This window comes from Varanus komodoensis, unplaced genomic scaffold (genome assembly GCF_004798865.1).
Source record: "Varanus komodoensis strain SLA01 unplaced genomic scaffold, ASM479886v1 scaffold121, whole genome shotgun sequence".
NCBI classification, from domain to species: Eukaryota; Metazoa; Chordata; class Lepidosauria; order Squamata; family Varanidae; genus Varanus; species Varanus komodoensis.
In genome coordinates, this window is record NW_025335353.1 from 294790 (window position 1) to 365802 (window position 71013).

Here is a 71013-nt window from a genome sequence, read left to right on the forward strand (position 1 = left end):
TATTCCAGTGTTTTGGAGGCTGGATTTCCCTCCATCATAGCCTTGGTTGTAATGGGAGGCCCTTAAATACTGACGAGGAAGGCCTTGACAGTTGTAGATGGCCAACAAATACATGTATATATATATATAAGTAAGCAAGTAAATAAATAAAGAACCCACCTTCCTTAGAGGAGATAGTCCCTTCTGGGCAGGGAGTGCAGTCATAGCAGCAAACGGGCTTTTCTTCCTGAACCACCTTGAAGAATCCAGGGCGGCAGCTTTCCACACACCTTGCATGTGGCAGGGGCTGAGTACAAAAACAAGGACAAACTGGAAAATACATTAGAGCTACCTGACTGGAGGAAAGGTTCGGCGACATTGGAAAAAGCATGATTCTGCGACTAGGGTTCTGAAGTTCAGCCTGGAATCTCTCTCTTTTGTGGTCACTAGACTTCATCCCCATGCTTGAAAAGTATGCAAAGAAGCAAACGTAAACAAGTGACAACTAGGGTTGTGCCATTTGGGTTGGAATCTCACCCCATCTATGCAAAGAAGCAAAGATGCACAAGATATGTGTGCAGAAGCCTGTGTCTGGTCTCTTGGATTCTCCTGGACTTGCTTGCTCCCAGACACCCACACAAACATTTGGTGCAAAGCAGATTTAAGGAATAGAGCAAGTGGGCTGGAGTCTGGGAAGCTGAGCCAGAGAAATATGAGGGATTCCCCCCTCCCAAGCTGAATTCAAAGCACATTCCTGCTTATAAATAAACCTAAGCCAATGCAACTGTGTCCAATGTGCATTCTTTCCCAAATAAGTGCATCTGAGAGAACAAGGAGTGAGAGGTTTTTCTCACCTTGTTGAGCCATTTGGGCCACTTGATGGCATCTTGGTCAATGGTGCATTTGCGTCCAGACGACCCCTGTCTTTCTATGCTCCCAACTTTCACTCTTATGACAGAACTGTTGGGAAACTTCACCCAGTTGACAATGTCCAAGTCAGCTGCCAGGTCCCCTTTCTCATCCAAATACACTCCATCCATGGACCGATTGTGAAACTGGGGGCTTCTCAGGAAGGGGTGGAGCTGGAATGGGAGAGAAAGAGCCAGAAAGTTGGCAAGAGGTTGGCAAGAAGCCTTCTGCTATACGTATGCGTACCTATTCTGGCATGTGGACCAGGTCCTACCCTCAGAGATTGCTATCCCTGTCACTTCTACAGGAGAGATCTCAAAATTCCTTAAGTAGAACCGAGTGGTCAGGCTGGACAGACTTACCTGTCATTTCCTTTAATTGCAAGTTCACAGTGGTTTGTACATCTGGCCTAATGGTGGGGGAGAATCTGAGTATCTTGCCTGAATATCAGGCATTAGATTGTGCAGCTCAATTGAAGCAATGTTTTCTGAACAGAAGGGTAGTCCAGCGATGGTGAGTGTCATCAATAACTTGAATTCAAAATGTGATTCAGGGGATGGGATTCATTTTGGACAATGAAAAGTTCTGACCATGAAAAAGTAAACAGCTCATGTGCCCTACTGGACGAAGAGATGGGACTTCTGCACTACATGCATAGTCAAATGATGTAATGACCATTCTCAAAGAATGAGTAGAGGTTGAATGCGAATTATCATTAACTGTGCACCATTGTTGAAACATGGATTATCAGGGATTATCATGTAGTTTCAACCCAACTGAGATAATGCACAAAGAAACACTGTAGCTTTCACCATGGTTTCATATGGCACACAGCTTCGGACAGGCTACATTTCAACAACAAGCAATTCGAGCATTAGCCACAAAGATCCCGTGTGGGCTATGCAATGTTGTCAAAGCCAAATGAATCAACTAAGTAGAGGGACCTCAGCAATGACCCTGATGACTCTGCAGCCTGCTAGTGTGGTCTCATTCAGGATGTCTTGAGCCAAGTGTGGCAAGCCCTGTGAGGAGTGCATCCTCAGAATCAGTGAAAGGGAGAAACAGAGCGATGCTCAGACATGAAATGCCAGATGGCTGGAATACCTGTGTAGGCATGCAAACTCTTGTCTCAGTTTCTTGTAGTCCCTGACTGGTGTAATTCTGTTTATGTCCATCAGGAAGATCTGAAATGGAAAAGCGACTACCTGCCATGGCTGAAGGCTTTGCACGTCTGGCCTGCGTCCACCCTCAACCATCATCTTCTTGAATCTGGAGGAAAAAGCAGCATCCAAGGCCCGGGCCACAGCCTGGATAGTGTTGTAGGAGAAGTAGCTGTCCAGAGAGAGAATTCTCTGCCCCTCGTCCTTGGGAAGCACAGCCGTGTTTCCTTTCTCTCTGCATTTTTTCCATCCTTTCACTGACACCTCTTGCTTTGTATAGGAGCACTCGAATGACTTCTTCACCACTGCCTCTATAGAAAGATAAAGGGGTATGAAATCTTCATAGTTTGTCTTTCTATTAGTTTGGAGAATGAAGGAAAACAATCCATGGATATGTTGCAAAAATAGGTTAGTATATGTTAAATCCAGAGTGAAATCCCACATTGCCGTGGTGATCCAGACTTTCCCTTCAATGGGTTTCATTCTTTCCAATACACGCCGCACAGTATTTATTCCGTATAACAAAAAGCTAGCCTCTGCACAATAAACAAAAACATGGATTCTTGCCAACAACTCCAATGAAGCATGGCGGATCATTACAACATCTGATTTCAAGTCTGAGAACGAGTATGAAAAAAGCACACAAATGCCATTACGGAGGAGCTCAGGTGTCAAGGTGTTCACAAACATACTTCCATTATCAGTGTCCAAAGCAAAGAGCCCAACCATGGTCCATTGGAAATGCAGAAGGAGTTTGATGATCCCCACGTACTGGACCCCTTCTTTGGGGAGCATGTGGTAGAGAAATGGGAAATGGTCTTGGTCACTCAGGACCTGAGAAGCAAAAGCATAAGTGACCTGTGGAATTAAAAAAGAGACTGATAGATTCATTGCAGGAACACATTTCTTTCTTCTTCTTATGAGGCTACACCTCCTACCAAGTAATTATCTGTGCGAAACATTCCAGGTGAAACAACAGCCTCCCTTCCTCCCTCCCTCTGTCCATCCTTCCTTCCACCCTCCGTCCTCCCTTTCTACCATTCTGAAATATCAAATATTTAGCCACCCTAAGTCTACAACAATGAAAATAGATGCCCCAAATAGGATGAATTCAGGTGCATCTCCTAAGTTTCCGTAGTGGAAGAAAGTTCCCTGTGATAATCCCACCATTCCAGCAGGTTGAACAGGCTCCGGTTCAAGATCTGAACTACTAGAATATGTTCATTAGCTTTATATCCCGCTTTTTTCTCATGAACACAAAGCAGCTTACATCTTTCTCCTCCTGCTTCTCTCTGTCTTATCCCCACAACAACAAGCCTGTGATATAGTCCGGGCTGGGGATGTGTGACTGGCCAACTGTCACCTGATTGGTTCCATGGCTGAGTGGGGATTATGTTGCCTGAATCCCCATCCCACTCCCTTAACCTCTCCACCACACTGGCTCCCAAAAGTTGCCTTGCTCTCCCTCCATGGTGTGCCCAGGTGGTCCTTAACACTCTGAGCTCTGTGCACAAAGAAGGCAAAAAAATAGCCATGATGCTGCTTACATGATTGGCCAATCGGGTCATAATTTTTCCTTCAAAATAGACCACATTGGTCTCCTGGTGCAGAATAGGATGCTTGTGTGAAGAATGGCAGGGAGCCCTAGCCCTTTGCAACCCACTCTGGGTGTGTTCTTGTAATGTGTCATATCGTCATCGCTGACCTCTGGGGACTCTGTGAATGAAAGTCCTTCAAAATGACCTGTCCATGACAGCCTTGCTCTTCCAAGTTCCAGGTCCTGGCCTCTGTTCTGGAGGGCACTCATCGCTCATTTGGCCTTCCATTTCTTTGCCTGCTTTTGGCTTTCCCTAGCAGCTCTTGGTCCTGATTACTGATGTTCATGGCATGGGAAATATCCAATGAGGTTCTGTGGAAAATATGTTGATTTATCCGAGCAGAATTGCCTAGCAAAGCAAGGTAGTACCCAAAAATGTTTTGTCCTCACCTGTCCAATTTTGCAAATGCCCAACAGATTTGAAATTAGGTTGGAGTTCTCAGGGTCTGATTCATCAAGAACAGCCACCAGTTGCTGCTGCGTGCCACACTTGTAGTTGGGAACTTGAGCCTGACCGGTTGAAAGCAGGTCTATAGCTGCATCAGACGTCAGTGTAGCATAATTATAGCCATCATAGATGTCGTAGCCCAGGGTGATGTTGGGCAGGAGCCTGGGATTCTGGTTGATCTCCTGAGTGGCCAACAAGAAGGAGAGGATCTTCCAGTAATCGGTGGATCCTATACTGGTAGGAAAGCAGATTAAAATATCCTTCGGGTGATACCCTGGACATATATGCATACAAAAATATTCATGTGGGAAGCGTGTTTCCTTAGCTTTCCACATAGTGACACTGATCCTAAGTCAACGCCAAAAGGAAAATGCCAGTGCAAAGTGAGGAGCCCTCTGCATTGCTGACCATGGTTGGCTGATGCTGGCTTTTTCCTGGCAATTGCTGACTTTACGTGAAAAAAGTCTCCCATATCTAGCTGTCCATGAGCTTTATCTTATCCCCTGAACCAGCTCAGTCACTTACTCCCACTGTCCATTGGATGCAGGCTTTCTGAATGTGTATGGAAGAAACTCAGCACGTGTTGCAGAGATGGCTGCAGCAATGATGTAGTCTCCTGGTCTGTAGTGATTCTGGGGGTGGAGTTCATCTGTGTCCCAGCTCCAAGGGCATCTGGCATTCAGCATCCCACTGGAGGCCTTCGGGAGAAACAGGAGCAGGAGCAGCGTCAGGAAGAGCAGTGTCATTCCGGCTGAGCCAGGCACAGCCTCCTTCTTGCTGCTCCACTGAGGAGTGATGAGAAGTGGCAGGAGCAGGCAAAGTCCCCTTGCAAAGCGAGGCTTCACTGGCACTCCAGACAGGGATGGAGCACAGGCTGAGGCCTCCCCTGAGGGGAATGAACAGATGCCACCTGCACCAAGGCCTTTTTGCCTGCTTTAAAGCTCCTCCCCAGCCCTCAGTGGAAGGAGAGGCCTTTATGTGCCTTCCCTTTTGTGCCTGGATGCACGGCGGCACCTCCAGTGACTCATATGTTTAAAGGGCTGAACTCAAGGATGCTATTTCCAGGGAGGGGATCCCAAGAGTTCTCACAAGACTAGGAGGAAAGTGGTACCATTTCATAATTACAAGGTCAGAAATCAGGGACACCTCTGCAACTTCCTGAACTCACAAAAAGTTCCTAAGCTTCAAAGTGTGCCTCTGTGTTCTTCCCAAAGCAGGAAGGGGGATATCCGCATAGGAGATTAGATGAGGCTGGAGACTTAGGGGCACAGATTTGAGTCACCCCCCTTGAAGTCAAGGGGCTCCTCAGGGCATTGGACATTACAAAGGCGCCAGGCACTGACAGGTTACACCCAAGAGTACTTAGAGTTGGCAGGAGTTCTCTCACGCCCACTGGCCTGCATTTTGGAGGCCTCATGAAGAGCAGGTGAAGTTTGAGAGGACTGGAGGGTGGCATCAGTGGTCCCGATTTAAAAAAGGGTAGTAGAAGGGACATGGGGAATTACAGACCAGTTAGCCTTACGTCCATTGTAGGAAAAACAATGGAAAGGCTCATAATAGAGAGAGATCTAGTGATTCTAGTAAGGGAAGGGAGGCTGGCAGCCACACAACATGGCTTCTGCAAAAACAGGTCCTGCCAGACAAACCTTGTGGAATTCTATGACAAGGTTTTGAGATGGCTAGATGGAGGGGATGCAGTGGATGTGGTATACCTGGATTTCATCAAGGCCTTTGACAAAGTTCCCCATTCAATCCTGGTTGAGAAACTGAGGAGTTTTGGGATACACCAAAGCACTGTCCGGTGGATTAGGGCATGGTTGACTGACTGAAAGCAGAGGGCAACCATTAGTGGGGAATCATTGGGATGGTGGCCAGTGACGAGTGGAGTCCCCCAGGGCTCTGTCCTGGGGCCAATCCTGTTTAATCTTTTCATCAATGACATGGAAGAAGGGGTGAACAGTCTGCTGATCAAATTTGCAGATGATGCTAAAACTGGAGCAGTGGCCACAACGGAGGAGCAGGTACTCCAGATCCAAAAGGATCTGGACAGACTATGGAAGTGGGCAGGAGACAACTGGATGGCGTTCAATGTGGATAAGTGCAAGGGCTTGCACTTGGGGCATAGGTATGGGTGTCATAAGTACAGGTTAGGTGACACGTGGCTGGAAAGCAGCACTTGTGAAAGGGACCTCGGGGTACTGGTTGACTGCAGGCTAAACATGAGTCAGCAGTGTGATGCGGTGGTCGAGAAGGCGAACACCATCCTTGGTTGCATAGCCAGAATTGTGGCTTCTAGATCAAGAGAGGTATTACTACCACTCTACGACTCTGGTGAGCCTGCAACTGGAGTATTGTGCTCAGTTTTGGGCCCCTCACTACAGAAAGAATATAGCCAGGTTAGAGTCAGTGCAGCGTAGGGCCACAAGGTTGGTGCTGGTTTTCAGGGGATGGGGTATGAGGCGAGACTGAGGGAACTGGGTCTCTGCAGCCTGGAGAAGAGGAGACTCAGAGGGAATATTTTGGCAACATTCAGGTATGTGAGGGGATGTCACATGGAGATGGGTAAAGACCTGTTCTCCCCTGCAGAGGAAGGCAGGACACGCTACAATGGAGCAAAGCTCAGGGAACCAAGATTCCATTTGGATGCCAGGAAGCACTTCTTGACAGTTAGGACCCTGAGGGTGTGGAATGGTCTTCTATGAGAGGTCGTTGAGGCCCCATCAGTGAGAATGTTCAAAGATAGGCTGGACATGCACATGGCAGGCATGTTGTGAGCAGAGCCGCCTCGTGCCGGAGGTTAGACTAGTTGGCCCAGGAGGCCCCTTCTGACTCACTCTGTTTCTATGTTTCTATGTCTGTGCAGTTGCATCACACAGTTGGTACCCCCACCCCCACATCTGCCCCCATGACCCAGCACTTCTCAGGTTGTCAGGCAGAATCTTATGCTTCAAAAGGAAATTTGGCCCATCTCAGGTGCCAATTTGGCCTAGCACAAATGGGTGCTCTTTGCTTTTACCGTTGCTGTGTGTGGAGAATTCCTGCCAGGCTTCTGCCAAACAAACAGTGGCAGAGGATATATTTACCTCTTCTTTCTTCTTCAAACTTCCTATATTTCCTTCGGAGAACTTTTTTTTTTCTTTAAATATCTTCCAATACCCATTCTCCTGTGCTTGCATTCTATTCCCCATTTTGTTCATGTGTACTGGGACTGTGTGTGTCCAGCATGTTCATGCATGTTCAATGTAACATGGGCAGTGTCATGATGCAAATGTGTAAAGGCAGAAAAAGAACCATGTTTGCTTGACAAATTAAGTACTGGAAGTCAAGGTGAGAGTCTTTCTATTGCCTCATGGTGGTTACTGAGTTGGACCGGGACCTGAGTTGGACTGGGACATGAATTGTCACAAACCTAGTTTTCTACTGTCCTGAGCTGTGATTCTCCCTCCCAGCAGAAATAGTTTCACCAACAGTTTGCCAAATTTTATTACTTTACATGCAACATGTGTTGGTTCCCCTTCAGATAGACTCCCCATCCCAAATCTCCTCCCTTGAGATAATATTCGTCATCCCCATTTCCACAGGTGTGTTGACTGGGCCCTTTGGCTGCCCTTGAACTCATCTCCTCCGGGCAGACATAGGCCAGTATGGAGCTGGAACGGTTCTTTCAGTGATCATCCTGTTATCATAATCTGAGCTGTCAGTCCTACCAGGAGAGAAAGCCTCCATTGCACACATCTGGTCCCCCTTTTCTGAGTTGTGAGCCCCACTGAAACAGTTTGTCTGCCGCATATGCCCCGGAAGGTTTGGCAGAAGTTGTGGATGAGATGGTGGGTGCTGGGAGCGGACTTTGCTTGCATTCACCTCTGGGAAACACTTTGCCTCTCATGTTTCACCACATGCATATGGAATAGTTCCTTTGCGTTTACATTATGGAAACCAGAAACATTCTCCTCTCCATGCTTCCCAGCTCCACTCAGCTTGGGTTGGCTGTCCCCTGGTTTGGCTTTCAAAGCTGCTCTGCAATGGTTGAGTTTCCAGTTGAGTAGAGCAGAGCCCATCTCTCTTTCACAAGGTCACTTTGCCCCAAACTATCAGATGCAGGTAACTCCCAAAGCCCATGCAGCCTGGTCAATAGACCAGACTTCTCAGTCCCCTGCATCAAGTGATCCTCCTTGAGAGCTGTAGCGGGTGACCACCATCCTTCTTCCAGGGGATGTGACTGTCCTGAATTTGGCTTGCATCTAGCTTATCTTCCTTCCTCCTCCCCTCCTTCCTGTCTTGTGTTTCCCACTTAAATACATGAGTATGCACTAATGGTACTTGAGCACGGAGTACGTGCCTAATGCAACCTGGTTGCAGTCAGGTATCTTCAGCATAACAGCCAAGAAGTTGTTATGTTAAGGGCAAAGACCACCCCATGCTAAAGCACATCCAAGGTAATATCCCAACAAATAAGGAGGGGAGAGAGTGAGGACTGGGAGATCAGCCACAATACAACAAAAGAATGTTCCCAATCCTAGACCCCTGGCCTTATTGGCCTGCTCAAAGATGAAAATAACAAGGCTTCTCTCAGCTATTGCCAGGGAATCCTGGATTAGCAGCTGCTAGAATGTACACTCAGATCCACAGGGAGACATCCTTGTCATGAAGCTCGGCAGATTTATTGGGGAGAACACCCAGGAAACCCCCCTGAAGAGACAAACCTTACATATGCACTGCTGGGGAGAGGTATGCCAACCCACTACAAAACAGATACAGAGTGTTTTATAGGCACCTAGTCACGTACACAGGAACAGAGGTGATGATGAGAGAAGAATAGCTACACACCAACAGATAATGTATTCATGAATAAAAGCAATATGAGAAGCTGTGGCGAGGACTTGACAGAATAGTACAGTAAATACCAGTGATTACAGAGGATTGACATGGCAATCAGTCTTGGGATTGGGAATTTACATATGAGTGCAGGCAATAGCAACAGAATGGGAGAAAGAAGTCCAGGCATTTTTCTGTGGCCAGAAGCAGAGTTTTGATACATGGTATCTGTTTTGACATTCGCACTAACAAGAAATGCATGTACTGTGCTCCAGCAAGCAATTAACTTGATGCAATTACAGCAGCTTGCCCACATGGATGCTAGTGGAGAGCCAGGATCACTGAACTGATGGGAGTGAAATGCAATGCTGGTGTTTCCTATTGCTGAATGGTTTTCTCTTTCTTGGGAGAGGGAGGTTGGCCACAGAGCTTCTAGTTCTTTCTTGGGACTGTGCGCGCATGTGCGCGCGCGCACACACACACACACACACATGCACACACATACACAGAGTCCCTTCTTTTTCCCTTTATGATTTACTTGAATTTCCCCAGCAATCTAACCACACAGATGCTACACTGATCATAGCATCAAAGTACAAGAAGGCCCAGCATTCTTCAGCAGAACGTATGGCAGCAAGGAGGGCATCTGTCCTTCAAGAGTATTTGGTCTTCCACCTCCTTCTCTGTCTTCTAATTTCCCTAGCATGATTGTCTTCTCCAGTGAATGATAGAACAATCCCAAATGAAGCAGGGGTAGAGTGAGCTCCAGCCAAATTCTCAGCAGAAGCTGGATACTCTCATGCAGTAAGTGCTACATGCTCATGGCAGATGTCCTGGCCACATGAAGAGTACTGTATGTGCTTTGGCTGAAATAAAGTCACAGGCTTGCAGGATTTCCCTGGAAAACACTACACAAGTGTACACACTCTGCTCCACCTGAGAAGATCTCTGAGTGCAGAGCACTTCAGGGTGGGGTCCAAAAGTGGTGGTAGAGAAAGGCCCTTGGCATTGGGTTTGGTTTCCCTAGTCACCCTTCTCTCCTGTGTAGCATTAGAAGTATTTGGAAGCCCACTGAAGAGCTTTGGGAAGTGTCAGGAATTCCTGCTTTAACAGTCCGGGAGAATGTATGATTGGATCCACAAGGGTGATGACTTTGCCTTGAACCTCAGAGACGCCTATGTTATGAACCTCAGCAGTTGTATTGGGGGGAACACCCAGGAAAACTGCTCTACACAGACAAAACTACAGCAGCGCTGCCTGGTAGAGGTACACCCACCAACTACAATTTCCCTGAGCATATATAGAATGTTTTATTGGTGGCAAGTCATGTACACAGAAGTGGAGCTGATGATGAGGGAAGCATAGGTACATTTCAAGAGGCAATGCAGGCATGAACAGAACAATATGAGTTAACTGCAGAGGGGATATGACTTAATGCTAAGTATCAGTGATCAGATGAGTATTGACATGGCAAATAGTATGGCACAGGAATCCTAATGGATCCTAAGTGTGAGTGTTGACCTCCAAGAACAGGCGATTTTATAAGAACAGGAAAATCAAGTCAGGGCTGTTCACAGCAGCCCAGCAGTGGACAGGATACAAAGTTTCAAGGAAGCGTAATGTGAAAGCCCAGCAAAGTAAGAAGTTACAAGAGCTGATAAAAAGCAACACTCACCTGCATACCAGAGAGGAGTAACTTTTGCAAAGTTTTAGCAGCTGCACTAGGGGGAGGTGTGCCTCAGTCTCCAAAAGGAACAGATGAATAATGAAGCCTCTGGCACTGCCTCCTTTTCCCAGGAAAAAGGAGCCTATCTAAAAGTTCTGGTTCATTCTGGGCAAGAGGAAGAGGGACACTGCAGGGTCTAGTTTAACATGATAAAGAGCCATATAAGCAGTCTTTTTCACTAAAGATTTATTTGGATTTTTCCGACAGTAGTGTGATCTCCAATCTCAGGCTGAGCAGGACATCTTCCTAACAGAGGAAGCTAGGCAACGGCTCTTTCAATGTAATCAGAAAGCCTTGTGGGCCAGAGGTTCCCCATTGGCATGGCATTAGTGTTAACAAATGGATTCTGAACACACACGAATCATTGAACATCTAGGGCCTGCATAACTGAAGTATCTCCTCCCATATACACCTGCCCATATTGTAAGATCTTCTGCTGAGGTTCTTCTCTGGGAGCCCCCTTTGAAATAGGCTAGAAATCTGGCTACCTGGGCAAGGGCCGTTGCAGTGGTAGTGCCCTGAATGTGAAATTTGCTACCACATTGCTCCATGGCAAGACTGCATGCAAGTGTGCCACATGTTCCAAACCATGAATGGAACTGCTTCTTGTCATCCTGAGCATGGGAAGAGAAGTGAATTATCAGGCACTGGCAAAGTTGTCCAGAAGTCACCATTCGGAAGGCACACCAGCAATGCAGAGAGGGTGTTCCATTTCACATTGTTCTCCCTTCTGACCTCTGAATGGCATTCACTTCTTATGTAACACTTGCATAAGAAGATAATACAGCTACCTGTTGGTAATTGTGTGTGGCAGGTGCTTTCCGGCTTCAAACCAGCATGGAAGCTTCAACTTCTCCAGGGACTAATTTTGGAATCCAGCACCACTGTGCAGTCATTACCCCAGCAAAAAGGGCTGGATGCAAAGAGAATAGGTTTATGACCGTTCTCTTTGCTGTGTAGACATCCAGGATCTTGTGTGAAGTTGCCAGATGATCACGCTTGGGAGGATCAGAGGGAGGGGGAAAAGCATGTTTAAACACTGGTAGAGAAGGTAGAATTCTGCTTAGTTTGGGTGGGTACTGCTTGTAACCTGCCTTGATCACATGTGAGTACAATTCCCTTTATTTGTGGTGTAAAACTCCAAAGGAGGCCTTTGCAACTGGATTCCTTAAACTCTATTCCTGTGGTATAATGTGTTGCCTGAAAGCAGGCACCTCAGAAGTCCACAACAAACATAAGAAGCATAATGAAAGGTACAGCAGATACTGCCACCCCTGCTGAAGATGTCTGCCAACATTCCTCTCACATCGCAACTTTGCTCACTTTTTCTACACTGGTGAAATCATTCTGCTCCATCATGCTTCAGTCGCAATCAAAACATTAGATTTTTACAGAATACCATTATCCTATTAGTATTCTGTAAAAATCCAACTACCGTACTGGTGATGAAGGAAAATTGGAAGTGGAAATCCAAAAACCTGTAAACTCAAAATCTGTCCACAAAAGGTCTGATTCACAGCATTTGATGCACTTTGAGAAGGGGATCATTGATTCAAAAAGTGCATCACTTTGTCCTCACCTGAGAAAGGTCAGCCAACCTTTGGAAAAGGGATATGTTGAATAAGAAGTGGAATATAAAGGATGCATTCCTGTGCTCCCCGCCTTCTGTTCCTTGAATTACAAGCAGACTGTGAGACTATTTCATTTTTTGCATGCATTTGAACAAATGCTAGATATTCAAATTGCGGGGATGCTGGTTCTCCTCCCACCCCCTGCAACAGCTGGCTAGGTCACAATACCATCTTTTGTTTTCCTCACAAGATTCTCCTTTGTATTCAGAGCAGGCCTCAGAATAATGATGTAGCACTTGGGAAGAAAGATGCAGCCCAGTAAGCCAGCACTGGAGGCCAAGATGGAGAAGACCTGCACAGCCACCATGAATTTCCCCTTGGTGCTCAGGTAGGAGGGCACAAAAGACACCCAGACACTGCAGAAGACCAGCATGCTGAAAGTGATCAGCTTGGCCTCGTTGAAGGCCCCGGGAAGCTTCCTGGCCAGGAAAGCCACTATAAAGCAAATGGTAGCCATGAAGCCCAAGTAGCCAAGGGCACTGTAGAACATTGCCAAAGAGCCTTCGTTGCATTGTAGGATGATGTGTCCAGGCTGGGAGTTCATATCCTTGTCAGGGAAGGGATGAGAAGTTCCCAGCCAGATGCAGCAGATCACACTTTGGATGCCGGAATAGAAAAGGACAATGGAGTTGGCCAACCTCTTCCCCAACCAGTTTCTTGCCCTGTTGCCTGGCTTGGTGGCCAAGAAGGCCAAGACCACAGTGATGGTTTTGGCTAAGAGAGAAGAGACAGCAACTGAGAAGATGATGCTGAAGACTGTTTGTCGGAGAAGGCAGGTCACCTTGCTGGGTTGGCTGATGAAGAGGAAGGAGGAGGAGAAGGAAAGCAGGAGGGCGACCAGAAGAATGTAGGAGAGGCTGCGGTTGTTGGCTTTGACCACTGGGGTGTCTTGGAATTTAATGAAGATTCCCAACACAAGTCCTGTGAATAAGGATAGCACCAGGGCCATGGAAACCAGGATAATCCCAAGAGAATCTCCATAGGACAGGAAGGTGATCATCTTGTGGGTACATTGAGTTCGGTTCCTGTTCGGATGCTGATCGTCTGAACACTTGGTGCAATGGTCAGCATCTGGAAAGAGAAAAAGAAACATGTCCCTTTCATTCTTAGCCATCTTGTGTTCTTTATGCTCAGTCAATGATCTTAAGCAGGTAACCTTGGAAGTACACACTGCTTTCCTGCATATTTCCTGGGTGTCTTCATTCTCCCATGCCAAGAGCCCACATTCTGTGAATCCAAAGATGGGTATGGGGAATCCCTGGTCCTCCAGTCACTCCAGGATCCTTTAGGAGTATTGCTCTGCCATCTTCCTCTGGAATTTTCCCCATTTCCAAAGCCAATTTTTTATTTGAGACTAGGGTCTGAGTACAGTCCTCTGCACTGAGTAGGGTTCTCTGGAGGATGCACCATTCCTTACCAAGATGTGCCAGAATGCCCACTCTTTTGGAGGATTGTAGCCCTCCTCTGCAGGGGCTGGATGTTCCTCCATCATAACCAACTCTTGAGAAAGGGTTGTATAAACATTCAGCTCTCCACAGAGCAATAAAACTAAAGTCCTTTAATGTTAATTGTCTACAAGATTTACGATACTATAGCTAAGCTCCCTAATAGTGGTCCCTGCAGAGCAGATGTCAGTTCTATAATGGCTTCTCTTTCTGAGCCCACGTGGGATCATTCTCCCAAGTCATGCCTTTCCTCTCTCTTACACTGCCTGCTTTGTATTTGTTCAAATCTGCGTAAAAGACATCTGTTTTCAGCTTTGACACCTATAGTGTCTTCTGTCTCTGGCTCTGGGAGATCAGTGTCAGGACGGGAGGAAGCAGTTTGCTCTGCCTCTTTCTCATGACTCTCTCTCTCTGATAAAGGTCCAGGCATTTGCTCAATGAGCTGGGGCTCAGGGGAAGACGCAATAGCTGGTTCAGCTGCTCCTCTATTGGGTTGTGGGGGTGACTCTTGGGTGAAGGGCGTCAAGTGCAAGGTCTCCTCATGATTCACTGTTTCTGTCGGGTCTTCATGCACAACACCCACCTTCCTGAGTGGAGATGGTCCCTTCCGGGCATGGAGTGCAGTCATAGCAGCAAATGGGCTTTCCTTCCTGGACCACCTTGAAGAATCCTGGGAGGCAGCTTTCCACACACCTGGCCATGGGCAGGGACTGAGCACAAAAGCAAGGACCACCAGGAAGATGTATTAGAGCTACTTCACTTGGGGAAAGGAGAGGCAGCATGAGAGTGGACATGTGTGGCATTCTAGGATTGAATCTGATACTGCAACTAAGGTTGTGAAGATTGGGATGAAATGTCATTCTCTTCTGCTCACTTGACTCCATTCCCATGCTTGGGAAGTATGGAAAGAAGCATGCGGCTGGCCTCCTGAGTTCCTTTGGATGTGCTTCCTTACAGAGGATCACGCAAACAATTGTTGCAAGTAAGATTTAGGGCATAGAGAAAGTGTGCTGGAATGTGGGATGCCAAATCAGAGAAATCTGAAGGATTGCACTTCCCAAATGGAATTCCTCTCACATTGCTTCCTCTAAGTAAACCTCAGCCCATGCAAATGATCCCAGTGCACATCCATTCCCAAATACACACATTTGACAGGACATGGAAAGAAATAAAGGCATGGTTTCCTTCACCTTGTTGAGCCATATGAAGGCGTCTTGGTCAATGGTGCATTTGCGTCCAGACAACTCTTGCCTTTCTATACTTCCAACTTTCACTCTTACAACAGAGCTGTTGGGAAACTTCACCCAGTTGACAATGTCCAGGTCAGCTGTCAGGTCCCCCTTCTCATCCAAATATACTCCGTCCATGGAACGATTGTGAAACTGGGGGCTTTTCAGGAAGGGGTGGAGCTAGAATGTGAGAAAAAGCACTAGCCCTCATGAAAGATGAAGCCATGCTGGTTTCTCCGGTTTTGCCCTTTTAACTTAGATTGAGGTGGGTGGTGTGTCTTTTCCAAGATATAAGTGCCCTGAATACATCCCTGAATACCCTTGGTTTTCATTAGGAATTTGGGAAGAAGATGACTTGTTCTCTGAAAATGCAAACCTGTTCTGGAATGTAGGCCAGGTCATATCCTCAGGGATAGCGGGCCAGTCTCAGCATTCTTTAAGAAGCATGCAGTGGTCATGCTGTACAGTTCCTGTGAGTTCCTTCAACTTTAGGTTCACAGCATATTCTACTGGAAATGTCAAATATGCCCTATTATCTGACTACCTTGCCAGAGGCATGGAACTGTGCTACTGAATTAAAGGAAATTTTTCAGCACAGATTGGTTGTCTGCTGAATGCCGCTGATAACTTTAGTACAAAATGTGATTCAGGAGGTGGGAGAAGTACAGCTTGAACAATGAAAAGTTCTGATCATGAGCAAGTAGGCAGCTCTGGATCCCTCCTGGACTACTAGATGAGCATCCTTGACTACATGCAATATCAGAGGATAGGACAACCAACACTCAGAGGCAGAGTAGCAGTTTAGTGTAGATTGTCACTGCACTGTGGGCTATTGCTGAATCATGGATTACACTGGTCTACACATTTTTGTAAATTATTAACCTTTGAGATAAAAAGTGCTAATTCTTACATACTTTGATTAGATGAATTAGAGAACAGAAGATAAAGATGCTTGTTGGATAAAGTGTTCAAGATATTTCACAATAAAGATTTAAACACAGGCAAGTGCATTTGCCTACAAGGGAGGGAGTTGTCTGATGATCATGATACCTCATAACTTCTCGACAAAGTACGGTAGAACAATGAAAATGGAACCATGCGAAAGTGTAAAAAAAATTCTTCACTTTGTGACTAAAGATTGTTACTTTACTGTGCTTTATTGTTCTCTCATTGCAAGGTACATTTGTCTTGGTCAGATCTACACATCATACAGTTACATCTGGTGGCTTGTGAAAGTGTCATTGCCTAACATCTCCAGGGAACAGTTGTGTGATATTTTCCCTCAGAAGGCAAGATGCCTTGAAACCATGTAAACAATGCAGATAACTTCTGCTGCATTCGTGGTGAGGTTACATTTGCACCTCAAAAGTGCAGTACGATGACAGTGATCATAAAGGCATGCCACCTATATTCTGGATGCAAAATCGGGGATCAGGACAAGAGTTGGGCCCCTCATTACTGTTACATTATATGTGCAACTGATCTGCATCATTGGCTAAATAAGAAGAAAAAATCCATGCCTTTCTCAGTCCCAAGGGCATGAAGGGAACTCACCAATAATAGTATTGGTTCCCCCAGTTGCTAAAGGGATCTGAAGAAAGTTGACCATGGAATATCCAAACGTTCCATCCACACTGCATCCTGTACCCCATGTGAGGACTTGCCAATTCCGGATCCACCAGAAGCCTACTCTCTAGACTCAGATGATAATAAAGCTTGTCAGTTTTTCATGCAAAAAGCATGAAAATGTTACATGACAAACCAATGAATGAATGGAAAGTTACATTGTTGGTAACAATAAAAAGATAAATTTATAATGACTGGTGTGGCACCATTCTCATGGCTATATCGCATTTTGAAGAAAAATTATGCAACATAATCACACATAATCACATATAATCATAATTTAGAATCATTTTGATGCAATATTGACCTGAAGCTGCATCTTGGAAACGAGCCAATTAATACTCAGAACTTAATTTTCCTTTATTAGTGACTCAATTCTGGTAAAATTTAGCTACTTCCATTTCCGAGGCTTTCTCCTTGTAGACCAGTGTTATCAGGGATCATCATCTTGTCAGGACGCAACAGAGATAACCCATGAAGAAACACTACCCCTTCTTCATTATGCTTTAATATGTAACAAAGTTTCAGACAACCAACATTTCAAGAGGATTCCACAATTCAAACATTAGCCACACACCACCCTTTTGATTGTGTTATGTTGTCCAAGCCAAATTAATCCCTTGGCTAAATGGATCTGAGCAAAGACCCCTATGACTCTTCACCCTGCTAGGGTGGTCTCATTCAGGTTGCCTTGTGGCAAGTGTGGGGGTCCCTGCAGGTGGACAGCATCCCTTGAATACAGGGAAATGGAGAAACAAACTGATCCATACCGACAATATTCCAAATGGTAGGAATACTCTCGTGAGTATACAACTTCTTGCCTCAGTTTCTCTTCATCTCTGCACTTGTCCAATTCTTATGTCTGTCAGAAAGGTCCAAAATGGAATAGAGAATACCTGCCATGGCTGAAGCCTTATCCCATCCAACCTGTGTCCACCCTCAACCCTCCTCTTCTTGAATCTGGAGGAAACGGCAGCATCCAAGGCCTGGGCCACAGCCTGGATGGTGTTGAAGGAGAAGTAGCTGTCCAGAGAGAGCACTCGCTGCACCACATGTCTGGGCCAGGCCTTCTCTTTCCTGTTCTCCTTGCATCTTTTCCACCCTTTGACAGACACTCCATGGTTTGCAAAGGAACATTTAAATGACTTTTTCATAAATACCTCCATAGCAAGGAAAAAGTCTGTAAGCTCTTCATAGTTTGTCTTTTTATTCATTTCAAGAATGAAGGAAAACAATCCATGGATGTGTTGGAAAGGTAGAGTATGATATGTTAACTCCACAGTAAAATCCCACATAGCTGTGGTGATCCAGACTTTCCCTACGATGTGATTTATCATTTGCAGTGCTACTGTCACAAGACGAATTGCATGTAGAAATGAACTAGTCTCTGCACTATAAATAAATACATGGATTTGTTCCAACTTCTCAAATGAGCTGTGACGGAGCTCTACAAATGTTGATCTCAGTTCTGAGAACGAGTATGAAAAAGAGACACAAATGTCATTCCTGAGGAGTTCAGGTGTCAAGGTTCTCAAGAACATATTTCCATTATCAGTGTCGAAAGCAAAGACCCCAACCATCATCCATCGGAAATGCAGGAGGAGTTTGATGATCCCCTCGTACTGGACTCCTTCTTTGGGGAGCATGTGGTAAAGAAAAGGGAACTGGGCTTGATCACTCAGGACGTGAGAAGCATAAGTAACCTGGGGAAGAAAAGAAGAGACTGATAGACTATTTGCAGAATCACATTTCTTTTCTACATCACATAAGGCTACACATACTAACTTTAACTACACATAAACACTTTTATTTGTGTGAACCATTCCAAAAGAAAAAAAATCCTTCTTTCCTTCCCTCCATCCTTTTTATACAATCAATTGTTTAGCACTCATAAGTCTAAGAATAAAAATAGAAGTCCCAAATAGGTTGAATTCAGGTGCATCTATAAAATTCAGACAGTGGAAGGAAGTTCCCAATGATCTTTCCACTTTTCCAGCAGTAGGCCTGTGCTCTACTTAAAGGGATGGACTAACAAAGCTTATTTACTAGCTTCATATCTTGCTTTTTTTCTTGGGAAGTTGAAGTGGGTTCCATTATTCTATTCCTGCTGCTTTCATTCTTATCCCCACAACAAGCTTGTGAGATAGGTTGGGCTTTGAGTCTGTGACTGGTCCAAAATCACCCAGCTGGCTCCTTGGCCAAGTGGGGAAGAGAACTCAGATCACCTGAGTCCTAGGCCCATGCTCTTTACCACTACATCTCACTGGTTCCCAGAAGTTGCTGCCTTCTTTCCCTTTGTGTTGTCCCCAAGTGGTCCTCATTTCTCTGAGCTCTGTGAATATAGAAGGCCTATCATGTAAGAATTTTTCTGCAGAACAGACAAGTTGGGTCTAATGATGTAGAACGGTATGCTTGTGTGATGAATGGCAATGGTAAATTCATTGCAACACATTCTTGGTGTGTTGCTCTTATGTGCCATCAAGTCATCTCTGTCTTCTGGGAATCCCCTGAATGAAAGTCCTTCCAAGTGTCCTGTCCATGACAGCCTTGCTCAGCTCTTCCAAGTTCAGTGGCTTTCTCTGTGGACTCCATCTATCTCTTATCTCGCCTTCCTTTTCCTTCTTCTGTCTTTGGACCCCTTGGACCCCTTGGACCCCTTGATCTGGACATCATCATGGCATGCAAAACACCCACTGAGTTTCTTTGGAAAACACATTAATTTGGCCTGGCAAAAATGTCAGTTAAAGGCAGATAGCACCTGAAAGTGTTTCCCCCTCACCTGTCCAATTTTGTAGATGCCCAAAAGATTTGAAATTTGCTTGGAATTTTCAGGGTCTGATTTCTCAAGGACAGCCATCAGCTGCTGCCATCTGCCACACTTGTAGTTAGGAACATGGACCTGACTGGCCGAAAGAAGGTCTATGACTGCATCAGAAGTTACTCTCGTATTGCTATAGCTGTCATAGATGTTATAGCCCAGGGTGATGTTGCGCAGAAGCGTGGGATTCTGGTTGATCTCCTCAATGGCAAATGAGAAGGAGAGGATCTTCCAATAATCTGTGGATCCTAAACTGGGGGGAAAAAAGTAGATTGGTCATTTCAGCACCCAAAATACAAAAAAATTAAGTGTTCTCTGCTTTCTCATATGTATGTGGGCACAGTGTATTAATGGCTTTTCCCATACTGACACAGGTCCCATGTAAAAATGCCAATAGAAAGGGAGTAGTCCTCTGCATTGCTAACCAAGTTTTGTTCATGCTGGCTTGTTCCTGGCAAATGCTGGCTTTGTGTAACTAAATAACCCACATACCTAGCTGTCCATGCTTTTTGTCTTTATCACGTGAAGCAGCTCAGTGACTTACACAGCTTGTCCATTAGAGGCAGGCTTCCTGAAAGTGTACGGAAGAGAAATGGAACGTACTGCTGAGATGGCTGCAGCAATGATGTAGTCCCCAGTCCTGTAGTGATTCCGGGGGTGAATCTCATGCCTGTGCCAGCTCCAGGGGCATCTGGCCTTCAACATCTCACAGGAGGCCTCTGGGAGAAGCAGCAGCAGCAGCAGGAAGAGGAGCATCATTCTGGCTCTGCTAGGATTGGACTTCTTGTTTTTCCTCCGAGGAATGAGGAGAAGCAGCAGTAGCAACCTAAGTCCAGTTACAGTGTGAGGCTTCAGCAGCTCTCCAGACAGAGATGGAGCCCAGGCTGAAGCATTCTGTTTGGGGAATGAGCAGAAGTCACCTGCACCAAGGCCTTGTGGCCTGCTCTGAAGCCTCTCCCAAGCTCTCAGTGGTGCAGGATGCCTTTTTGTGCCTTCCTTTTTGCTCCTGGATGCAAGGTGGCACCTTCTGTAGCACTCAACTCCCATGTTTACAATGCTGGACTCAAGGATGGTGCTTTCAGGGAGGGGATCCCAAGAGCTTTAGCAAGTATTCCTCTAAAGCATTATGATTTCCATAATTGTAAGTTCACGAAGTTAGGATACCTCTGCAAGTTCCTGTTCTCCCCCAGCTGTTCTTTGCACAAGTACACCACTGGAGAAAAACATGATTGTGAGTATTCATGCATGCCGCTCACTCAATTCTGATGATTAAACATGCTATTCCCCTTCCCTCTGACTCTCCCAAGCATGATCATCCGACAACTTCACACGACATCCTGCATCTTGACAAAGCAAAGGGAACAGTCATTAACCACTGTTCCTTGCATCCATCCCATTTTAAGGTGTGATGACTGCACAGTGGTGCTGGATTCCAAAATTAGTCTGGGATGCAGAAGGCCAGATGCCCCTGGAGCTGGGACACTGATGAGCTCCACCCCCGAAATCACTGCAGGCCAGGAGACCACATCATTGCTGCGGCCATCTCTGCAACAAGTGCCGAGTTTCTTCCATACACTTTCAGGAAGCCTGCTTCCAATGGATAGTGGGAGTAAGTCACTGTGCTGGTTCAGGCAATAATTCGAAGCGCATGCACAGCTAGCTATGGGGGTTGTTCTGTCGCACAATGACAGCATTTGTCAGGTACAAGCCCACATGAGGAAAGCATGGTTAGCAGTGCAGAGGGCTCCCCTGTTTCCATTGGCATTTTGACTTGGGAACTGTCACGGTATGTGGAAAACCATAGAAACACTTTGCCCATATTGATATACATGTATGCATGTATGTCCAGGGCAGCAGATGAAGAATATTTAAATCTGTTGTAAATGAGGGAGTGACATGTCACATCTGTTTTTCCTCAGTGTAGGATCCACATTTTACTGGAAGAACCTCTCCTTCTTGTTTGCCATTCAGGAGATCAACCGGAATCCCATGCTTTTGTCCAACATCACCCTGTGTTATGACATCTATGACAGCTACAACTATGTTAGACTGACTTTTGATGCAGCTGTAGACCTGCTTTCAACTGGCCAGGCTCAAGTTCCCAACTACAAGTGTGGCAGACAACAATTGGTGGCCATTCTTGATGAATCAGACTCTGAGAACTCCAACCAAATTTCAAATCTGCTGGGCATTTACAAAATTGGACAGGTGTGGACAAAACATTTTTGGGTGTTTCCACCTTTACTTTATGTTTTTGCCAGGATAAATCAACATGCTTACCACAGAACATCCCATTCTACATCAGTAGGCCAATGTTGTTTAATTTGAAGGAAACATTCTGACCTGATAGGCAAATCAGAGAAGCAGCATCACAGCTCATTATCTCACCTTCTTTGTTAACAGACTGTTAAGAACCACTTGGGGAGACCAGGGAGGGAGAGCAAGGCAAATTTTGGGAGCCAGTATAGTGTAGGGGATAAGGGTGTTGTCCTGGGACTCAGGCAAACTAATCCCTTTCAGCCATGGAGCCACCAGGTGACTTTCAGCCAGTCACAAACTCTCAGCCCAGTTTATGCACAGGTTTGTTGTTCTGGGGATAAGATAGTGAAAAGCAGGAGGAGAATGATGTAAGCTGCTTTGACTTCTTAAGAAGAAAAGCAGGATAAAAAGCTAATAGGTATACTTTGCTAATTCACCCCTTGGAACACAGTCTGGTCTACCTGCCTAATGATCAATGGAAACTTTCTTCCATTCTGGAAACTTAGGAGATGCATCTGAGTTCACCCTTTTTGGGACATCCATTTTCAGTATTTTACCATTATGAGACTAGCCATTTGATTTTTCTGGAAGGAAGGATGGAAGGAAGGTGCAAATGAAGTTTTTCCTAGTTGTTTAACACAGATAGTTACTTGTTAAGGTGTATGACCTGATAAGATGAAGAAATGAAATGTAATTCTGCAATTAATCTATCAGTTTCTTCCTTTCTTCCCCAGGTCATTTATGCTTTTGCTTCTCATGTCCTGAGTGATCGAGCCCAGTTCCCTTTTCTCTACCTTATACTCTCCAAAGAAGGGGTCCAGTACTTGGGGATCGTCAAACTCCTTCTGCATTTCCAATGGACAATGGTTGGGCTCTTTGCTTTAGACACCGATAATGGAAGTTTGTTCGAGAGAACCTTGACACCTGAGCTCCTCCAGAATGGCATTTGTGTGGTATTTTCATACTCTTTCTCAGACTGGAAATCAGATATTAAAATGATCCGTTATGCTTCATTGGAGATGTTGGCACAAATCCATGTTTTTTTTTATTGTGCAGAGGCTAGCTTTTTGTTATATGGAATAGATATGGTGCAGCAAACAGTGGAAACAAAAACACCCATTGTAGGGAAAGTATGGATCACCACGGCAATGTGGGATTTTACTAAAGGCCTAAAATATAATGACCTACTTTTCCAACACATCCATGGACTCTTTTCTTTCATTCTCCAAACGAATAAAAACACAAACTATGAAGAATTCATACCCCTTTTCCTTGCTATGAGGGCATTGGCGAAGAAGTCATTTGAGTCTTCCTATACAAAGCAGGAGGTGTCAGTGAAAGGATGGAAAAGATGCCGAGAGAAAGGGAACATGGATGCCCTTCCCAGGGACTAGTGGCAGAGAATGCTCTCTCTGGACAGCTACTTCTCCTACAACACCATCCAGGCTGTGGCCCAGGCCTTGGATGCTGCTTTTTCCTCCAGATTGAAGAAGATGAGGGTTGAGGGTGGAGACAGACTGGATCTGCAAGTGCTTCAGGCATGGCAGGTATTCACTTTTCCATTTCAGAACTTCTGATGATGCATGTGTAGCAGGATGCATGTGTAGCGGGATTCTCAGCACTTTGTTCAGGAGGGTACATAAGCTGTCTACTTTTTCATGGTCAGAACTTTTCAAAATGAACTTCTCCTGTCTCCTGAATCACATTTTGTATTCAAGTTATCGATGGCACTCACAAGACTACCCTTCTGTGCTGAAAAGATTGCTTTAATTAAGCTGCACAATTTAATGACTGGTATTCAGGCAAGGTATTGATATATTGAGATACTGTGAGCATAGAGTTGAAGAAACTTGAAGATAAGTCTGTATAGTCTAACAAATGGGTGCTTCTTAGGGACTCCTCTGTAGAGTGTGGCTTTGCTTTCCCTGAGGAAAAGACCTTGTCCCACATTCCAGAACAGGTCTGCATAATTACAGCAATCTGGAAGCAGCACGGAACAAAACAGGGGGGAATGGGCAATCCAGCATGGCGTCATCTTTCCTCAGTGCTGGCACTTTTTCTCCCACTCTAGCTCCACTCCTTCCTGAGAAGACCCCAGTTTCACAACCATTCCATGGATGGAGTGTATTTGGATGAGAAGGGAGAGCTAGCAGCTGACTTGGACATTGTCAACTGGGTGAAATTTCCCAAAAGCTCTGTTGTAAAAGTGAAAGTTGGCAGCATCGAAAGATTAGGATTGTCTGGACACAAATGCACCATTGACCAAGATGCCATTGTGTGGCCTAAATGGCTCAACAAGGTGAAGAAAATGATGCCTTCATTTCATTCCATGTCCTGTCAAATACATGCATTTGGGATGAGATGTGCATTGAATCCATTTGTATGGGCTGAGGTTTACTCAGAGGCTGCAATGCATGAGGATTCCCATTTGGATGGAGAATCTATCATATTTCTCTGGATCAGCTTCCTAGACTCCCGGCTGCATTCTCTCTGCTTGAAATCTGCTTGCACCACTTGTTTGTGTGGGCATCCGGCTGGAAGCAAATCAAGGAGAATTCAACATGCAAGCCACAGAGTTCTGTACACATGATGTCCACTTCTTTGCTTTTTTGCATACAAGGAGTGCTATTTCAGCCCAAACTTCACAAGCGTAGCCATGACTAGTGCGTATTCTCTGCATACTTTGCAAGCATGGGAAAGAAGTCTAGTGAGCACAGTAGGGAGAGATTCCAGGCTGATCTTCAAAAGCCTAGATGCAGGATCATGTTTGGTACTAGAAGTCCACCCTGTCCTTTCCAAAGTCGCCTCTCCCTTCTCCCCATGATATAGTTCTAACATATTTTCTTGTGGTCCTTGGTTTTGTGTTTAGCCCCTGACCTATGCCAGGTGTGTGAAAAGCTACCATCCTGGCTTCTTCAAGGTGATTGAGGAAGGGGACCCTGTTTGCTGCTATGACTGTGCTCCCTGCCCAGAAGGAACCATCTCCACTCAGGAAGGTGGGTGATGATGGAGCAAAATCCAGCTGCTGAAGAGGAGAACAACACTTCTCCAACAGAGCGGGCAGCGATGATGCCTTTCTTCATGTCGTACACATAAATAGATCACAACGTCACCTGACTTGTTAAAGCACTGGGCCTGTGTTGCATGCTAGCACTCTTCCTCTGCTCCATTCCTTTGTTTTTTCCAACTGCCATCAGGAGGTGTTTGGAGAGTCATTGAAAGGGATAGTGTGCCTTAGAGTCCTGCAAAAGCAAGGGCTTGGAACCCATGGCTTCTGGGCCCTGCCAACTCTCCTGTTCTCCAATTCCTTGATTCTCTGAGTACACCATTTCAGCCACACAACAGAGTGACCAATGGGAAGTGTCCATGCAGGTATGTCCCTTGGAGGTCACCTGCCACACATCATTCAGATAGGCAGAGCATGTGCCCAGCAAAAGAGCCAGAGCCAGTGATGTGAGCCTCTGGCTTAAAATGAAAAACTGTCTTGGAAAAAGTGTATTATTCCAGGGGGAGATGGTAAGCAAAACTTCTAAAAGGACCCATGGAGGCTCTGGGGACTGGGGATCCCCCATACCTGTCTTTGGATTCTAGTCAGGGATCACTGAATGAGGGTTGTAGGCATGAGAGAATGAATAAGCTCAGCAGCTTTAACTGACCCAGGAGGAAAGTGATCTGCACTCCCAGAGTTACCTTCTGAAAATTCTTGACTCAACATAAAGAAGAGAGATTGCTAAGGATGAAAGGGAGATGTTTCTTTTTGTCTTTCCAGATGCTGACCATTGCACCAAAAGTCCAGAGTATCAGCATATAAACAGGAAACAAAATGAATGTACTCCCAAGGTCCTTCCTGTCCTATGAAGGTTTTCTTGGGATCTCCCTGGCTTCCATAGCCCTAATGATATGCTTATTCACAGGACTTGTGTTATTTTATTTATTTATTTATTTATTAATTAAAACATTTCTATGCCGCCCCTTGCCAAGGCCTCGGGGCGGCTTATAACATCGAATACAAAATACATTAAAACAATGACCATTAAAATATATACAGTAAAATAAAATAAGCCGCCCTGGCCGAATAAAATTCAATAATATTAACATTTAAAATGCTGCATAAATATAAAGGTCTTTGCCTGGCGCCGAAAAACAAATAACGACGGCGCCAGGCGGACCTCTCTGGGGAGCGCATTCCATATCTTAGGCGCCACCGCTGAGAAAGCCCTCCTCCGAGTAGCCACCCTCCTAATTTCCTTCACTGAGGGCTCCCGGAGGAGGGCCTCTCCTGCTGATCTCAAGGGGCGGCTGGGCATATATGGACGTAAGCGCTCCTTCAGGTAACCAGGACCCAAGCCGTTAAGGGCCTTATAGGTCATCACCAACACCTTGAATTGGGCCCGGACTTCAATGGGAAGCTAGTGAAGCTGACGGAGAACTGGAGTCATGTGAGCATAACGTCCAGTTCCCGTCAGCAGCCTGGCAGCTCTATTTTGAACCAATTGAAGTATCCGGAGCCTCTTCAAGGGCAGCCCCACGTAGAGCGCGTTACAGAAGTCAAGACGGGAAGTCACCAGTGCATGAGTCACTGTTGCGAGGCTGTCGTACTCCAGATAGGGGCGCAGCTGATGAATCAGCCGAAGCTGGAGGAAAGCGCTCCTCGCCGCTGCTGTTACCTGAGCTTTGAGTGAAAGCTCCGGGTCGAGGAGCACTCCCAAGCTGCGGACCTTATCCCTAGGAGGGAGTGCAACCCCGTTCAGGACAAGGTTCAATTCACCTTCTCTGAAGCCGGAACCGCCTACCAACAGGACCTCCGTCTTGTCTGGATTGAGCTTCAGTTTATTGGCCCTCATCCAGCCCATTACCTCGGCCAGGCACCGGTTCAGTACAGCCACTGCCTCACCTGGATTGGTGGAGAACGAGAGGTAGAGCTGGGTATCATCAGCGTACTGGTGATTCCGCAGCCCACACCTCCTGATGACCTCTCCCAGCGGTTTCATGTAGATGTTAAACAGCAAGGGGGACAAAATGGACCCCTGCGGTACTCCATGGCATAGCTGCCATGGTGCAGAGCCATAGTCCCCCAGCACCACCTTCTGGAATCAGCCATTGAGATAGGAGCGGAACCACTGCAAAGCAGTGCCTCCAACCCCCAATCCCGCAAGCCTATCCAGAAGGATACCATGGTCGATGGTATTGAAAGCCGCCGAGAGGTCCAGAAGAACCAACAGGGACGCACTCCCCCTGTCCTTCTCCCTGCACAGGTCATCGTACAGGGCGACCAAGGCAGATTCAGTACCGTACCCGGGTCTGAAGCCGGACTGAAATGGGTCCAGATAATCAGTTTCATCCAAGAGTGCTTGGAGTTGTCCCGCCACCACTCGCTCTAACACCTTGCCCAGAAACGGGATGTTGGCCACTGGTCTATAATTAGTGGCCATCTCTGGATCCAGTGACGCCTTCTTCAGGACCGGTCGGACTACCGCCTCCTTTAAAGGGGCAGGCACCCGACCCTCCCTCAGAGAAGCGTTAACCACTTCCAAGATCCAGGTTCCAATCCCGTGCTTGGAATCCTTTATTAACCAAGACGGGCAAGGGTCCAAAAGGCAAGTGGTGGGACGTACTCGTCCAAGCACCTTGTCCACATCATCGGGCCACAGTAACTGAAATTCATCCAATAATTCTGGACCAGACGGTAGCATCGGTGTCTCCCTTAAGACCTCTGACTCAATAGTGGAATCCAGCTCATGACGAATCTGAGCGATTTTCTCCCTGAAATGCCTGGCAAAGTCGTCACAGCGGGCCTTTGAGGGTGGAATCAGATCTTCTTTCGGACCTGGACGGACCAGGCCTTGCACCACTCGAAAGAGCTCCGCCGGACGGCATTGTGAGGAGGCAATGGAAGTGGAAAAAAATCTCTTTTTCGCCGCCCTCACCGCCACAGCATAGGCCCGATAGTGGGCTCTTAAGTGTGTTCGGTCAGATTCATCCCGTGATTTCCTCCACCTACGCTCTAGCCGTCTCCCAACCTGCTTCATCGCCCTCAGTTCAGGAGTATACCAAGTGGAAGAGCGGGCTCTGCCCAGTGGGAGAGGGCGCTTAGGAGCGATCGTGTCTACAGCCCTGGTCATCTCCCCGTTCCACAGTTCGACCAGAGCGTCGACAGCGTGTTAGGAATCTTCATTAAATTCCAAGACACCCAAGTGGTCAAAGCCAACAATCGCGACCTCTCCTACATTCTTCTGGGTGCCCTCCTGATTTCCTTCTCCTCCCCATATCTCTTCGTTGGCCAGCCAAGCACAGTGGCCTGCCTACTCCGACAAACAGCCTTCAGCATCATCTTCTCAGTCGCCATCTCTTCTCTCTTAGCCAAAACCATCAACGCAATGAAGGCTCTGTGGCCATGTTCTACAGTGTCCTTGGCTACATGGGATTCCTGGCTGCTGTATGCTTCACAGTGGCTTTCCTGGCCAGGAAGCTGCCAGGGGTTTTCAACGAGGCCAAGCTGATCACCTTCAGCATGCTGGTCTTCTGCAGTGTCTGGGTATCTTTTGTGCCCTCCTACCTGAGCACCAAGGGAAAGTACGTGGTGGCTATGCAGGTCTTCTCCATGCTGGCCTCCAGTGCCGGCTTACTGGGCTGCATCTTTCTTCCCAAGTGCTACATCATTGTCTTGAGGCCTGCTCTGAATACAAAGGAAATCTTGTGAGGAAAACAAAAGATGGTATTGTGACCTAGCCAGCAATTGCAGGGGGTGGGGGGAGAACCAGCGTTCCTGCAATTTGAATATCTAGCATTTGCTCAAATGCATGCAAAAAATGAAATAGTCCCATAGTCTGCTTGTAATTCTTGGAACAGAAGGCAGGCAGCCCAGGAATGCATGCATATATTCCCCTTCTTATTATTCAACATTTCCCTTTTCCAAAGGTTGGCTGATCTTTCTCAGGTGAGGACAAAGTGATGCACTTTTAGAATCAATGATCCCCATGTTGAAGTGCATCAAATGCTGTGAATCAAACCTTTTGTGGACAGCCTTTGAGTTTCCAGGTTTTTCAATTTCCACTTCTAATTTTCCTTTGTCAGCAGTACCATAGATGGATAAGATCAATGTTTGAATGGTATTGGGTAAAAATCAGGTTTCCATGCAGAATCTCCTACTCAGGAAGGGCATTTGGCCCAGCTAACCTGTAACTCTTTGCTCTTCCCCTTCTCATGTTTGAAGAGTTCACCAGGGTCCCTGGAGGTTCATCTGAGGTACCACTCTCATACCACTCTCATCCTTGCATGGCAGAACAATTGTCCCTGTTTCACCTAGGCTGTGCCCCAGCGATGGGTCATGCTCTCATTCAGCCCAAAGTTTGAATCAGCAGATCCAGCTGCCAAGGTCAGCAAGAGGACAAATCCGGGCTGGAGAAAGTCTCCTTTCCCAAGTCCGGCCAGACTCATGCAGATAGAATTATTATTATTATTATTATTATTATTATTATTATTATTATTATTATTATAACATTTCTATGCCGCCCCTTGCCGAAACCTCGGGGCGGCTTACAACATGATAAAATACATTGAAATACAATAGTACATAATAAATTACCATTAAATATAACAATACAAAAAATACATTGATTTACAAATACAAAATTAAAATTATCAGTATAAAATAAAAATATAGGAGGAGAAAGAGAAGGAAGAAGAAGTTGCCCAGGCCAGATCATATGTTTTAACAATTGAAATGATGTTTAAATAAAAAGGGAGCAGGGGATACTTTCATCTCCTCTTTCCTCTTCTCCACTCCTATTTATCCTTCTGAAAACTTTTGTTTTCTCTTTCTAGATCTTCTAGTGCCGTTTCTGCTGGGCTTACATCATTCTTCTTCGTGTGTGTGTGTGTGTGTGTTGGGACTCCATGTGTCCAGGATTGGTTCAGTGTAGCATGGGCAGCGTTAGGATACGGGTGTACAAACACAGAAGCAGAACCATATTTGCTCAACAAAATCAAATGTGGGAAGCCTTGGTGAGTATCTTTCTACAGGATGTAGTACAGCATGATGATTAGTGAGCCGGACTGGGTCCTGAATGATCACAATGCTAGTTTCTGACTGTCGTGAGCTGTGCTTCTCCTTCCCATCAGTAATAATCTGAACAACACTTCTTTGCCAAATGTCTTTGCATGGAACATGAAGGGTTTCCCATCAGATAGACTCCCCAACTCTAAATCTCCTCCCCTGAGATGCTGTTGCTATTCCCCATTCCCACTGCTTGGTTGACTGGTACATTTGAAATAATCTCCCCACAGGCAGGCATAGGCCACTACTCAGGAATGAGTTCTTTTCAATGATCATCCTGTCATCAGAGTTTCAGCTGTCAGGCCCACCATGAGAGGCAGCCTCCACTGCACATATCCGGTCCTCCTATTCTGAATTGTGAGTCCCACCAAAACAGTTAGCCTCCTGCATGTGACTCTGAGGTTTACCATAAGGTGTAGATGAGACAGTGGTGCAGGGAGGAGACTAATGATGCTTCTGGCCCTGGGAAAAACTTTGGCTCTCTTGCTTCACCATATGCATATGGAATAGTTCCTCTTGCCTAAATAATGGAAATCAGAAACATTTTCATTTCCATGCTTCCCAGTTCCACTCAGCTCAGCTGTCCCCTGGGTTAACTTTCAAAGCTTTTCTGAAACCATTGAGTTCCCAGTTGAGTGGAACAGAGCCCATTGGATAAGCCCAGAACATATACAAAGTGTTTTATAGGCACCGAGTCACGTGTGCAGGAACAGGGGTGAAAATGAGTGAAGAATAGCTACATACCAAAAGTTAATGTATTCATGGGCAAAAGCAACATGAGAAGCCTCTGAGGGGACATGGCAAAATAACAGGATAAATGCCGGGGATTACAGAGAATTGACATGGCAATCAGTAAGGCACAGTTTATAATGTCATCTTACATTATAAACTAGTAGGACTCCTTTCATACATTTTGAATAGGAGAACAGCTTCCTGCAGAGTCAGAGTCAGTGCTAAAGTGCTGCATTCATTAAACAGCAAACCCCATAAGTTTGTCAGCAATAAAAGCAAATGAATCTACCCACATACCATTAAACGTTCGGTTTTCTTCAGAAACTTTTATTTTCTTCGATTTATGAATGGTTGGTGTACTGGGGGAAAAAGCTCAGTAAATCATGAAAACTCAGTAAATCAGCACTTTTCACAGATTGGGGGCTGTGCCAGGAAGTGTTTTGAGCAACGGAGCTGCAGCAGAGGGATTCAAGAGCCATGTGCGGCTTCAGAGCCGTGGATTGCCGACCCCTGATCATGCCCCTCTATCATCTGACACTCCTTCACATACATTTAAGTCACCATGAGATCCCCTCAGAGTCTCCTCTTCTCCAAACTAAGTCCCATTCCCGCAATTTCATCTTTGATGGCATCCCTCACAATCTGGCTGCCATCCTTGTGATCCTGAGCTGAACTGATTTGAGCCTTGCAATGTCTCTCCTGTAATGTGGAGGCCAGAACTGGACACAGTTCTCCAGTTGTGGGTGCATGAGAGTCTCATAAAATGGCACCAGCACAACTCTCATTCTGGAAACCAGAGCTCTGGCTGTACATCCAGGAGTGGCATTCACCCTCTTAAACCTCACGTCATACTGCTGGCTCATGTTTAGCCTGCTGGTTTGAGCAGGTCACAGTCTGCGGTCACCTTCTGTTATCAACAATAGATAGCACAGTTGGGATGGCTCCATATGGGAGTTGACTTTTGGCAGCATTCCACCCCTCCTGCTGGTCTGCATTGTACTGTGGGCACCAGCAATCAGCGCAGTCAGGTACACTCCACCACAAGGGATGGAAAGGAATTGTCTGGGATTATATATCTATCAAACTCAGTGGGTTTGGCCTCTGGGATTCCACACACTTTGCAGGGGACTGTAACCTGGGACCTGAGCGACCACCCTTAGACAATGGGGTGCTCACTAGGAATCCAGTCCCAGGAACAGTCCATTTCCAACAGTAGCCACTGCCCCTGTTTTGTACCTAGACCAGGAATGGTTGGCCAGGAGGGGCTCACCAGGAAAGGAACCTCAGACCGGTCCCTTCTGCCAAGTGTAGCACAGCTGCACTTGGAGCAACTGCACCTGATGCAGAAGGAGAGTGCTGCTTCCATGGCTGGGCCTCTGTGAGTGTTCACAGTCTTCCTCTCAGCTTGGCTTGCTTTGGATGAGTGGGCCAAGCATGAGAGGAAGCTCAGAAACACTTGAAGGGACAGATTATAAGAGAGCCCATCCCAACCCTGCTTGGAGAATGAGTACATGAGCAAGTCCATGGGACTTCATGTATCACACACCATCTGAAATGTACACGGCCTCAAAAATGATTCAACAGGTTCCGTACATCACTGGCCAAGTCCCAAACTGTGATTTTCAGTATCAGGCTGATCATGGAATCTTCTGGACAGAGAAAACTTGGAAAGAGCTCCTAGAATATTCTAGGAAAGTCTTGTGGGCCAGAGGTTCCACACTGCTCTTGACGTTACTGTTAACAAATGGATTCTGAACACACACAAATCACTGAACATTTAAGGCCTGGATAACTGAAGGATCTTTTTCTGTATGCACCTGCCTGTACCCTAAGATCATCTGCTGAGGTCCTTCTCTGGAAGCTCTCTTTAATTAGGCTAGAATAGAGGCAACCAGGGGAAGGGTCGTTGCAGTGGTAGCACTCCAATGGTGGAATCTGCTTCACAGAGAGCTCCACTGCAAGGATGCTGGCAAGTGTGCTGTGCCTTCCAAGCCTTCCAAACCATGAATGGACATGCTCCTTGTCATCCTGAGTACAGAAAGAGAAGTGAATAATCAGAGAGCCATAAAACTGTCCCCCAGTCACCATCCAGAAGGCCTACCCCCAAAGAAGAGAGGACCTTCCATTTCAAGTTCATTCTGACCAGTTCCTGTGTAATACTTGCATAATGACGTAAGGCAGCTTCCTGTTAGTAATTATTTGTCACAGATATTTTGCAGCTTCAAACCAGCAAGGAAGCTTCAGCTTCTACAGGGACTAATTTTGGATTCCAGTGTCACTGTGTTGCCAGATTCAGTTGGGCAACAGCAAGTGTGAACCCATGTGTGCCCCCAACCCAAGCCAAATGAGCCTGAGATGAGAATTAGAGCCAAACCCAGTTTTATTCTAGTGCACTTTAGAATTGAGGGATGCAATTGAGGGATGGAATTGAGGGTTTAAACCACTGAGCTGCTGGACTGGTTGATGGAAATGTCACTGGTTTGAATATGCATAATGGAATGAGTTCCCATTGCTCCGTCCCAGCTCCTGTCAACTTTGCAGTTCGAAAGCATGCTAATTTAAGTAGATAAAAAGGTACCACTTTGGTGGGAAGGTAACAGCACTCCGTGCACTTCGTTGTTTAGTCATGCTGACCACATAACCACGGAGACTGTCTGTGGACAAATGCTGGCTTCCTCAGTTAGGAAACAAAGATGAGCACCACCCCTAGCGTCAGACTTGACTGGACTTAACTTTAAGGGGAAAACTTTACCTTTACCTTTTTACTTTAGAATAAATGGAGACAAGGGGAATTAAACTTTCTGAAATCAAGAGTCTTGAAAGTTGCATGCCAGAACATGTGTGTTATACCTTACCTAAGCCATCAGGTCATGTAACAGGCATCAATGTAAGCACGCCCCCTGCTGTTAGCTTCAGAGAGTCCTTTTTTCTGTCAAGGACTGGATATTTCCCATCTTTCTTATCTGCTCAAGATTCATGCAGGCTTGCCATGTTCTTACTCCATGCACATCTGCAACTTTCATGGTGGCTATAACTGGTTTCCACTATCCCTTTGGTTATTGGATTTGAGGTCAGGCTAACTTGTTAGCTGAGGGTTACAAAAAGTTCATTTTGTTCTTCTCCACCCTCCCTTCTGAGGAATGAAATTCAATCTGGCTGTGTGCGTGGTGTTTTTTTTTTTAAACTATGTGGCCTTTCTCTGTGCAACTACTTTGGGGACCTTCCTCTGGCCAACTACATATGGGGTTATGTGACTGGAAACAACTGTACTGTGGTCACATGAAAAAAAGGGTACATGCAAAAAAACATTGGCCAATAACTGCTCCTTTTGCTTTGTCCAGATGCAGGCTCTTCCGTGAAGTCAAAGCAAAGGGAGGGGAAATGGCACATTTCATCAGCAGTAGAGAAGTTAGAAAATTGAGTAGTTTGCTGTGTGCTCCACATAACCCTGCTTTGCTAACATGTGTGAGCAGTCACATTATTGCTGGAGTAAAGTCCAAAGGAGGCACTTTCTTCTGGATCACTTGAGAAGTTAAAAATATTTTGCAGTGGTCTAACATGTGGTGCCAGCAAGTAGGCACCTGAGAGGCTCACAAGAATCTTAGCAAGCAGAAGGAGCATTTGTTTAGAAAGAAAGACAAAGCCAGTTCAAACCCCCACTGCAATGTTATCAGGGCAGGTAATATTGTGTCCCAACCTTGCTCAATTGTTCAAAAGCAGTGAAAAGCATGCTGTGTCATCGTTCTTCAGCCACAATGAGATTCTGTGGTTTTTATCCAACAAGAACTACCCCTCAGAGATTAACCAGCAATGGTACTTGTGATGAAGAAAAGTTGGATGTGGCAATCCAAACACCTGGAAACTCAAATGCTGTCCACAAAAGTCCTGATTCAAGCATTTGAGACACTTTGGAAAAGGGGTTAATTGGTTCTTATACTGCACCCCTTTGTCCTTACCTCAGAAGGTCAGAAAGCTTGTTGAAGAGTGATATGTTGACATCAGAAGAAGGGAAATGCATGCATGTATTCCTGGGCTCGTACTCCTTCAGTTCCTAGAACTAAAAGCAGCCTATCAGACTATTCCAGTTTTTGCCTGGATTTGATCAAGTGCTATATATTCAGATTGTGGTGAGGGCACCTCCTCCCCTCTCACCCATTTCCTTGCTATGTCACGATGCCATCTCTTTTTTTCCTAACGAGATGTTCCTTCTTATTCAAAGCAGGCCTCAAGACAATGATGTAGCACTTGTGAAGAAAGATGCAGCCCAGTAAGCCAGCACTGGAGGCCAAGATGGAGAAGACCTGCACAGCCACCATGTACTTCCCCTTGGTGCTCAGGTAGGAGGGCACGAAGGACACCCAGACACTGCAGAAGACCAGCATGCTGAAAGTGATCAGCTTGGCCTCATTGAAGGCCCCTGGAAGCTTCCTGGCCAAGAAAGCCACCATAAAGCATACGGCAGCCAGGAAGCCCATGTAGCCAAGGGCAGTGTAGAAAATGGTCACAGAGCCTTCATTGCACTGCAGGATGATGTGTCCAGGCTGGGAGTGCATGTCCAAGTCAGGAAAGGGAGGAGAGGTGCCCAACCAGATGCAGCAGAGGACAACCTGGATGCTGGAATAGAAAATGACAATGGAGTTGGCCAACGTCTTCCCTAACCACTTTCTGGCCCTGTTGCCTGGCTTGGTGGCCAAGAAAGCCAAGACCACAGTGAATGTTTTGGCTAGGAGAGAAGAGACGGCAACTGAGAAGATGATGCTGAAGGCTGTTTGTTGCAGAAGGCAGGTGGCCTTGCTGGGCTGGCCAATGAAGAGGAAGGAGGAGGAGAAGGAAAGCAGGAGGGCGACCAGAAGAATATAGGAGAGGCTGCGGTTGTTGGCTTTGACCACTGGGGTGTCTCGGAATTTAATGAAGATTCCTAACACAAAGGCCGTCAAAAGGGATAGCATAAGGGCCATGGAAGCCAGGGAGATCCCAAAAGAATCTTCATAGGACAGGAAGGTGATCATCTTGGGAGTACATTGAACTCTGTTCTTGTTTGGATGCTGATCCTCTGGACATTTGGTGCAATGGTCAGCATCTGGAATTAAAAAGAAGAACAGATATAAATGGATAATAGTTGGAGGCAGGGGGTGACCATTCCCTGCTACTTGGTCCAGCAGTGGTGCCTCTGATGAGTGGACAATTCAGGATGGAGCAAGGGAAGTGCTTCTGCACACAAGCAGAGCAAAAGCATGGAACTTGCTACCAATGTTTATCCAGAACTTAAGAAACATGAGCACATTAAAAGGTTGACATAAATGGTTTTTCTTATGCTTTTATTTGCATACATTCAAATATTAGAAAAGGCCACTATGTTTCTGCTAATCTCCTTCAAAAGGAGAAGAAACATGAGCAAGCAGTTGGTGTCTTGCTTTTCTCTTGCTCAGAGAAGTGGGGTAAATCTGCCAGTAGGAGGCATGGGGGACAGAATGTGCTCAGAGGTTACAGGAGGCACACTGCCTCACCTCTCACCCAGCAGAGTAGAGGAAGTGTTCATACTCCAACATTCCCTTTGGAGACCCACTTGATGATACCATTAATGGATAATGTGGGGAAGTTAGAAATAAATGAGAAGATGAGAAGAAAATACGGGAGGTTTCTGGTGGCACATAACCCTCCTGATCCATTCTCCAAATTGATCTTTGTGGGTCACACTGACAACCAATTGTTGATATTGCAAGAGAGGCTCCAACTGTGTATATGCCCCAGAACCATATTCTGCGTATAGCACAGAATCATATTCTGCATATATGCAGAATATGATTGAGTACATGTTCTATACAAACTCCTTGCAGGGTGCAACCCAGAATTGTCTTGTGGATGATGGGAACCCTGTCCACTTCCCCATGTGGCTTGATCTGGGAAAAAACTACCCTGACAACACATGGCTTGTTCAAAGCCCTGCCTGACCTCTGCAGTGAAAGGACAGGTTTCAACCAGGCAAGAGGCTGAAATGTGTGGGGAAACATGCTAATGGGAGCCGGTGAAGGCAAAGGATGCTCCTAATGTGCAGTGGACCAATAGCAAACAAAGCATCTTGTGCAATGAGTGGTCAAACGATTGTGTATGGAACAACATGCAACATAGTGGTTTGGGAAATGTGCTGCTGGCAGCAGAAGGACTGGAGAAAGGAGACTGGAACAGTCCTCTATACTGTGAAGGATTCTCTGCAGGATATATCATCCCTTAGCAAGATGTGGCAAAATGCCCACTGTTGTGGAGGACCATTGCCTTGATCCTCACGGGCTGGATTGTCCTTTGTTGTCACCCACCTTCCTGGGAGGAGATGGTCCCTTCTGGGCATAGAACGCAGTCATAGCAGCAAATGGGCTTTCCTTCCTGAACCACTTTGTAGAATCCCGGGCTGCAGCTCTCTACACACCTCGCATGGGGCAGGGGCTGTGCAGAAAAACAAGGTCCACCCCAGATAATGTGTTGGAGAAACATCATTGGGCGAAAGGAGAGGGAGCATTTGAAAGAACAGGAGAGGACTTCTCAGAGGGAAGCTGATCCTGCAAGTAGGATTGTGACGATCACATTGGAATCTTAGCTCTTGTGCTGACTGGAATTCATTGCCATGCTTGGCAATTGTGCAGAGAAGCCATGATGCACAACTCATGTGTGCAGAAGTATGTGGCTGGCCTCTTTGATTCTCTTGCACTCTTCCAGACACCCACACAAACACTTGGTGCAAGTCAGATTAAGGGCATAAAGAACGTGGGCTAGAGTCTGGGAAGCCAAGCTTGAGAAATCTGACAGATTCCCCCTTCCAAGGAGAATTCCTCACACATTGCTGCCTCTAAGTAAACCAAAGCCCATGCAAATGCATCCGATGCACATCCCTTCCCAAATACATGCATTTGACTGGACATGGAATGAAATGAAGGCATGGTTTTGCTCACCTTGTTGAGCCATTTGGGCCACATAATGGCTTCTTGGTCAATGGTACATTTGCGTCCAGACGAACCCTGTTGTTCTATACTCCCAACTTTCACTCTTATGACAGACCTGTTGGGAAACTTTACCCAGTTGACAATGTCCAGGTCAGCTGCCAGGTCCCCTTTCTCATCCAAATACACTCCATCCATGGAACGATTGTGAAACTGGGGGCTTCTCAGGAATGGGTGGAGCTGGAATGGGAGAGAAAGTGCCAGCACTGAGGAAAGATGCAGCCATGCTGGATTCCCCAGTTTTGCCCTTTTTACTCAGGGCTGAATTGGCTGGTGTGTCTTTTCCAATGTGCAAGTGCCCTTATTTCATCCATGAATGCTCTTGGTCTATTTTGGGAGGTTGGCAGGAGGGTGGCAAGAAGCCTTCTGCTATAAATATGCAAATCCATTCTGGAGTGCAGACCAGGTCTTACCCTCAGGGAAAGTGATGACAGTGTCTTCAGGGCTCATGGTTTAGGATTCCTGAAGAGGCACCCAGTGATCAGGTTGTACAGACTTACCAGTGAGTTCCTTTAACTGCATGTTCACAGTGGATTGTACTGGAAAGATAACATGTGGCCTATAGGTAGGAAAGAACCTGAACATTTTGCCTGAATCGTCTTCTTCTTTCCATCCTGTGCAATGCACAGTGGCTGCAAGTGTCTTCCAAAGTGTTCAGTCTGCAGCAAGCATTTTTCTTAAAATCAATAAAATTGGTTAATAATAGTTTTTGAAACTCAGTGCTTTGTTCAATAATATTTCTCAGGGAAAAGATCTGTTCACTACACGAATGGTCTTGTCTAGACCCAGCTTGTTCTTCATGTAAATATTGGTTGATTTTATCTTGCAGTCTTTTCAACAGAATGATACTAAACACTTTTGCAGGACTGAGAAGAGAGTAATACCTCTCCAGTTGTTTGAATCACTCAATTTGCCTTTTTTGTTTTTTTGTTTTTTTTATAATGATCCCTTTTCTCCAGTCATCCTGGACATATACATTTTGCCAGCAATAATTTGACAGCTGGGTAAACTTACAGACAACACTGTCATCACCATATCTTGTATACTCAGCTGATATTTGATCTAGCCCAGGTGCTTGATCATTCTTCAGTGTATATATAGCTTCATCTTGAGTAAATAATCCCATATCTACACCCAGGCCTGCTGGAGGTGGAGTGCTGAAGTGATGTGTTATTGGCGAGTGGAGCTGACTTAATGTCTCCTTAAAATATTCAGCCCAACACATATCCTAGATGGGGTATTATTTCACCCCATGTAGTTCATCACCTGACCACATAGAGAAATGCAGAGGGATTTCAAGGGGGTGAATATCAGACATTCAATTGTGCAACTTAAAGTAAAGCAATGTTTTCAGCAGAGGAGGGTTGTCTTCTGAGTGCCAGTGATAACTTTAATACAGAGTGTGATTTTGGAGATTGAAGAAGTTCAATTTGGACAATGAAAAGTTCAGAACACAAGCAAGTAGAAACCTTAAGGGCCCAACTGGACAACTAGGTGGGCATCCTGCCCTATATGCAAACTCAGAACATGGCAGAACCCACACTCAAAGGCAGAGTATGTGATGATCAAAGGCTATCACTGAACTGTGGGCCATGGCTGAATATGGGTTTTTAGTAGTCTGGACCCAAACAAAGAAATATTATGGCTTCTTCACCATGGTTTGATATGTCACGTAGCTTCAGATATCCTACATTTCAAGAACAAGCCACAATTCAAGCATGAGACACACAGAGCCCTTGTGTGCTATGCAATATTGTTAAAGCCAATTTAATCAACCAGAGAGATGGATCTGAGCAAAGATCCCTATAACTCCTCAGACTGCAAGTGGTCTCATTCAGGATGTCTTCTGCCAAGTGTGGTGTGCCCTGCGTGATGGAGGGCATCCTCTGAATCCAGTGAAAGGCAGAAATAGAAAGATTCACATGGAAGAAAGGCCAGATGGGCCTACCAAGTGGAATACCCTTGTGAGCATGCAAACTCATGCCTTGAATTTTCATAGTCCCTGCACTGGTGCAATTCCTTATTATGCTCATCAGGAAGGTCTGAAATGGAATAGAGAATACCTGCCATGACTGAAGACTTTGCATGTTCAGCCTGTGTCCACCCTCACCCCTCATCCTCTTGAATATGGAGGATAAAGCAGTATCCAAGGCCCTGGCCACAGCCTGAATGGTGTTGTAGGAGAAGTAGCTGTCCAGAGAGAGCACTCGCTGCACCTTATGTCTCAGCTGAGCCTTCCCTTTTCCATTGTCTCTGAATCTTGTCCACCCTTGCATGGACACCACATGTTTTGCATAGGAACACTCAAATGACTTCTTCACAAATGCCTCCATAGCAAAGAAAAAGGGTGTAAAATCTTCATAGTTTGTCTTTTTATTCATTTGGAGAATGAAGGAAAACAATCCATGGATGTGTTGGAAAGGTAGATTACTATATGTTAACTCAAAAGTAAAATCCCACATTGTAGTGATGATCCAGACTTTCCCTATGAGGGGTTTCATCCTTTCCACTTCTTGCTGCATAAGATGTATTCCATAGAACAACAGACTTTTCTCCATACAATAAACATACACATGGATTTGTTGCAGCATCTCAAATGAACCTTCACGAAGCCCTGGAGAATTTGACTTCATGTTCAAGAAAGTGTATGAAAAAAAGACACAAATGCCATTCCTGAGAAGTTCAGGTGTCAAGGTTCTCACAAACATATGTCCATTGTCAGTGTCTAAAGCAAAGAGCCCAACCATGGACCATCTGAAATGCAGGAGGAGTTTGACGATCCCCATGTACTGGACCCCTTCTCTGGGGAGCATGTGGTAGAGAAAAGGGAACTGGACTTGATCACTGAGGACATGAGAATCAAAAGCATAAGTGACCTGGAGAATTAGAGAAGAGACTTATAGATTCATTGCAGAACCACATTTTCTTCATCTTGTGAGGTTACACCTCTGAGCAAGTAATTATCTATCTGAAACATTCCAGCCGAAGCAACTTCTTTCCTTCCTTCCTTCCTGAAAAATCAAATGTTTAGCCTTCCTAAGTGTAAAACACTGAAAATGGATGTCACAAAGAGGTTGAATTCAGGTGCATCTTCTAAGTTTTCACAGTGGGAGAAAGTTACCCAGGATCATCTCAATTTTCTAGCAGGTGGACTGGCCTGATTTCCAAGCAGTGAACTAGCAAAGTATATTCATTAGCTATATACACTGATTTTTTTCTTACAAACAAAAAAAACCTCTTAAATAATTCTCCTCCTGCTTCTCTCAGTCTTATCCCTACTGCAAAAATCCTTTGAGGTAGGTAGGGATGAGAGTCGGTGACTGGCCCAAAGTAATCCAGTCGGCTCCATGGCTGGGCTGGGACTAGGTTGCCTGAGTCCCAGTCCCAGACTCTTAACTACTACACCACACTGGTTCCCAAAAATTGTTGTGCTCCTTAACTCTCTGAGCTCTGTGCACAAAGAAAATTAGCCATGATGAATGGCCAAACAGGTCAGAAATTTTCCTTCCAAACAGAAAACATCAGCCTAGTTGTGTAGAAGGGAATGCTTGTGTGAGGCATGGACAACCCTAACCCTTTGCAACCCGCTCTTGTTGTGTTGTTGTTATGTGCCATTAAGTCATTTGTGACTTCTGGGAACCCTATGAATGAACTTCCTTCAAAATGTCCTGCCCATGCCAGCCTTGTTCAGTTCTTCCAAGTTCAAGGCCCTGGTCTCCTTTATGGAGGGCAATTGTCTCTCATTCGGCCTTCCTTTACTTCTGACTTTGGCTTCTTCCAAGCAGTTCTTGATCTGGACTGCCTATGTTCATGGCATGGGAAATACTCACTGTGGATCCATGGGGAACATCTCAATTTATCCTAGCAGAAATGCCAAGTAAAGGAAGATTGCACCTGAAAATGAATTCTGCACACCTGTCCAATTTTGTAAATACTTAGCAGATATGAAATTTGGTTGGAGTTTTCAAAGTCTGTTTCATCAAGAATGGCCACCAGCTGTTGTTGTCTGCCACACTTGTAGTTGGGAACATGGACCTGACCGGTCGAAAGCAGGTCTACGGCTGCATCAGAAGTCAGTCTTGCATTGCTATAGCTGTCATAGATGTCATAGCCCAGGGTGATGTTGGGCAAGAGCCTAGGGTTCTGGTTGATCTCCTGAATGGCAAACAAGAAGGAGAGGATCTTCCAGTAAAGTGTGTCTCCAAAACTTGGAAAAAAGCAGATATCTCATGTCACTATCTCATCTATGACAGATTTAAATGTTTCATGGCAGCTGCCTGGACTTACATGCATACATACATATGTATATGGGCACTGTGTTTCTATGGCTTTCTACATACTGAGACAGTTCTCATGGCAAAGCCAAAAGCAAAATACCAAAAGAAAGGGAGGAGGTTACTTCTCTGCTGACTACAATTTCCTCATACTGGATTGTTCCTGACAAAAGCTGGCAATGTGTGACAAAACAACCCCCATATCTAGCTGTCCATGCAGTTTGTCTTATCACCTGAAAAAGCTGAGTGACTTACTCCAACTTTCCATTAGAAGCAGGCTTCCTGAAAGTGTAGGGAAGAAAGTTGGCATGTGCTGCAGAGATGGCTGCAGCAATGACATAGTCTCCTGGCCTGTAGTGATTTAGGGTCTGAACCTCATCCCTGTGCCAGCTCCAGGGGCATCTGGCCTTCAGGATCCCACAGGAGGACTTTGGGAGAAGCAGCAGCAACAGCAGCAGGAAGAGAAGCATCATTCTGGCTCTGCCAAGTGCGTCCTCCTTTTTACTTCTCCACCGAGGAATGGAGAGAAGTGGTAGGAGCAGTCAAGGTCTCTGGCAGATCGAGGCTTCACTTTTCTCCAGACAGAGATGGAGCCCAAGCTAACACCTTCCCTGACGGGGAAGAGCAAATGTCACCTGCACCAAGGAATCTTTGCCTGCTCTGAAGTCCCTCCCCAGCTCTGAATGGAAGAGAGGCTTTTATATGCCTTCCCATTTGCACCTGGATGCAAGGCGGCACCTCCTCTGGCTCTGGACTCCCATGTGTACAAGGCTGAACTCATCGGTGGTATTTTCAGGGAGGGAATCCCAAGAGTTCTAGCAGGAACACCAGGAAAGCATTATGATTTCGACAACTATACAGTCCAGAAAGTGGGATACCTCTGTACTCTCTGATTTTTTCTATGCCTAGGTACACCAATGGAGAAAAAAGCATTTTTGAGAACACCTGGGTGCTGCTCCTTTGAATGAACCAGAATTGAGAGACTCCTTTGCACATGTGCTCTGTCCTAAGCCTTGAATGGCTGAGCAACTGCATCACACAATTTATATCCCTTCTCGCCCCCATACCAAGCACTTCCCAGGTTGTCGGGCAGAATCTTCTGCTTAAAAAAGGAATTTAGCCCAGCACAAATGGTTGCTCTTGGCTTTATTCTTTCCTGTGTTTGGAAAGCTCAGCAAGTGTCCCTGATTTTCAACTTGGACACTGCCAGTGCATACCATTGAAATCTTTGCAAGGCAGAATAACTGCTCCTGTGTTACCAAGGCTGAACTTGAGTGATGGAATGGGCCAAAGCTTTAACCAACATTCAGCTAAGAAAATGAGCAAGCATGATAGTCCCAGATGGAGGAACCATTCTTCCCTGACTCCTATCAGGGGCAGAGGACATTTTTACCTCTCCTCTCCTCTCCTCTCCTCTCCTCTCCCTAACCCTAACCCTAACCCTAACCCCTCCCCCCTTTCCCTTCCTCATACCATTTGATCTGTCTGAAAACATTGTTTTCTTTCAATGTCTTCCAGTGCCCATTCTCCTATGCTTGCATTATTATTCACCCTTTCTCTGTGTGTGCTGAGACTTTGTGTTTCCAGGAACATGTATGTGTATTAGAAGATAGGTGTGTAAAGGCAGAACCAGAATCATATTTGCTCAACAAAATCTAGTATAGAAAGCCTTGCTGGGTGTCTTTCTAGGGGTCCAGTGCTGCATGGCTGTTAGCAAGTTAGACTGGGACCTGAGTGGTCACAATTCTGGTTTCCTTCTGTTGTGAGCTGTGCTTCTCCCTCCCAGTAATAATAGTCTCAGTAGCACTTTGCCGAATGCCTTTTTACATGTGACTGTGATGATGGTGTATGGGGTCCACCTCCTTAGGAGGGGGGGGGTTTCTGTCTGATAGACTCCCCATATCTAAATCTCATACCTCCAGATGATCTTACCACATGGGGGGGGGTGGACTGGCCCCCTCGGCTGCCATTGAACAGATCTTCCCCCAGGCAGGCCTGTACTCAGGGCTTGGGCTGCAGCTGGAATAGGCTTCTTTCAACAATCTTCTCATTCTCAGAGTCTGCCTCTGAGAGGCAGCCTCCCCTGCATACACCCAGTCCTCCCATTCTTAGTTTTGAGTCCCACCAAAGCAGTTATCCCCCCACAAGAATCCCTGAGGTTTGCACACAACACCTACCCATCCATGTAGCGCACTGGGTGATGTTGGCCCTGTCACTCCCTCTCAGTGTGACTTACCCCATTCAATTGTTGGAATAAGAGTGGAGTGGAGAAGCATGCACATTCTTTTTTTCAGGAGCTAAGCACGCTTTCTTTGCTCCTGGGAAAAAGCAGGATGCAAATGTAATCTGAAATTTATTAATATAAAGGTTAATGCTACTTCTATTTGCTAAAAAAGCTAAAAAAACAACTTAGGACTACTTCATTGGGTCACACCTGCAGCATGTAGCTGACTAAAGCTTGAGTCTCATAACCAGACAAGAAGTATGGCCCATATGCCCAATGAGAGCTCATGAAACATTTGGGGAATAAGAGCCAAATACACAATGGAAGTGTTAAAAGAGCAGAATAGCTTGATGTGGATTGACATAGCCAATACATTGGCCTGGAAATGTTCAATACATTCTTCAGATATATTGACAGCTATTCAAGAAAACAAAGAACTAACCATTTCTACAAAGGGGATGTATTCCAAACTCATTTTGGGTGCATCTGAAAAGCAGAAATGCAACCATGAAGAATCAATCGTGTCTCACCTGTTTGGGGGAAAACAGATCTCAAATTTGGATGAGAAGTTGTGACAATGAACTGACAATGTAAATGGACAATGTGAACTGAAAATGTAAGTGGATGGAACGTTTTGTTCCTTTTGGGCTATATTCTCCCAGGGAACATTCTGTACCCAATGTCTATTTTTCAGGGTAGTAAACAGAATCCTCTCTCCTTTCCAAGCACACAGGGTATCAAGTGGGGCTGAGCAAGGAGCCAGTCCCTAAGATCTACCCCAAGATCCCTCTCTTGTTCAATCACTGTTGCTGAGATCTGAGGAGGATGTGTTTGAAGCTGGGATGTTTTGCCCATTCAGATACTCTACACATTATTTATTTATACATGTATTTATAGGCTGCTTATAACTGCCGAGCCCTTCCTATATATGCTTGCTTGTATTGAACTTCCTCTGCCCTTTTGATGCCTCTTCTCCCAGTTTGGAGAGATCCCCATGGAGCTCCTCACAGTCCCTTTTTGTTTTAACCACCCCAAAAAGTTGAGTGTCATCAACAAACTTGGCTACCTCACTACTTACTCCTAATTCCAGATCATTTAAAAGTAGGTTGAAAAGCACTGGTCCTAATGCAGAACCCTGTGGCACTCCACTGCGGACATCTCTCCACTGGGAGAATTGCCATAGACTCCCACTCTTTGTCATGTTAGAACCTTCTCCCCAAAAGCAGCAACTATGAAGCCTTGCCAAGTCATATGGGTAAGACAAGCATTGGTTATCAAGCAGAGGAAGCTTCAGTGGAAACTGAGAGACCAGATGGATAGACAGGCTGTGTGGAAATGGCCTGCCTGGTGTGACATTTGTATATATCATGACACAAATAGATTGTTTAGTGGATAATGCTGGGAAGAGTCAGCGATTCTAATCCATGTTGGTACCAAGGATATGGAGAAATGCAATGGTGAGCTCCTGGGAGCCAAACTGGGGCTCCTGGGTGGAAGGTTGGTTGGGAGGGACTGAAGGCCTCTGTTCCCTGCTGGCACCCCTGGTGTGCAGAAATGTACTTACAGGGTCCTGGAAGAGAAATTCTGGGTGCTACTGCTGGGTATTCAAGAAATGTATAATTTAAGAAAACAAAGAATTAAATGTGTGGCAGTTCTGGAAGGACAAATAAAAGAACTGGAGAAAAAGTATATAGAAAATAGGGATATAAATATTTTAAGAATAATTCAAGCTAAAAGAAGAGAATTGCAAAATAAGGACACTGAGAAAAAAACAGAGAAACTTAATATATTTAGAAAGGGAATATTTTGAATTTAGTAATAAGAATTTGAGATTGTTGGCTAGAGTCACACAATAAAAGAAAGCAAAAAAATTAATAGGGTTAGTTAAATGTGAGAGTGGTAAAAAGTGTAATTTAACAAGAGATAAATTAGGAATATTTTTTAGATTTTTTTTCTAAGTTGTATTCAAGTGGTAAAGTGTCATAAGTTAGAATAGATCATACATAGAGAAGAATGTTGGGAAACAACTACTGCAAATGGATAGAAAACTGATGGAACAATTAGTTAGAGAGGAGGAGATAGAAGATCCTATTGACAAGTTAAAAATAGGGAATACTCCTGGGAAAGATGGTGCAGAGTATTACAAACTTTTAAGAAGATGTTTATTTCAAAATTAAAATCTCATTTAATAATATCTTGGAGGTGAGATGCCAGCATCTTGGAAGTACTCTTCAATAGTTTTAATTCCAAAACTCAACAAAGATTTGACTGGAGCTGAAGCTTATACACCTGTATCTTTGATTAACCAAGATGCAAAAAAATTTACAGTGATATTTGCAAAGAGGATGGGTTGTTTTATTGGTAATTATGTTGATGTGGATCAAAGTGGTTTTATAATAGGTAGGCAGATGGCAGAAAAGTATTAAAATAATTGAACACACACAAACACACACGTGCACACGTGCACACATACACACAAAGAAAATTTAAAAGCAGGTATAATAGCATTAGGTATTTTCTAGGTTTTTGATTGTGTGGAATGGCCAACAATAAAGATATTAATAGAATCAATGGGATTTAGAAATACAATAAATCTCAATACTCAAGAAACTTTGTAACAGTGATAGTAAATGATGATATAACAGACCAAATATTCCTTGGCTGATGTACTAGAAGGGTTTGTCATCTTTCTTCAATATTGTTTACTTTAATTATAGAAGATATAGCAAATAGTATCAGGAATGATGAATTAATAAAAAGGTATAGGATTTGAGAATAAAATTAAAATTAGCCTATTTGCAGATGATACATTATTAACAATAAAGAATCCAGCTAAGGTTATGGACCCGATTAAAATACATTTAACAGAATTTGGAGAAACAATGGGTTTACAAGTAAATTGGAACAAATCAGAGATGATGTTATTTAATTGTAATAAATTAAAAAAGAATATTAAGAACAAGCTAGAAGTTAAGATATGTAAAATTCTAAAGTATTTGGATATAAATAATATGAAAAAACTTGCAAGGTTTAAAAGTTAAGATAAGTTAATTTTGATAAGTTAAAATATGAAGTGAAAGAGAAGATGAATGAATTTAAAAAGATTGGTTTACCATGGTTTGGATTGAACAGGGGTATTTCAAATGAAGATTTTACCTAAGATTAATTTCTTGCTTATGATGTTGTCAATTGAATTAATAGAGAAAGATTTGAAAGAATGGGAAAACATGATTAATAAATTTTGTACTGGGGATAAAAAATAAAGATTAATTAAAAAATGGTATATGCCCCAGAAAACAGTGGGTTTAGGTATTCCAAATGTGAAATTTAAGTATACAACTGATCAAATGAGACATAAGCCAGATACTACAGCCAGATAAGCTAACATGGGATAAATTAGGATATCAAGATGTAGGGGGATCCTTATTAAATATCTTTTTTCAATGAGATAATAAAAACATTATCAAAAAGAGAGGAAACAATTTTTATTTTATTTTATTTTGTTTTTTTAAGAATTTGGTCAGATTTTGGAATAAATTTAGGGTTATATTTATTCCTTCAATTTCAGTGTTATATCCAATTATGGAATTAGAAAGAATCCCCTAGAATCTGAGTAGTCTGAGGGAAGTACTGAAGAGTAAACATGGTATTAGGTTGAAAGATCGGTTAGAGAAAATGAAGAGTAAAGAAATGCTACAAGCAACACTGGGACAGGATAAAGTAAATTGGTATAATATACTTCAGTTTGATTATTGGACTAAGGATTGGCTGAAGTAAAATGATAAATGTAAAGAATGCACTAAATTTGAAGATATGATTTTACAGAAAGAAAAACAAGATAATATGTAAATGAAAGGAACAATAAGTAAAATTTACAATGTATTAATAGAAGAGGAGGATCAATATGATGCGCTTAAAGAGTCTTGGGAAGTAGATTTAAAAAGAAAGATTAGCACTGAAGAATGGAATAATATGTGGGATAAGAGAATTTAAAAAAAAATTTAAAAAATGTCAGTAAAAATTAAAGGGAATTTGTATAAACTGTAAATGGTACATCACTCAGGTTAAATGAAATTATATGAATAATGAATACTCCACTGTTGATGGAGATGCAACCAGGACATGCATACAGATTTCCATATGTGGTGGAAGTGTAAATATATGAGTTTTGCAAAATGGTTTTCAAAGAAATTAGTAAAATATTGAATTTCAATACAGAAGCTGACCCTGGATTGGCATTATTGGCATTATTTAGAGAACAGATGGGGCAGAATACTAAAGAATTGATGATAAATGTATCAATGGCAGTAACATTAATAATAACAAGGAATTGGGAAATAAAAGGTGAATATCAAATCACTGACTGGTATAAAGAAGTCTGGAATTAATGATAGGTTAACTTGTAATATTAAATGGAAAAAAAGTTTGATAAATAAAAAACAATTCTGAAAATATTTTGAGACCATTTATTGAATGCGTTTTAATAAAAGGGAAGGGTGTGAATCAACACAAAAGTCAGTGCAGTTATGGAAGGGAAGTGGGGTAACCTGAATGAATAAATTCTCTTAAACATTTAGTGACTTGTTTTGTTGGACCTGGTGGAGGTAGCATTGATATTGTTTTATTGTTTAGTTCTGCTTAATAGTAATGATTAATTTCGCTCATTGTTATTATATTAATTGTATTGTTTTTGGTAGTTTAATAAAATTTATTATTATTTTTTAAATAAGCAAATTATTTACCTGAGCACCAAAATGGGACCCTGGAGCACCTTGACAACAGTCCCTGGCCTTAAGCATCACAGCCCAAAGGACTTGGAGATCATTTTCCCACAATACTTCTGGGAGGTGGGTGACCATTCTAAGGAATGCTAGCCCTCCCTTCACCATGGTCTCTTTCATGTATGTTCCCACACATCCTGACAGGTATCAGCACTGATTCGCCACTAGTCCAGTAGAATTCACAGCTTGGTGAAGGCTTCTGAAACACGCACATTCAAGTGAAGAAAGAGACAAGTCCCTCCAGCATCAAAAAGGCTCCTGTATGATTCCTTTCCCTGTTGAAGAGTACTGATGCAATGTATACTTTTGGGTGCATTAAATACATTTGATCTGAAGGGGGTCATTGTACTTGCTGTGTGCTGAGTGTTGGTACAGTGTGAGTTCTTCTGCTCACGGTATGTGCAGGTTGTCCATGCAAAGCTATGTTTCTAATCTGAGTCAAGCCTTCCTGACAGAGGTGGTCTTCAAACCCTGGAAACAAACAAGAAGATGAACACCCATACAGCCTTGATTTCTGCACCTAATGATGTAGAACGGTGTGCTTGTCCAATGAATGGCATAATAAACTCATTGCAATGCTCTCTCAGTGAGTTGTTTTTATGTGCCATCAAGTCATCTCTGACTTCTTTGAACCCCGTGAATGAAAGTCCTTCCAAATGTCCTGTCCATGACAGCCTTGCTCAGCTCTCCCAAGTTCAAGATGGTGGCTTGCTCTGTGGAGTCCTCCCTTCTCTTATCTGACCTTCCTTTTTCTTCTTCTGCCTTTGGCTTGCCCTAGCAGTGCTTGATCTGGTCTGCCTGTCTTCATGGCATGCAAAATACCCACTCAGGTTCTGTGGAAAATACATTAATTTGGCCTGGCAAAAATGTCTGTTAAAGGAAGATAGCACCTGAAAGTGTTTTGTTCACACCTGTCCAATTTTGTAGATGCCCAACAGATTTGAAATTTGCTTGGAGAACAGGCCCGTGTGTTCTCAGTGTATGGAGCTGCCATCATGTTGGCCTTCAGGTATCCATGTTCCTGGCTATCCTTATAATTTATGATAGCCAATTCCATGCTTTAAACCTGTATGTGTGACATAGCCCATTTGTCATTTGGAGCCACTTGGTCTGAACAAGTCACAGTTTGCAGTCATCATTTGTAAGCATGCATCATGCAATTTGGCATTTTTTAACATTAGAAAGCACATTTTGGATGGCTCTGAATGACAGTTCGGTTTCTGTGGTGTTCCACTCCTCCTGCAGGTCTGCATCATTCTGAGAGTGCCAGCAATCAGCTCAGTCAGGCATGCTCCACCACGAGGAATGGAGAATGACCTGGATTGGAGATCCATCAAACTCTGGGCTTGGCACCTTGGATTGCACATATTTGGCAGTGGACTGGAGCCTGAGACCTGCAGGTCCACCCATTGGCCATGAGGTGCTCACTAGGAATTCAGACAAAGGCAGAGTCCCTTTCCTCCAGTAGCTGCAGCTGTTGTTTGGGCACCTACAGGAGTAGCTCACCAGGAAAGGAGTCTCAGGCTGGTCCCTTCTGCCATGCCAAGTGCAGCTGCCATATTTGAGCAACCAAAGCTGATGCAGCCCCTGTGAGTGTTCAGAGTCTTGCTCTCAGCTTGGCTTGCTTGGGATGACTGTGCTGAGTATGAGTGGAAGCTCAGAACCTTCCCACAGATTTATTTATTTAGCATATGGCGTACATTGCTAGGGAGTCTATAGTGCTTTCACACAGTGATGTACTGGCACAGCCAAATGCTAGTTATTTCCTGCACTGGTGCACCACAGGGGTGAACTACCTTTGCACTGGTTGGTCAGTGATGCTCTTGAGTTGGCCTGTCTGGGGCTTTTCTCTGTAGATCTTCCACTGAGCACGTACAGGCAAATCAAGTGCTGGTACTTCCTTTTAGTTTGAACGCAGCCAGCATTTCACAATATGGGAGTCCCTATTTATCTACTCTCAGCATTCTCTACTTTCCCAACAGAGAAACTAGGCAATGATCTCTAGAATATTACTGGAATGTCTTGTGGGCCAGAAGTTCTCCATTCCCCTTGATGATAATGTTAACATGTGGATTCTGAATACACACAAATCACTGAACATTTGGGGCCCGAAAATCTGAAGGATCTTTATCCATATATACCTGGCATAGCATAAGGCCCCCTATGAGGTCCTTCTCAGAGAATATCCTTTGAAAAAGGCTAGAAGAGAGGCAACCAGGGGATGGGCCAATGCAGTGGTAGTGCCCTGATGGTGGATCTGTCCCCCAGAGAGATCCACAACAAGAATGCATGCAAGTGTGCTGCATGTTCCAAAACGTGTAAAGCTCTGGAGGAAGCACTTGCTTCAGGATTTCTTGAGAGTTTCAAAATGTTATGCATGTGCTGCTGCTGACCAGGTACCTCAGAGACACACAGAAAACAGGAAGCAGAAGGAACATTTATTCAGAAGGATAGATAAAACCCATGTGACCTCCCACATTGTCATCTGGGCAGGCAACATGGTGTCCTAACCTCGCTTGATATTTCTACAGGGGTGAAAAGCATACAGCTCCATCATTCTTCAGCCTCAGTCAGAACATGTGATTTTTATCTAATACCACCATCCCAGTAGGATTATCCAGCTATGGTACTTGAGACAGAGGAAAGTTTGAAGTGGACATCCAAAAATCTGGAAACTTAAACACTGTCCACATATTGCCTAATTCATAGTTTTTATTCACTTTTGGAAAGGGGATCATTGCTTCTACGAATGCATTACTTTGTCCTCACCTGAGAAAGGTCAGACAACATTTTGAAGAGGGATATGTTGCCATCAGGAGAAGAGAACTAAACATATGTATTCCTGGGCTCCCCCCGCCGCTTCTATTCCTAGATCTACAAGCAAACTATGGGAAGATTCCATGTCTTGCCTGCATCTGATCATATGCTACATATTTGGGTTGCTGTGAGGATAATTGATCCCTGACCCCCCCCCCCCAAATTCGGAGCTATGTCAAGATGCCATCTTTTGTTTTCCTCACAAGATTCTCCTTTGAATTCAGAGCAGGCCTCAAGAGAATGATGTAGCACTTGGGAAGAAAGATGCAGCCCAGTAAGCCAGCACTGGAGGCCAAGATGGAGAAGACCTGCACGGCCACCATGTACTTCCCCTTGGTGCTCAGGTAGGTGGGCACGAAGGACACCCAGACACTGCAGAAAACCAGCATGCTGAAGGTGATCAGTCTGGCCTCATTGAAGGCTCCAGGCAGCTTCCTGGCCAGGAAAGCCACCACGAAGCAGATGGCAGCCTGGAATCCCATGTATCCAAGGGCAGTGTAGAACATGGCCACAGAGCCCTCATTGCACTGTAGGATGATATGTCCAGGCTGGGAGTGCATGTCTGAGTCAGGGAAGGGAGGAGAGGTGCCCAGCCAGATGCAGCAGATGACAGCTTGGATGCTGGAATAGAAAAGGACAATGGAGTTGGCCAACCTCTTCCCCAGCCAGTTTCTTGCTCTGCTTCCTGGCTTGGTAGCCAAGAAGACCAAGACCACTGTGACTGTTTTGGCTAAGAGAGAAGAGATTGCAACTGAGAAGATGATGCCAAAGGCCATTTGTCGGAGAAGGCAGGTCACCTTCCTGGGCGAGCCTAAAAAGAGGAAGGAGGACAAGACGGAAAGCAGCAGGGTGATGAGAAGAATGTAGGAGAGGCTGCGGTTGTTGGCTTTGATGACTGGAGTTTCCTGGAATTTAATGAAGATTCCCAACACAAGTCCTGTGAATAAGGAGAGCATCAGTGCCATGGAAGCCAGGGCCATCCCAAGAGCATCTTCATATGACAGGAAGGTGATTTCCTTGGGAGTACATTGAGTTCGGTTCTTGTTTGGATGCTGAATGTCTGGACACTTGATGCAATGGTCAGCATCTGGAAAGAGAAAAGTCTCCCTTTCATCTTTAACCATCTCTGTTCTTTATGCTCAAGCAAGGATTTTGAGCAAGTAACCCATGTACAAACTGCTTTCCTCCCTCCCTACATAGTTCCTGAGTTTCTTCTTTCTTCCATGCCAAGAACCCACATTCTGTGAATCCACCGTGTATAATCCAAAGATGGGTATTGGGAATTCCCCAGGCCAAGCCTCTTAGGGCTCCTTTAGGAGCTTTGCATAGCAATCTCTCTATTGAATTTCCTCCCTTTTCTTTGCCAATTTGTTATTTCAGAGGAGGGTTCACGTTTCTTTTGCAAGCCACACATTCTGCCTCTCCAAATGATGTGTTGCAGGTGAGCTCCCATGTACATAGATGCACAAAGCCTTCCCGCTGGGCACTCCATTGTGTGGCTGAAGTGGTGTGTTAAAAGAAGCACAGAACAGCCACGTTGGAAGTGACCAAAGGGCTATGGGTCCAACTTCATGCTAAGTTACACCATCCTTTTCAGATGACTGTCCAGATTAATCATATTTACTTTTTATATGTATATTTATATGTTCCAACTACTATGATAGTAGGAAACATATAAATATTTCATTTCACATGCTAGCAAAGTTATGCTCAAAATCATTTCACATGCTTGCAAAGTCATGCTCAAAATTGTACAAGTTAGGCTCCAGCAGTATGTGGACCAAGAACTAGCAAAAGTACAGGCAGGATTTTGAAGAGGCAGAGGAAATAGAGATCAAATTGCCAACATACACTGGATCATGGAGAAAACTATGGAGTTCCAGAAAAAGATTTACTTCTGCTTCATTGACTATGCTAAAGCCTTTGATTGTGTGGATCACAACAGATTGTGGCAAGTTCTTAAAGGGATGGGAGTACCAGACCATCTTATTTGTCTCTTGAGAAACCTATATGCGGGTCAAGAAGCAACAGTGAGAACTGAACACGGAACCACTGATTGGTACTAATTGAGAAAGGAGTTTGGCAAGGCTGTATACTGTTGCCCTCCCTGTTGAACTTATATGCAGAGCACATCATGAGAAAGGCGGGGCTAGATGAATCACCAGTTGGAATTAAGATTGCTGGGAGAAATATCAACAACCTCAGATAAGCAGATGATACCACTCTAGTGGCAGAAAGTGAAGAGGAACTAAAGAGCCTCTTGATGTGTTTGAAGGAGGAGAGTGCAAATGTTGGCTTGAAACTCAACATTAAGAAAACTAAGATCATGGCATCCGGTCCTCTCACTTCTTGGCAAATAGTTGGGGAAGAAATGGAGGTAGTGACAGATTTTATTTTCCTGGGCTCCAATATCACCACAGACAGGGACTGCAGCCAAGAAATTAAAAGATGCTTGTTCCTGGGGAGGAAAGCTATGGCAAATCTAGACTGCATACTAAATAGCAGAGACATCACCCTGCCGACAAAAGTGCATATAGTCAAGGCTGTGGATTTCCCAGTTGCAAAGTATGGCTATGAAAGCTGGACCATAAGAAAGGCTGAACGCTGAAGAATTGATGCCTTTGAATTGTGGTGCTGGAGGAGATTCCTGCAAGTCCCTTGGACTGCAAGGCGATCAAACTGGTCAGTCCTAGAGGAGATCAACCCTGACTGCTCTTTGGAAGGCCAGACACTGAAGATGAAACTCAAATACTTCTCACCTAATGAGAAGGAAGGAGTCCCTGGAGAAGAGCCTAATGCTGGGAACAATAGATGGCAAAAGAAGAAGGGGACCACAGAGGATGAGGTGGCTAGATGGAGTCACTGAAACAGTTGGTGTGAGCTTAAGTGGACTCTGGGGGATGGTGGAGGACAGGAAGGCCTGGAGGAATGTTGTCCATGCAGTTGCGATGGGTCGGACACGACTTTGTGACTGACAACAAACAACACTACTATGATAAAAAGTATAGCAACATAGAACAAGAAATAAACAATATAATGCACTGCAATTGAAATTTAAAACCATTATAATAAAACAATATACCATGCAGGGAAAGGGAGGGCAGGATCAATTATTTAAAAGGTATTAAAAAGGAATATTTTTGCCTGGCACCGAGACAGTAGTAGGGACAGAGCTAGGCTGAGAGTATTCCAAAGGAGGGAACAGCCACTGAGAAGGCCCTTCATCTGCCATCCCTCTCTCCTCTTTGAGGGATGGCTCTTGCAGAAGTGTCTCCTGAAATGATCATAAGGGATGGGCAGGTTCCTATGGGAGGAGGCGGTCCTTTGTGCAGCCAAGCCCCAAGCCATTTAGGACTTCCTATGTAATAACAAAACCTGGAATTAGGCCCAGGCAGCAACTGTTAGCCAGAGCAATCCTTTCAGTACTGGACTGACTTGAACCCTCAATGATGCCTCCATTACCATCTGCCACGATCAGGGCCTGTGTGACTCTGCAAGTGCATGCAGAACCAGCAACACCTTTGCAGGGACTTGCAAGAAGCAGCTGAGGAGCAATTATGTAGTGCAGCTGGAGGCCCTGGAGACCAGCAGAAGGGGCTTCCTGACACTGCTGCTGCTCTGTGCCATAGCAATGCAAGTATTCTTGTTGCCTCCTTGTGCTCTGGTCCCTTCTCCAGTCTGCTCCTGCTTGCCCTTGTTATTCCTGCCCTTTCCTAGTCTGTTCCTGCCTTGCCCTGCATGCCCCAGCACTACTTCTATGTGTCCTGACATGTCCCTGCTTCTGTCCAGCCCACTCTCACCTGGATTTCCTTTGTGAGAATGCCTCCCTGGTGTCACACTGCTGGACTGTTTCTGGACTGTGCGCTCACTACCATATTGGACTGCCTGCCACCTTGCCTCTGGTCCTGGACTTTCCACCATGCCACCTGCCTCTAGTCCTATTAAATTACAGAACCTGGCCTTGCATCAGCACCATGGTCCCTGTATCAGGCCGTTCCCAGTCTGCCACCCATTTCCCGGCTCTTACACCTTTCTTGCTGCTAATTTTTATGCCAGTTGCAATTTCCATGTAGAGCATGTTGCATTAATCTATTCTGGATGCTAGTAGGGCATGTGGGACTCTTTTCTGACTCTGTCCACCCAGGAAGGGGCATAGCCGGCAAATCTGACATAGTTGTAAGAAGGAATTGCTGGATCCCCAACCTGTGCTTCCAAGGAGAGACCCAGGTGCAGGACCACTCCAAACTACAAACCCTGTCCCTGAGTGGGAGGGGCACCACATCAAGGACAGGGAATGTCCCTCCAGCCTGTCAGACAGCCCCCCTACTGGTAGCACCTCAGTTTTATCTGGATTAAGATTCAGTGTGTTGACCCTCATCCAGTCCATTATTGAGTCCATGCATCGGTCGAGGACAGAGACAGTCTCATTTGGATTAAATGAAAATGAGAGGTAGGGCTGGTATTCTGGGCATTGTTCTGGACACCTCATAACAAACCAGTTTCATGTATATGTTAAAAAGCATGGGAGAACACAGAGTCCTGAAGATCCCCATGCACAAAGGTAATGGGGCACAGCTGCTGTCGCCCAGCACCACCCTCTGGACATGGTCAGCCAGGTAAGAGTGGAACCACCTCAACACAGTGCTTTCAACTCCCATCCCAGCCAACCTCTCCAGAAGGACACCAACACCATGTTCAATGGTGTTGAAAGCCACTGAGAGGTCAAGGAGAATCAACAGGGTCACATTCCCCCTGTTTCTCTTCCTGAAAAGGTCATAAAACAGGGTCACCAAGGCCATCTAGGTCCTAAACCCAGACTTGGAACACAATTGAAATGGATCTAGAAAATCCCTTTCATCCAAGAATGCTTGAAGCTGCCCAGCAGCCACCTCCTTCAACGCATGGCCCCAAAATGGGAGGTTTATTTATTTATTTATTTATTTATTTATTTATTTATTTATTTATTTATTAAAACATTTCTGTGCCGCCCCTTGCCGTAGCCTCGGGGCGGCTCACAACATAATAAAATACACAGGTTGCGATGGGTCAGTAGTATGTAACTCTCCCTGGGTCTTGGTTTGGCCTTTTAAGGAATGGTCTGATGACTTCCACCTTCTTCAAAGAGGCTGGGACCACTTCCTCTCTTAACGAGGTGTTGACAGCCTCCTGGATGCACTGACAAACCCCATCCACTGATCTTCCACCCAGCCATGATGGGAGATGGTCGAGCATGCAAGTGGTAAAAGGGAGGAGGGCAAACATATCCACATCATCCATAAAATGCCCTAAAATGGTGTACTGGACAAATCCAAAGATGCTGCCACAAAGGTGGAGACAAGCACTTGAATCTGAATGATTTTTTCTTCAAAGTCTGCTGCAAATTCACACTTTGCTGTCCAAACGTGTCATTCCCAAACTTGCAGACAAAGCAATGGAGCAGAGCATGAGTGCCAGCATGCCATGCAAGCCTGGTGTTGTAACAAGCCATGAAAAGTGTGTGATCTATTGGGCAACATAAATACTGGCACAGAAGGACTGTTCCCTGCTGATTCATTCAACGGGACCTCTGAAAAGTGGGCAATTTAGGATGGAAGATGAAAGTGCTTCTTTACACATCAGACCAAATATAGGAAAAGCGTCCTCACTATCAGAGCAATACGACAGTGGAACCAGCTGCCTAGAGAGGCTGCAAGCTCTCCCACACTAGAGACAGTCAAAAAGAAACTGGACACCCATCTGAGTTGGATGGTATAACATGGTATCCTGAAACAGCAGGGGGGCGGGGTTGGACCTCATGGCCTTCATGACTTCTTCCAACTCTGCTATTCGATGATTCTATGAAACATCCCACCAGGAGCCAGCAAAAGCAAAGAATGCTCCTAATTTACAGTGGACCAATAGCAAACACAGCAGCTGAGGCAATGAAGGAGGAAGGGATTATTGAAGTCAGAGCAAGCCACAAAGGAACTTGGGGTATGTGATACAGCCACCAAGAGGATTGGAAAAGGGGATTGCAGCAGTCCTCTACACTGTGTGGGATTCCCTGCAGGGTGTATCATTCCTTGGCAAGATGTGCCAGAATGCCCACGGTATTGGAAGATCATTGCCCTCCTCCCCACAGGCTGGATGTTCTTTCATAGTCACCCACCTTCCTGAGAGGAGATCGTCCCTTCTGGGCATGGAGCGCAGTCATAGCAGCAAACGGGCTTTCCTTCCTGAACCACCTTGAAGAATCCCGGGTGGCAGCTTTCCACGCACCTGGCCATGGGCAGGGGCTGAAAACAAAAGCAAGGACCACCAGGAAGATGTGTTAGAGCTACTTCACTGGGGGAAAGGAGAGGCAGCATTGGATAGGACAGGAGAGAAAACTTCTAGGACTGAAGCTGATCCTGCAAGTAGGGTTGCGAAAATTGGGCTGAAATCAATTCCTCTTCTGCTTGCTGAACTGCATCCCCAAGCTTGGAAAGCATTTGAAGAAAAGAAGATGCACAAGTCATGTGTGCAGAAGCAGGTGGCTGGCCTCCTGAATTCTCTTGGCCTTGCTTTCTTGCAAAGGAGCACACAAACAATTGTTGCATGCTAGATTTGGGGCATAGACAAAGTGCACTGGAGTCTGGGAAGCCAAATCAGAGAAATCTGAAGGAGTCAACTTCCCAAATGAAATTCCTCACACATTTCTGCCTCTAAGTAAACCTCAGCCCTTGCAAACGATCTCAATGCACATACATTCCCAAATACATGCATTTGACAGGACATGGAATGAAATGAAGGCATGATTTCCTTCACCTTATTGAGCCATTTGGGCCACACGATGGCATCTTGGTCAATGGTGAATTTGCGTCCAGACAATCCCTGTCTTTTGATGCTCCCAACTTTCACTTTTAGAACAGAGTTGTTGGGAAACTTCACCCAGTTGACAATGTCCAAGTCAGCTGCCAGCTCCCCCTTCTCATCCATATACACTCCATCCATGGAACAGTTGTGAAACTGTGGGCTCCTCAGGAAGGGGTGGATCTAGAGCAGGAATGAAGCCGACACTACTTAGGAAAGGTGAAGCCACAGTGCTTTTTCCAGTCCTTCCCTTTTTGCTCTGGGGCTGTTATGGGTTGAAGTGGCTGGTGCGTCTTTTCAAATGCAAAGTGCCTTGATTTTATTCCTAAATGCCCTTGGTCTCCTTTAGGAGAATGGCAAGAAGATCCTTCTGCGCTAAAAAGCAAACCTGCCTTTAATGTGGGCCAGGTCTTACTCTCAGGAAAAGCGAGGGCAGCCTTTTCAGTGGGCACGTCTCAGCATTCTTTGGAAAGTCCTCAGTTGTAAGCCTGTACAGAGTGAATGGTGTGTTCCTTCAACCAAATCTGAGTATCATGCCACAGGCATTAAATTGTCCAACTCTTTGGAAGGAATGGTTTCATCACAGAACGGTTGTCTTCTCAGTGCCAATAATAACTTTAATACAACATGTGTTTCAGGAAGTTCAGTATGAACAATGAAAAGTTCTAATCATGAGCAAGTAGGGAGCTGATGGTCTCACCTGGTCCACTAGATGAGCATCCTGCACTACATGCAATGTCAGAAGATATGCACTCAGAGGCAGAGTAGCGGTTTAGTGTAGATTGTCAATGGATTATGGGCCATTGATGAAACATGGATTATCAGGGATCATCATGTTGTCAGGGCCCAACAGAGATAACCTACGAAGAAGCGCTATGGCTTCTTCATCATGCTTTGATATGTCACGTATGCAGTTCCCACATTAGCCACACACAACCTTTGAGGCTCTGCTACATTGTGCAAGGCAAATTAATCAACTGGTGAGATGGATCTGAGCAAAGGGTTCTATGACTCCTCACTCTCTTAGGGTGACCTCATTCAGGATGCCTTGAGCCAAGTGTGGGGGCCCTGCAGGTGGACAGCATCCTCTGAATATTGGGTAATGGAAAAACAAACCCATCCATGCAGAAAACATGCCAGATGGTTCTCATATCCTTGTGAGTATATAACTTCTAGTCTCGGTTTCTCTTCATCTCTGCATTTATGGAATTACTGTTTATACATGTCAGAAATGTCTGAAATGGAATAGAGAATACCTGCCATGGCTGAAGCCTTTGCACGCCCAACCTGTGACCATCGTCAACCTTCATCCCCCTGAATCTGGAGGAAACAGCTGCATCCAAGGCCCGGGCTACAGCCTGGATGGTGTTGTAGGAGAAATAGCTGTCCAAGGAAAGCATTCTCTGCATGACTTCTCTGGGTGGGGCCTCCCATTCCCCTTTCTCTCTGCATCTTGTCCTCCCTTTCACGGAAACAACAGGCTTGGCATAGGAACATTCAAAAGACTTCATCACCAATGACTCCATAGCAACAAAAAGGGGTATAAAAGCTTCATAGTTTGTCTTTTTATTCATTTGGAGAATGAAGGAAAACATTCCATGGATGTGTTGGAAATGTGGATTATTATATGTTAACTCCACAGTGAAATCCCACATTGCTGTGGTGATCCAGACTTTTCCTATGATTGGTTCCGTTCTTTCCAATGCTCGCTGCACAGTATCTATTCCATATAGCAAAAAACTAGCCTCTGCACAATAAACAAACACATGGATTTTTGCCATCATCTCTAATGAAGCAAAACGGAGCATCACAATATCTGATTTCAAGTCTGAGAAAGTGTATGTAAATAGTACGCAAATGCCATTCCTGAGGAGCTCAGGTGTCAAGGTTCTCTCGAACATACTTCCATTATCAGTGTCTAAAGCAAAGAGCCCAACCATGGTCCATCTGAAATGCAGGAGGAGTTTGACGATCCCCATGTACTGGACTCCTTCCTTGGGGAGCATGCGGTAGAGAAAAGGGAACTGGGCTTGATCACTCAGAACATTTGAAGCAAAAGCATAAGTGACCTGGGGAATTATGGAAGAGACTAATAGATTCATTGCAGAATTACATTTCTTTTCTTCCTCATCAGGTTGCACCTCTTAACAAGTAATTATCTGTGTGAAACATTCCACTAGAAACAACTTTCTCCTTCCCTCCCTCCCTCCCTCCCTCCTTTCCAGAAGTATGAATAGGCTGTTCCAAGGGGTGAACTTACAAAGTATATTCATTAGCTTTGTGGCCAGTTTTTTCTCATGATCTCAAAGCAGCTTACATCATTCTCCTCCTGTTTCTCTCAGTCTTATCCCCACAACAACAATGATGTGACATTGGTCTGGGCTGAAACTCTGTGACTGGCGTAAGGTCAAGTATTTGGCTCCCTGGCCATGTGGGAGCTAGAATCCAGGTCACCTGCTCCTCAGGTTTTCCCTCTTAACCACTGCACCACATGGGCTCACAAAAGTTGCCTGCTGCCCCCTCCCTGGTGTCCCCAAGTGGTCCTTAACTCTCTGAGCTCTGCGCATGAAACTGCAAGAAAACTAAAAAAAAATAAGAAGGTTTCCTTCAAATAGACAATACTGACCTAGTGGTGTAGAGTGGGATGCTTGTGTGAGGAATGGTAGGGGGCTTTAAGCCTTTGCAACCAACTCTTGGTGCGTTGCTGCAATGTGTCATAAAATCATCTCTGACTTCTGGGAACTCTATGAATGAAATTGCTTCAGAATTTCCTGTCCCTGACAGCCTTGCTCAGCTCTGCCGTGTTCAAGACATTGGCATTATTTTATTTATTTATTTATTTATTTATTAAAACATTTTTATGCCGCCCCATTCGCCGAAGCCTCGGGGCGGCTTACAACAATAAATAAAAGTAATTATAATATAAATTACAATAAATATAAACATTAAAAATCCAAAAAATACAATATAAAATAAGCCGCCCTGGCCAGATAAGATCAAATAATACTAAGTTATATTTGTGTAGTCCATCCATCTCTTATTTGCACTTCCTTTTCTTCTTCTTCTTCTTCTTCTTCTTCTTCAGCTGTCCCTAGCAGCTCTTTACCCAGAGTGTGTATATTCACGGCATGGGAAATACCCACATATGTTCTATGGAAAAAAAAATGTTGATTTATCCTAGAAGAAATGCCAAGGAAGGGTAGATAGTAACTGAAAACCTTTTCCCCACACCTGTCCAATTTTGTAAATGCCCAGCAGATTTGAGATAAGGTTGGAGTTCTCAGAGTCTGATTCATCAAGAACGGCCACCAGATGCTTTTCTCTGCCACACTGGTAGTTGGGAACTTGAGTCTGACCACTCGAAAGCAGGTCTACAGCTGCATCAGAAGTCAGTCTAGCATAGTTATAGCTGTCATAGATGTCATAGCCCAGGGTGATGTTGGGCAGGAGCCTGGGATTCTGGTTGATCTCCTGAATGGCAAACAAGAAGGAGAGGATCTTCCAGTAAAATGTGGATCCTACACTGGGAAAAAAGCAGATGTGTCATATCACTTCCTCATCTGCAACAGATTTAAGTATTCTTTGGCTGCTGTCCTGGACATACATGCCTACATATATATCAATATGGGCAAAGTGTTTCTATGGCTTTCCACATAGAAAATTTGCAAGTAAAATGGAAACGGGGAGCCCTCTGCACTGCTGAGCACACTTTCCTCATGCAGGCTTGTTCCTGACAAATGCTGTCATTGTGCGACAGAACAACCCCCATAGCTAGCTGTACACGTGCTTTGAATTATTGCCTGAACCAGCACAGTGACTTACTCCCACTGTCCATTGGAAGCAGGCTTCCTGAAAGTGTATGGAAGAAACTCGGCACTTGTTGCAGAGATGGCCGCAGCAATGATGTGGTCTCCTGGCCTGTATTGATTCCGGGGGTGGAGCTCATCTGTGTCCCAGCTCCAGGGGCATCTGGCATTCAGCATCCCAAAGGAGGCCTCTGGGAGAAGCAGCAGCAGCAGCAGGAAGAGGAGCATTATTCTGGCTCTGCCAGTCAGGGCATCCTTCTTGCTTCTCCACCGAGGAATGATGAGAAGAGGCAGGAGCAGTCAAGGTCCCTTGCAGAGTGAGGCTTCATTGGCTGTAAACACAGAGAAAGAGATCCAGCTAAGGCCTCCACAGAGGGGAACAAATAGATACCATCTGCACCACAGCCTTGTTGTCTTGCCAGCTCTGAATGGAAGGTGAGGCCTTTCCTTTTGTGCCTGGATGCATGACTGCACCTCCTCTAACTCCAGGCTCCCATGTTTACAAGTTGAACTCAAAGATGGTATTTTCAGGGAGGGGATCCCAAGAGTTCTAGCAGGAATAACAGGAAAACAGTTCCATAACAATTACATCAGGAAAGTGGGACACCTCTGCAACTTCCTGAACTCTCTCAATTTTTCTATGCAAAGTTACATGGCTGGAGAAAAAGATGGTTTTGAGAACTCATGGATGCTGCTCTTTACGTGAACCAGGATTGAGAGAACCTGTACCATGTGTGCTTTTTCATAAGATTTGATTGTCTGAACAGCTGCAGCACACAGTTGGTACCTTCTCCCCCACACCCCCGAATGACCCAGCACTCCCCAGACTTCCAAGCAGAATCTTCTGCTTAAAAAGAGACTTTGACCCTGTACAAATGGGTACTCTCTGCTTCTCTCTTCTGTGTGTGTACAGTTCAGCAAGGATCCCTGATGGTCCACTCTGGCACTGGTAAGGTATATCACTGCCCTTTTCACAAGGCAAAAATATTGGTCCTGTGTCATGCAGGTTGAGTTCCAGGGACAGGATAGGCCAAAGCTTTAAACCAGCAGAGTCAGCTAAGTCAGCAAGACTGAGAGCCCCAGATGGAGGAACTGTCCCTTCCTGACTCCTGCCAGGCTGCTGCAAGAGAAACTGCAGCTGAGGACATTTTTACCTCTTCTTTCCTCTTCTCAACTCCTATTTTTCCTCCTGAAACCACTTTTTTTCCTTGCATTATCTTCCAGTGCCCACATCATATTCCCCCCTCTGTGTGTGCATGTGTCCTGGGACTATGTGTGTCCAGGATTGGTTCAATGCAACATGGGCAGTGTTACAATACAGATGTGTAAAGGAATACATTCCCCAGAGAGGGTTGCCTGGCGCCCAGCTTATATTCTTTTTGGTGCCAGATCAAAACATTTTTATTTAATTGTTATTAAAACAATTAATAATAAAATTAATATTTTAATGGTTATACAGTCACTTTGGTTTAATTTGTTTGTATTGGTTATATATTGTTTTATTATATTGTTATTGATTGTTTTAGTGTTTTCTGATTTTAATATTGTAAATCATCCTGACATGCCATACATATAGGATGGCATATAAAAGTTTTAAATAAATAAATAAAGGCAGAAAAGGAGTGACATTTGTCCTACAAAATTAAGTATAGGAAGCCCAGGGGGAATCTCATTTTACAAGATGCATTGCAGCATGGTGGTTACTGAGTTGGCCTAGGACCTGAGTTGTCACAGTTCTAGTTTTCTACTGCCATGAACTGTGCCTCTCCCTCCCAGCAGTAATAGTCTCAACAAAGCTTCTTTGCCAAATGCTTTTACTTAAATGCCACATGTGGTAGTTCCCCATTGGATAGACTTCCAATCTCACCTCTGAGGATCTGTGAGTGCAGAGCACTTCAGGGTAGGATCCTTAAGTAGTGTTAGTGAAGGGATCTTGCTTTTGGGTTTGCTTTCCCTTGTCATCCTTCTCTCTTGTGTAGCATTAGAACTATTTGGAAGCCCACTGAATAATTTTGGGTGGTGCCCAGAAATCCTGTTTTAGCAGCCTGGGGGAATGTACACTTGGATCCACAGGGAGACATTTATGTTGTGAACCTCAGCAGATGTATGGGTGGGAACACCCAGGAAAACCACTCTGCACAGACAAAACTACAGCAGCGCTGCCAGGTAGAGATAAGCCCAAAAAGGGGATAGTTGATTCTAAAAGTGCACCTTGTCTTCACCTGGGAAAGGTCAGCCAAACTTTTGAAGCGGGATATGTTGAAAAATAAGAAGGGAAATATCTATGTTTTCCTGTGCTGCCTCCTTCTATTTCTAGAATTACAAGCACACTATGGGACTATTCCATTTTTGCATGCATTTGATCAAATGCTACACATTCAGATTGGAGGGACGATGGTTCTCCCCACATCCCCTGCAATTGCTGGCTAGGTCAGGATGCCACCTTTTGTTTTCCTCACAAGATTCTCCTTTGTATTCAGAGCAGGCCTCAAGAGAATGATGTAGCACTTGGGAAGAAAGATGCAGCCCAGTAAGCCAGCACTGGAGGCCAAGATTGAGAAGACCTGCACAGCTGCCATGTACTTCCCCTTGGGGCTCAGATAGGAGGGCACGAAGGACACCCAGACACTACAGAAAACCAGCATGCTGAAGGTGATCATCTTGGCCACGTTGAAGCCCCAGGCAGCTTCCTGGCCAGGAAAGCCACCACGAAGCAGATGGCAGCCTGGAATCCCATGTATCCAAGGGCAGTGTAGAACATGACCACAGAGCCCTCATTGCACTGTAGGATGATGTGTCCAGGCTGGGAGTGCATGTCTGAGTCAGGGAAGGGAGGAGAGGTGCTCAGCCAGATGCAGCAGATGACAGCTTGGATGCTGGAATAGAAAAGGACAATGGAGTTGGCCAACCTCTTCCCCAGCCAGTTTCTTGCCCTGCTGCCTGGCTTGGTGGCCAAGAAGGCCAAGACCACTGTGACTGTTTTAGCTAAGAGAGAAGAGATTGCAACTGAGAAGATGATGCTGAAGGCCATTTGTCGGAGAAGGCAGGTCACTTTCCTGGGCGAGCCTAAAAAGAGGAAGGAGGACAAGATGGAAAGCAGCAGGGTGATGAGAAGAATGTAGGAGAGGTCACGGTTGTTGGCTTTGATGACTGGAGTTTCCTGAAAGTTAATGAAGATTCCTAACACAAGTCCTGTGAAGAAGGATAGCACCAGGGCCATGGAAGCCAGGGCCATTCCAAGAGCATCTTCATATGACAGGAAGGTGGTTTCCTTGGGGATACATTGAGTTTGGTTCTTGTTTGGATGCTGAATATCTGGACACTTGTTGCAATGGTCAGCATCTGGAAAGAGAAAGAGAAAAGTCTCTCTTTCATTTTTTGCCATCTCTGTTCTTTGTGCTCAAGCAAGGATTTTGAGCAGGTAACCTATGGAGTTCAAAATGCTTTCTTCCTTCCTGCAGATTTCCTAGGCTTCTTCATTCTCCCATTCCAGGAACCCACATTCTGTGATTGGGGAATCCCTGGGCCCCAAGCCTCTGCAGGATGCTTTAGAGGTTTTGCTTAGCCATCTCCCTCTGGAATCTTCCCACTTTTCATACCAAATCATCCCATTCAGATCACTGTCCAGAGTTATCTTATTTAGTTTTCTATATTCATATTTCTTCTTCACCTACTACTGAAGTCTCAAGGCTTCTTACAATGAAAATTGCTACAATACAGAGCAATAAATTAACAATAAAATACAGTTCAATGGAATTTTTAAACCAGTATAATAAACCAATATACCACACAGTGAAAGAGCAGAATCAATTATTTAAAAGGTATTGAAAAGGAATGCTTTTGCCTGTCACTGAAACAGTAACAGGGATAGAGCCAGATGGACCTCCCTAGGGAGAGTATTCCAAAGGCAGGGAGCAGCCACCAAGATGGCTCTTTGTCTATTTGTGAGAGGGTCTGGAATGGCCCTCTCACCTCTTTGAGGGATGAAACTTGCAGAAAGGCCTCTTGAAATGATCATAAGGGATGGGAAGTTTCCTATGGGAGGAGGTGTTCCTTCAGGTAGCCGTGCCCCAAGTCATATAGGACTTTATATGTAATAACAAGAACCTGGAATTGGCCCAGGCAAGGAGCAGCAAAGTTCATCAATCAGCATGACCAAGGCCATCTCCCTCTTCCCAACCCAGGTCTGAAACCTTGAAATGGATCTAGAAAAGCCCTCTCATCCAAGAGTGCTTGATGCTGCCTGGCCACCACACTCTTCAAAAATGGGAGGTTTGCAATGGGTCAGTAGTTTGTAACACTCCCTGGGTCCGTGTTTGCTGTTTTAAGGAGTGGTCTGATTACTACCTCCTTCAAAGAGGCAGAGACCACTCCCTCCCTCAACGAGGTGCAGCCAGCTTCCTAGACCCAGGACCAAACCCCATCCACTGATCTTCCAACCAACCATGATGGGAAAGGGTTGAGGAGGCAAGTAGAAATAGGGACAGAGTCAAGCACCCTGTCCACATAATCCATAACGTGACTTAAAAAAGGTGTATTGGACAAAACTAAAGATCCTGCTACCACAGTGGAGTGAAGCACTTGACGAAGGTGAGCAATCTTTCCTCCAATGTCCACTGAAAATTCACACATTGCTGTCCAGATGTGTCATTCCCAACCAAGCTGGAAGATGGAGCAGGCAAAGCAATGGAGCAGAGCATAAGTGCCAGCATGCCATACAAGCCCGGTGTTGCAACAAGCCAAGAAAAGTGTGTCATTTATTGTACAACATAAATAATGCAAAAGAAGAGCTGTTCCCTGCAGCTTGGTCCAGCCCTCTTCCAGGTCATGGATGAAAAGATTGAAAGGATTAGTCTCAGGGCAGAACTCATCACTGGCCACCATCCTGATGATTCCCCACTTAAGAAGAACTTTGCAGAGTATGATTGAACACATACTGCAACCAGGTTTCTCAGATGAGGAGAAAACATCAACATCTGTATGGAAAAAATTGGCAGGTTTCCAACAGGCAAGGGGATGAATCAGAGCAAGGACTGAGGAAGCATCCCACTGGAAGCCAGCAAAGGCAAACAATGCTCCTAATGTGCAGAGGACCAATAGCAAACAAGGCAGCTGATGCAATGAGGGAAGAAGGGATTATTGAAGTCAGAACAAGCCACAAAGGAACTTGGGGTATGTGATACAGCCAGCAAGAGGATTGGAAAAGGGGACTGCAGCAGTTCTCTACACTGTGTAGGATTCTCTGCAGGGTTTATCATTCCTTAGCAAGATGTGCCAGAATGCCCACAGTATTGGAGGATCACTGCCGTCCTCCTCAGCTGCTGGTTGTTTCTCCATAGCCACCCACCTTCTTGAGAGGAGATGGTCCCTTCTGGGCAGGGAACATAGTCATAGCAGCAAACGGGCTTTCCTTCCTGAACCACCTTGAAGAAACCTGGGCTCAGCAGGGGCTGAGCACAGAGGCAAGAAAATGTATCAGAGTGACATCATTGGGTGAAGGAGAGGCAATGTTGGAAAGGACGGCATGGACTACTAGGAATGAAGCTGATCCTGCAAGTAGAGTTGTCAAGACTGGGCTGCAATTTTGACCTCCTGTGCCCAGTAGACCATTCCCATGCTTGGAAAGTATGTAAGCAGGCAAAGAGGCTTAAGTCCCATGTATGGAAGCATGTGGCTGGCCTCTCCAATTCTCTTTGACTTGCTTCCTGCCAGGTGCCCACACAAACACTTGCTGCAAGCAGATTTAGGACAGAGAAAGTGGGTGGGAGTCTGGGAAGCTGAGCCAGAGAAATACGATGAATTCCCCCTCCCAGTCAGGCATCCTCATGCGTTGCTGCCTCTAAGGAAACTGAAGCCTAGACAACTGAGCCCAATACACAACCCTTCTGAAGTACATGCATTTGGAAGAACACAGTATTAAATGAAGGCTTCGTTTTCTTCACCTTGTTAAGCCATTTGGGCCTCACAATGGTGTCTTGGTCAATGGTGCATTTGCGTCCCAAGAACCCCTGTCTTTCTATACTCCCAACTTTCACTTTTAGAACAGACTTGTTGGGAAACTTTACCCAGTTGACAATGTCCAAGTCAGCTGCCAGGTCCCCCTTCTCATCCAAATACACTCCATCCACGGAATGATTGTGAAACTGGGGGCTTCTCAGGAAGGGGTGGAGCTGGAATGGGAGAGAAACTGGCAGCACTTAGGTAAGTTGAAGCCACAGTGGTTTCCCCAGTTTTTCCCTTTTTGCACAGGGCTGGTTCCAGGTTGAAGTAGCTGCTGTGTATTTTCCAAAGCACAAGTGCCTGGATTTCATCCCTGAAATCCCCTGGTCTCCCTTAGGAGGTTGGCAAGATGGAGCCTTCTGCTCAAAAAATGCAAACCTGTTCTGGAATGTGGGCCAGGTCATACCCTCATGGAAAGCGAGGGCAGCATCTTCAGTGGACTGTTCTCAGCATTGCTTAAAAAGCACCCACTTGTCTGGATGTACATCCTCACCAATGACTTCAACTCAACGCATGCAGCATATTTCCTGCTACTGTATGATCACAGTAGATTGTACTGGAAATGTCACATCTGGCCTATTGGTGGGAGAGAATCTGACTATCTTACCTGAGGCATGAAATTGTGTGTATTAGTTAAAGCAAATTTTCAGCACAGAAGGTCTTCTCAATGTCAATGATAACCTAATACAAAGTGTGATTCAGGAGTTTGGAGTCCAGTTTGAACAATGAAAAGTTCTGAACATGAGCAGGTAGGCAGCTGATGGTCCCACCTGGACTACTAGATGAGTGTCCTGCACTACATCCTGCACTACAAGCAACATCTAGGGTGGTCTCATTCAGGATGCCTTGAGCCAAGTGTGGGGGCCATGCAGGTGGACAGCATCCTCTGAATACTGGGTAATGGAAAAACAAACCCACCCATGCAGAAAATATGCCAGATGGTTCTAATACCATCATTATTCAACTTCTTGCCTGTTTCTCTTCATCTTTGCACCTGTGCAATTAATTCTTATGCCCTTCAGGAAGGTCTGAAATGGAATAGAGAATACCTGCCATGGCTGAAGCCTGTGCATGTCCAGCCTGTGTCCATCCTCAACCCTCATCCCCTTGAATCTGGAGGAAAAAGCCACATACAAGGCCCTGGCCACAGCTTGGATGCTGCTGTAGGAGATGTGGCTGTTCAGCGAGAGCTTTCTCTGCATGTCTTCCTTGGATGGGGTATCGTGTGTTCTGTTCTCCCTGCATCTCACTCCCTCATCCTTTCAGGGACAATGCTTGCTTTGCATAGGAACATTCAAATGACTTCCACACAAATGCATGCATGGCAGCTCCAAAGGGTGGATAATCTTCATACTTTGTCTTTTTATTCATTTGGAGAATGAAGGAAAATAATCCATGGATGTATTCTAAAAGTACACAACGATATCTGAACTGCACAGTAATAGCCAACATTTCTGTGGTGATCCAGACTTTCCCTTTGCTGTGTTTCTTGCTTTTCAATGTGTCTGTCACAATGAATATGTGAACTGGTCTCAACACTGCAAACAAATGCATTGATTTGTGCCCACACTCTAATGAACTGAGTTTTACCTGGGACTTTCTATTTGTTGCACTCAGTTCTCGGAAAGTGTATGTAAAAGACACACATATACCATTCCTGAGGAGCTCAGCTGTCAAAGTTCTCATAAACATATTTCCATTATCAGTGTCTAAAGCAAAGAGCCCAACCATGGTCCATCTGAAATGCAGGAGGAGTTTGACAATTCCCATGTACTGGACCCCTTCTTTGGGGAGCATGTGGTAAAGAAAAGGGAAGTGGGCTTGATCACTCAGGAAATGAGAAGCAAAAGAATAAGTGACCTAGGGAATTAAAGAAGAAACTGACAAATTCATTGCAGAATCACATTTCTTTTCGTTGTCTCATCAGGACGTACATATTAACTAGTTAATGTGTGAAACATCCCAATGCAAAAAACTTCCTTCCTTCCTTCCTTCCTTCCTTCCTTCCTTCCTTCCTTCCTTTCCCCGCTCAATGGTTCAGTGCTCATAACTATAATACTGAAAATGGATGCCCCAAACATGCTGAATTCAGGTGCATCTCTTAAGTTCCCACAGAGGAAGAAAGTTCCCAATGATCTTTCCACTTTTCCAGCAGTAGGATTGTGCTCTGCACAACAATCAGCTTGTGAGGTAGGTTGGACTGTGAGTCTGTGACTGGCCCAAAATCACCCAGTTGTCTCCATGGCCAAGTGCAGAAGAAAAGTCAGATCACCTGAGTCCTAGTCCTACACTCTTTGCAACTACATCTCACTGGCTCCCAGAAGTTGCTGCCTTCTTCCCCTTTGGGTTGTCCACAAATGGTCCTTAACTCTCTGAGCTATGTGCATATGGAAGGCTTATCAAGTCAGAACGTTTCCCAGACAAGTGGGGCCTAATGATGTAGAAGGGTGTGTTTGCGTTATGAATGGCAATGATAAACTCATTGCAAGACACTCTCGGTGGGCTGTTCTTATGTGTCATCAAATCATTTCTGACTCCTATGAACTCTTGAATGAAAGCCCCCCAGATGTCCTGTCATGACAGCCTTACTCAGCTCTCTCAAGTTCAAGATGGTGGCTTTCTCGGTGGAGTCCTCCCTTCTCTTATCTTGCCCTCCTTTTCTTCTTCTGCCTTTGACTTTCCCTAGCATCTGGAATGCCTATTGTCATGGCATGTAGATACCCACTGAGGTTCTATGGAAAACATGTAGATTGTTTCAAGCAGAAATGCCCAGAAAGAGTAGATAGCATCCAAAAATGTTTTCTGCACACCTGCCCAATTTTGATGATGCCCAACAGATTTGAAAGTTGCTTGGAGCT

General features: G+C 45.0%; 4 protein-coding genes across 4 annotated transcripts in view; all 4 read right to left on the minus strand.

The window, feature by feature from the left end:
- LOC123019380 (vomeronasal type-2 receptor 26-like) overlaps positions 1-1019 on the minus strand; it is a 5477-nt gene extending 4458 nt beyond the window's left edge. The window contains exons 1-2 of the mRNA XM_044422207.1: positions 834-1019; positions 160-286 (exon numbers count right to left, since the gene is read on the minus strand). Of these exons, the coding sequence (XP_044278142.1) occupies positions 160-286; positions 834-1019 (313 nt within the window). The remainder of the gene's footprint in view (positions 1-159; positions 287-833) is intronic.
- An 11400-nt stretch (positions 1020-12419) lies between these two features.
- On the minus strand, positions 12420-20630 carry LOC123019381 (vomeronasal type-2 receptor 26-like). Its single transcript, XM_044422208.1, has 5 exons — positions 20548-20630; positions 19345-19636; positions 18143-18268; positions 14972-15119; positions 12420-13336 (listed from the first exon to the last, which is right to left on the minus strand). Exons 1-5 carry the CDS (start codon positions 20628-20630, stop codon positions 12420-12422), a joined length of 1566 nt encoding a protein of 521 aa, XP_044278143.1.
- A 13963-nt stretch (positions 20631-34593) lies between these two features.
- On the minus strand, positions 34594-37560 carry LOC123019382 (vomeronasal type-2 receptor 26-like). Its single transcript, XM_044422209.1, has 3 exons — positions 37375-37560; positions 36745-36871; positions 34594-35510 (listed from the first exon to the last, which is right to left on the minus strand). The coding sequence occupies exons 1-3, from the start codon at positions 37558-37560 to the stop codon at positions 34594-34596; spliced, it is 1230 nt and encodes a 409-aa protein (XP_044278144.1).
- A 14128-nt stretch (positions 37561-51688) lies between these two features.
- LOC123019383 (vomeronasal type-2 receptor 26-like) lies at positions 51689-58475 on the minus strand. Its single transcript, XM_044422210.1, has 3 exons — positions 58305-58475; positions 57667-57793; positions 51689-52605 (listed from the first exon to the last, which is right to left on the minus strand). Exons 1-3 carry the CDS (start codon positions 58473-58475, stop codon positions 51689-51691), a joined length of 1215 nt encoding a protein of 404 aa, XP_044278145.1.
- Between the last annotated feature and the right edge of the window lie 12538 nt (positions 58476-71013).

Excerpts from the sequence above, each read along its gene's own strand:
- LOC123019382 (XM_044422209.1), bottom strand. The coding sequence starts at position 37,560 with ATGGATGGAGTGTATTTGGATGAGAAAGGGGACCTGGCAGCTGACCTG. Across the intron at positions 36,872-37,374 it reads GGCCCAAATGGCTCAACAAG|CCCCTGCCCCATGCGAGGTG; the intron begins GTGAGCAAAACC and ends TTTTCTGCACAG. Across the intron at positions 35,511-36,744 it reads GACCATCTCCTCCCAGGAAG|ATGCTGACCATTGCACCAAA; the intron begins GTGGGTGACAAC and ends TTTTAATTCCAG.
- LOC123019381 (XM_044422208.1), bottom strand. The coding sequence starts at position 20,630 with ATGCATGAATACTCACAATCATGTTTTTCTCCAGTGGTGTACTTGTGC. Across the intron at positions 19,637-20,547 it reads GAGAACAGGAACTTGCAGAG|TTTAGGATCCACAGATTATT; the intron begins GTATCCTAACTT and ends TTTTCCCCCCAG. Across the intron at positions 15,120-18,142 it reads TGCATTTCCGATGGATGATG|CTCCACCCCTTCCTGAAAAG; the intron begins GTTGGGGTCTTT and ends CTCACATTCTAG.
- LOC123019383 (XM_044422210.1), bottom strand. The coding sequence starts at position 58,475 with ATGGATGAGAAGGGGGAGCTGGCAGCTGACTTGGACATTGTCAACTGG. Across the intron at positions 57,794-58,304 it reads GGCCCAAATGGCTCAATAAG|CCCCTGCCCATGGCCAGGTG; the intron begins GTGAAGGAAATC and ends TTTTGTTTTCAG. Across the intron at positions 52,606-57,666 it reads GACGATCTCCTCTCAGGAAG|ATGCTGACCATTGCATCAAG; the intron begins GTGGGTGACTAT and ends TTCTCTTTCCAG.